This window comes from Pecten maximus, unplaced genomic scaffold, assembly GCF_902652985.1.
Source record: "Pecten maximus unplaced genomic scaffold, xPecMax1.1, whole genome shotgun sequence".
Taxonomy (NCBI): domain Eukaryota; kingdom Metazoa; phylum Mollusca; class Bivalvia; order Pectinida; family Pectinidae; genus Pecten; species Pecten maximus.
In genome coordinates this window covers 1,489-73,577 of record NW_022979495.1, presented here as the reverse complement: position 1 = coordinate 73,577, position 72,089 = coordinate 1,489, and the positions used below count along the sequence as shown (strand labels likewise).

At 37.7% G+C, this 72,089-nt stretch overlaps 3 protein-coding genes across 3 annotated transcripts; 2 read left to right on the top strand and 1 right to left on the bottom strand.

Moving 5' to 3' along the window:
- Nucleotides 1-39,403: 39,403 nt before the first annotated feature.
- On the bottom strand, nt 39,404-44,628 carry LOC117318747. Its single transcript, XM_033873697.1, has 5 exons — nt 44,474-44,628; nt 43,828-43,918; nt 40,409-42,787; nt 39,878-40,005; nt 39,404-39,613 (listed from the first exon to the last, which is right to left on the bottom strand). The coding sequence occupies exons 1-4, from the start codon at nt 44,604-44,606 to the stop codon at nt 39,894-39,896; spliced, it is 2,715 nt and encodes a 904-aa protein (XP_033729588.1). The 5' UTR covers nt 44,607-44,628; the 3' UTR covers nt 39,404-39,613; nt 39,878-39,893.
- Nucleotides 44,629-45,432: 804 nt separating this feature from the next.
- Nucleotides 45,433-51,066, top strand: LOC117318748. Its single transcript, XM_033873698.1, has 10 exons — nt 45,433-45,624; nt 45,971-46,057; nt 46,624-46,760; nt 47,482-47,594; nt 48,379-48,446; nt 48,724-48,863; nt 49,122-49,250; nt 49,865-49,912; nt 50,466-50,625; nt 50,939-51,066. Exons 1-10 carry the CDS (start codon nt 45,453-45,455, stop codon nt 51,049-51,051), a joined length of 1,167 nt encoding a protein of 388 aa, XP_033729589.1. The 5' UTR covers nt 45,433-45,452; the 3' UTR covers nt 51,052-51,066.
- A 12,472-nt stretch (nt 51,067-63,538) lies between these two features.
- On the top strand, nt 63,539-70,046 carry LOC117318749 (the record flags this gene model as incomplete). Its single annotated transcript, XM_033873699.1, is given in 2 exon segments — nt 63,539-63,995; nt 69,840-70,046. Coding segments are annotated over 2 exon segments (640 nt in total), but the record flags the coding sequence as incomplete, so codon positions are not given.
- Between the last annotated feature and the right edge of the window lie 2,043 nt (nt 70,047-72,089).

The following is a 72,089-nucleotide window of genomic DNA, read 5'->3' as shown; positions in this document are numbered from 1 at the left end:
ACATACAGTATGTGGTGTTCTCTTTATAAGTGATATCCTGTCCGTCCTCAGTTTCTCCATCAGCCTCTAAATCATCTGGTATAGGTGGAACATACAGTACGTGGTGTCCTCTTTCCAAGTGATATCCTGTCCGTCCTCGGCCTCTCTATCAGTCTCTGAATCATCTGGTATAGGTGGAACATATGTGGTGTACTCTTTACAATTGATATCCTGTTTGTCCATTTCTGTCTCCCCGTCCAGTCTCGGTCCAGTCCTGTCACCACCATCTATATCTGAATCCAAAATTTCGTATTTAGAATATTTCCAGCATTCAAGAATCAATACTCATCCATTGCAGGTTTACAATTAATTTTCTAAACATTTTGTGCTGCTTATATTGTACCAGTTGCACATTTCTTGAAACATTGGATATCTTTTACAATTATTAATAAATTTTGAATTAGCGATGATTTGTGGTATTTATTTCATATAACACCACACACATTAATCTCTAAGGCCAACCTTGTTTGGCATTGACCGACCCACCCTAACAGTACTTGGGTTGGTATGTAGGAAAAATATTTTATTTGGGAAAAATATGAAGGACACCGAAATCAATTTGATGAAAGACATTGAATTTTAATTCTCGAAATGCAAGTCAACAAAATGGGAAAACTATGAAGGACACTGAAATCAATTTGATGAAAGACATTGAATTTTAATTCTCGAAATGCAAGTCAACAAGGTCAACAGAACAGCAACAACAATAAGAATTATACAAACACAACCATATTTTATACATTGTAATACGTATAGTATTGAGCTTATGGAATGACTATAGTATGATTTACCAGGGTACAAACACAACCATGTTTTGATACATAGTATTGAACTTATGGCTAGTATGATTTAACCAGTATAATATCAGAAAGATAAAAAAAAATGTACGTTAATTTGAATTAAACAACTGCAACAACAAGAATTTTGTAACTTGTACAAACACAACAATATATACTTGAACTTTATGGAATGACTAGTATAATTTTAATATTCAAATATCAGAAAGATGAAAGTGTGCATTGTCAATACTTACTAAAAACTTGAAAGTTAAAAAATAAATGTCAAATCATTTATTTTTTAGAAATCAGTATTTGAATAGACAAAAAATATATATATATTTTTTTATTTTTCTTATTTTTCAAGACTTTTTTCATAAATACAAAACATTTGAAACATATATGCACACACATTCTCACACTTACACCCACAGTAACTATAGTCCTTACTCATGATTCAATAACATCATCATCATCATCATATCATCATCATCATCATCATCATCACCATATCATCATCATACATAATCAAACATCATCATCATATCATCATCATCATCATCATCATCATCATCCTACTCCTCCTCATCATCATCGGTTCATCACCACCATCATCATCATCATCACCCTAATCACCCTCATCACCATCCATTCATCATCATCATCATCATCATCATCAAAAGAATCAAACTTAATCATCATCATCTTCTATCATGATATCATCATCCATACTTTAATTATTATCATTTTTTTCATCACAATAAAACACCATCATCCTTGTCATCACATAAATATCATTATCTTCATCACGATTATTTTAAGCTTGAACCACAAGCCTCACATCTACTTACATCATTTACATATTAACACACATACATGACCTAACTTAAATTTATACCGAGTGAGAAAGAAGCAGACAGACATACCATCACACAGACAAGACAGACAGATAGACACAGACAGACGCACCATTACACAGACATACACATAGACACCGACACACACACACATAGACACACCATCACACAAGACAAAACAGACACACACACAGACAGACGCATATTCGTACACACCATCACACAGAAAACGCACACACACACAGACAGACAAAAATAAACACGACAGAAGCATAGGAGAACATTTCTTTAAATGGTAAAAATAAAAAGTATTGGAAAGGAGCTAGAACAGGCGATGTCAGTCTTTGGGGACCTAAAGCTATATATGCAAAGAGGAACTATCTTTTTCAGATGACTATAAATCTAAGACAGGTTTCCATTTCTTCCAATTGAGTTGAAATTGCCTTTTAATTTTCTCACTTTTACTGTACTTTATGTATTGTTGAATAAAAAAATGATCTTTGATGACATTAATAAGCGCATTAAGATTTAAAGAGTTGCTGAGACATCTAGTTTTATAAATATAATGCTTGATAAGAACTAAAATTTCGTTATCAACATTACTGCAGTACTGTGATACTATAGCAAACAGGAAGGATTCTTTATTGTAAGCACACGTAATTAAAAGTATATCAAGTAGTGCTTCAAATCTCTGTAATAGTGACTGAATCTCTTGGCATTCCCATAAGCAATGCACTATTGTTTCACGCTCCATACAACATAAGTTACATAAAATACTAGGACTTAAGTTTATTTTAAAAAGGAAAGTGTTTGTTACCACAATATGGTGTATAATTCTCACTTGGAACCACTGTAATTTAGAACTTTTGGTAACTATAAAAGGAATATTTTGGCCCACTTATTTTGATCAATAATGAATTTTTGGTTCCATTTTCTTGTTCCAGTAGGTATGGATATTGGCGCAATAAGGCATTTGTAAAAATCGTTTGAACCCTTTTCACTCTTAAAAAATATGTCAAATAGAAAAGGTATAAAAGGCTGTTGAGGTCTTTGTATCAGGTAATCGAATTTTTTAAAAAAGCGTTTGATAGCTGAAACTAGTCCATGGTATTTGAGAAAATTTGTGTTTATAGTTCGAAAATTATGTCTGAACTCTCCAAAAGAAAGAAAAGCTAAATTATCTGAATCTTTAATTAAATCATTTATTGTTAATATGCCCACATCAAACCAGTTTTGATAAAAAAAACATACTTGTTGTTTACCTTGATATCATTATTATACCAGATCACAGTGTATAATCGATTTGTACTACTAGCTGTGAAATTTGAGTTTTGTACGTGTAGCTGTGAGTTGCGAAGCGGTACATTTTGAACACGGCGGCAGCAGGGCTGGTAGTTTAGAAGGTAAATTCTACAATTTCAATACGTATTTACAGCAATGCATGCTGACATGTTATCCACTAGAGAACTAACCATCTTCGTTTATGTTCAATCTTAATGTATGTTTAGAACAATCGACATATCAACACTTTTTTTGAAAGCGAAAGTAGCTATGCTCACTGGTAAAATCAATGTCATCAATCGAAAATCTTCATTCTATGTTAAAACTAACGAATCAATTGGAAGTTTGGATATATATATAACATTTGCAGTTATTAGTAGACATATTCTAGGTTCTATATAAAGCTGACCTATTTTATATTGGAAATTGTATAACTTTCTTTCCCCGTGGGTTCATTTGCAAACTGTACGGTCAGCTGTCCGGTTTATGTGTACATGGGAATATGTTTTGTAATCCTAGCTGTGAGTTGTGTGTACAACCAGTTGTGAGCAGCAGTAAGCTTAAACATTTTTATTTCTTGTAGAATGGATGACTCTTTTGAGGTAGAAGGTGTGGATGAAAGTTTTCATGAGGAGACGATAGAAACAGAGCTAAGTTGCAAGTATTGTAACTATACAAGTAAGCGAATGTACAACATAAAGCGCCATGAACGTACTCACACCAGTGTATCTGCTCAGCCTGAGCCTCCTAAATCATCCACTGGGTCAAAGGACCATCTTTGCTCTGAATGTGGAAAGCAATTTAAAACGAGTGAAGGTCTCCGACAACATGTCAATCGAGACCACAAACAGCAGTTTCGCTTTACTTGCGGGGTTTGCGAAAAAGGCTACAATAGTCTTTGGAACTATAGAGGGCACCTTGCGTCGCACGATAAGGCACTAGAAGAAAGTTGTCCCAAATGCAAGGCAACTTTCAGGTTCAAAAGCAGCTTAATTAATCATGTAAAGGTGTGTGGTAGTACTGAAGAAAGAGAGAAATATCACTGCCCAGTCTGTTCCACTGAATTTTCTAGTTAAAAAAACTTAAAAGAACACCAACAGGTTGTGCACGAGCAGAGAACAGGCATCTGCAAAGTTGTGGGAAAATTTACAGATGGCGCTCGAGTTTGGCTTATCACTCAAAAAAATGTTCAGGTGTCCTTCATTAATCATTTTACTGATGTGTTGATATTTTTTTTATTTTTTTTTTATTTGCTGATGAAGAACTGTCCGATGGTGACAAACCAAGTACATAATTATTTGATTTATATTTTCATTTGAATTTTCGTAATGTTGCTTTTCAGTGCGATATCCCAGTAAAGGCGTTTTACTTTCAATTGCAGAACCATGAACTTGTAAATGTACTCATTGTGAAATCACTAGATTTGTTCGCGGTTCGAGTTTATAATGCTTAGTCATTGTTTTGGTGATTAATGTTTAGATGCATGCCGATTTTGTTCTCTTCGGAAAGGGTCCTTTCAGAACAGATTTTTTAATTTGATTCCAATGTATGCAAATGAACAATTAAAAAACTTTGTTTTCAGACTTACTTGTCTTAATATATGTTAAACCCTGTTTATGAAACACCTTGCTCATTATTCAAAACGCCGTAAGAGGAAATGTACGTGTAGATCGACCATTGATCTGAAACGGTGTCACACTGTAGTTTTATTTGGTATTGTATGAATCATGTTTCATGAAATTTAACATGATGAATTAACAAACACCATCAGTAACTATGATTTTTGCTCGACAACCAAGGTAACAAAAGGTTGAATTTTGACTCGTGGTAATTCGTAATATAGAAACTTTCTTCGTGCGAAACCAATACTACATGTAGTACTGGTATATCAGTTCTTTTTTGTTGATACTGAACATATATGAATGAATCAAGAGTTTGGACCTTTAATATATATTTTTAGATATCAGCAGTAATTAACATTATTTTCCGCAATGTGTATCAATCATTGTACTCAGTGTTCTTTAGCCTTGTACTTCAAGAGGACTGGTAATTTTCAAACCAATTGTCAGTCATTAGTCACTGTACATGATATTATATCTTACCTCCTGCATATTTCTTGTAACGTCATTAATTACGTCACGTGTTGACCGTGTATATTCCATACACTGTCAGTAGATTATACACGGCTTTTCTAAGTGTGAATGCCCTGGACGTTCTATGTGTCAAATATGGCCTAATCGTTTTGTTGCACTTGTCTGTGGTAAGTGAAATATTTCGAGACCCCGAAAAAATGTTTTAAAAGAATTAAGCATCATAAATTCATGCTTAGAAGGGTCAAATGTTGTATGTAAGCCTACTACTTGTATATTTAAAAGAAAAAGTACAAATAAAGGCAGTTGGTAAGATATATTCGTTACATTCGATACATTCGTGTATTTGACTATAAAATTGACTGACTGTTATATACCATATTAGGTCACCTACACACTGTGTAACTAATACTGCCGTATATGTGGTACACATTTTATTGATTGATGTTTTATTCAGATTTTTGACGTTAATCAATGTCCATCGGCAGCAAACCCATACGAATGTGTGGTAATATTTTTGATTCCTCACACCTATGATGTTGACGCACTGGTCTTTCTCCTTTACTGGACATAGCTGGTTTACTTATGTTTCCAGACTTGCGTTTTGGTCTCTTCCTTTGTCGTCGCTCTTCAATGTCAAAAACTTGGTTTCTGTAAAAAAAAATAAGAATATGTCAAGGTATAATACTGAGTTTACCTCTAACATTCAAACAAAAAAATCTTCTCTGTTAAAAAATACTCGCTGTTCGACGCTACATAGTCGATTTCACGGTTACCCACAATGCAATGAACGAGGACTGGTTCCGGCCCCATTACATACGTTGTTTACACTGTTCTCGAAGCGACTGATGTGAGCAAAGTAATGTTCTACACCGGAACCAGTCCATGATGCGTTGCATTGTGGGAGACCTCGAACCACTGTATGGATTGATTTTTGGTATACGACTCAGATTTAAACATGCATTCTAGCATCTTTGTAATTCGCCTTGGAGAACTCAATGTACATGTTTACAAATTGTAAATCAATATAATGTGCAATTGATTTACCTTGGTTGAATACTGGAGATATGATCAGGTATGATGTGCAAAGGGGTTTCTGTGGAGTCGTTTTTCAGTTCAAGAGCATGCGTTTGGTATACTTTGGCGCGGCTCGTGTTCATAAAAAAGGTCTGAAATAAGAACGAAATACAGATTGATGTGAGTAAATTTACACTGACAGAAATGTGTTGGAATTATATACACGGGGTCGAGTGTGTCTTAATAAACTTTGCATACATTATGTATATTTGCATTTACCTGTCTGGATCAAATCTTGCTTGCGTAAGTTCACATGCAGTACCAATGGCAGCAGGGATATCCCGTGGTCGGAGAATTCCACTTCCGCTGGGGTCCAGATCTTGAAACTCTCCAAAGAAATTTTCATTTTCAAGACTACCACATGCTCTTACATTAAATTTTCCCTTTTTCACGTATGGGAAAAGTTGTATTCTTCGTTCCAAATTTGTCATTAGTCCTTTAAACAGCACTTGGGGTATACCGCTAATGTGTGTTCCTGGCGGTTGGAATTTCCCAATAGTTATATGGCTAAGAAGCCAGGTGCGAAATGACAATCTTCTCCGACAACGTTCGACACAGTATATCCCGGGCTCGTCCTCGGCTTCATACCAATTTCTTATAAGATTACAAAATTCTGCCTCGTTCCTGTGGCCGTTTTTCCGCATTTCCTCCTCGACAGGAACCGAGAATGTTTTCTGAGCATACGCATTACTTTGACGGTCTACTAAGTCTTCAACCAATGCTCTGTTGAGACCTGTTCCGTTTGTCGAACTTTCCAAAGCCACTTTAAGCCACGCCTCTTTCTTAATACCGGCCGATATCATACCTGTACTGCAACACTTACTCCTAGCATTTGTCAATAAATGGTGGCAATCCAGTAAGCTGAACAAGTGAATATTCCTGCTTTGAACAAATTCAGGTTTAGAATACCACTCAACATTCATGTTTACTTCTTCGATATACGTTGGGTTTGAAAAATTCATAGTTTGCCTCCATTTGGATTCCTCTGTTGGATACGTAAATTCCGCCTGTACCTCAATCAGAATGTCTTTGCGGAAACGAGCTACTGTAATTGAGCATAGTTGTTTTAGCGAGTGAAGTCGTCGCCTTGATTTAACACTACTCCTTGGAACTCTTGAGGTGTCCAATATAATATTGAACAGGAAATCTGATAATTTTTCTTTTTTCCAAGAAACTCCAAATTTCAAACGTTGCTCATTCAATAAATCTGAAACAGACCGCAGGCAAATTGATATCTCCGTTTTGAGAAATGATCTATCGATAGATGCTTTAGAGGACAGAATTATTTTGAAATCTGAAAGATTGAGTTCTTTCCACTTCACTCTTCCTGTGGACTGAAGGTTAGATAGCATTTGACCTATTTCAAGATCATTCAAACCAGCCTTTTCGGTGCTTTCATAATGAGGAATTTCATCAACATGGGCATCTACGTGTATGTCTGCACTCACGAGGTCACTACTATCAGTACTTGGTTCGTCGAAGAGTCTGTCCAGGCCTGTGGGATCTACATAATTCGACTTCGTAACTTCCGTTGGTGGCGAGATAATGCAGTCTAAATTGTTTCTAGTATAATCATCAATGGCATGGGGCGGTATCTCATCAAGAATGTTGAAACCTCCACGACTGTCGAGATTTTGATCTTCCGATACTGTATTATCATCCCTTTGTTGTTCATCCTTCGAATTACTAGTTTGTAACATCTTTAAAACCACATTAGATGTAACAAATACATTTTGAAAGCCATGTACCTTTCCCACAAGAATAGGTCCGACGAATTGGTTCTTTTCTGAAAGGTTTACACTGTTTTCCAAGGCATCGAAGACTTCTGCTTGTGATCCCGCTTTTACAACATTTGTGTCTTTTATTAGTTTCATAATATCAGATTTCTTTGTGTTCTTTGACTTTTTGAAGACATCCTTCATTAATTGCAATAGTGTCAGGGGATCATCTGAGCTTGACCTTACAGCAAGTTTATACCATTGACCATCGAATGATACAACTGGTACATATAGTCCACCCTCGTAGCATTTCTGAAGGACATCATGTAACATTAGTCTCGCAGTTTCTGAAGTCATACTATAGCCTTTCATAGCATATGCTATAGGAACTGCGTGTTGCCGTTCTGGTACATGTATTCTGTCAAGGTCAGCTATCAGGTAGACCACCACCTCACTTGCCAAATTTCTAGATATGTTGAAAGCGTCATTCAACACTTCTTTGACGTCGAATAAGATCCTTTGAAGTTCAGAAGGTGCCACACTATCTCTGAAATTGTTTTTTTTTTTTTTTGGAGTGAATATTGAGTGTAGCTGTATCGCTCGTGACATGATCATGGTTGCATTCTTTTGCCACCACAGAAGGAACTTCCGCTATAAAGCGAACTTTATTTTTGGCGTACGCCTTCAACTGATTCTCCAACTCCTTGATATCTGGTTGTTGTTTGTTTGGGCTTTGGCAATCACTTCCAATGTATAATTCAGCAATCTTGGACGTAATTACCCTCCAAAGATCATCATCAAATTCAGCTTCCATTACCACGGTTGTGTCAGAACTATAACATATGAAAATGATAGGTGCGTTGTCCTGTACTGCCATCTCGCAGAGTATTTGGGGTACATAATAGTATGGTATTTCATAATATACACGGGGTTTGTACAAGTTTCCAGGACAAGGACATTTGATTTCAACGGCAAACTGACTTTCCAATGCAGGTTCCAATGTTTCATCGTTTGTATTTCTGATGCTACCATCAGAACTGACAAGTAGAAGCAACTCCTCATCTTCAAATACACAACGGCACCCTTCCTCTACATATGAACATTTTGGCAAATACACAGGCATGACTTTTGACACTAGTGTTGCGATGGCATTTATTTCGTTGTCAGATCCATGTTTCATGAAGCTGGCGACTTCTGGAGAAGGAGACGGCTTTGGCACAGATTTGAACACATATTCAAAATGCTGCTTCTGTTTCTTTGGACCACCTAATCCAAGAGCATCAAAACATGTACTCCCAGTCACACGTGCGAATGAACGAGCCTTGAACCAAGTATCTGTTCGTTGGTGAATTTTGGATGTGTCGGCCGATTTCAACTCCATTTTTGTGATATTTGGTTTGTTTATTCCCGATAAACCCTGATAGTTACTTTGACTTCCTAGGTCACACACCCTGCCGGAGCAATATAGTGAAGAAACATTATGTAGAATGGCAACTATGCGTCCCAAATTGTCAATAAGGTTCAGTGTTCGTGCAAAACAGGATTCCAGCCGGTATATGTATGTTTTGACAGCACTTATTGCAAATGAATACTTATTCTTTGTTGTGTCATTGATACACATTTTTATTCAGCTTTTCCAAGGATATAACTTTTTTTAGTTTTGATAGGTCTTAGTTCTTTCAACCGATGGCTAAGAGTTGTAATCACCTTTTGAGCATTTGTGACGATATTTTCTTTTATATCCTCCGGTGAATCTGTTAAACTAGACAATTCCCTACATTCACATGATAAAACGATGGTCTCAAATTCTTGAACAAGTTTCAGGTCATCATTTAGAGCCGTTTGTCTTTGTGATAATGTCGGAGGACCTTCGTATCCCCACAAATTGATATCTCCCATATCACCACTGTCAATGCCGGTGTTCATCTTCTTACCATCAAAACACACTTTGTATGTTTGCATCAGCGATCCATCATCATGCACTACTTTTATCATTTCATGAATAATTCGAGGCTTGACATTTGACAGTTCCTTTGATACATCCGTACCTTCAAGACAATTTCGGTTTGGAACGGCGAAATTAATCTCTGAAAGACCTGGGTCAATGGTAGTTGATGTATCTATTTCTTGTCCCTTATTTTTCAAACCCGACATAAAACTCAAAAATTTCCCTTTAAAAAGTTTAAGGTCAATTCTCCAAAACTGCTTAACGGCTGGCGAGTATCTCATCAAACGGGTGTCTTCCAAAGAGAACCACTGAACAACGTCCTGGAATAACAAGTATGCAATATTTCTCATTGGTAGTTTTTGTTCTACTATTAGTTTATTGAACTTAATGTATGTTTCTAAATGTCCAGATATTTTCAGAGTATCAATAACATCCGGTAGCATTTCAGTAAGAACTGTTAAAGGTTCATTTTCAAACACTTGAGATTTTTCGGAGAAAACCGATTCGAACGATGTCGCGGTTTCTTCCACAAAGTGTACGTCATTAGGCGTCTTCCTTCGACGCCTCATTGATAGATATGTCGGCAAAGGAATTGTGTAACGTTTGGTCTAAATCATTACTTTCTTGAACATCGGTTTGATCCTCTACCAATTCTTTTGCAGTTTCGAAGTCTAATTTCTTAGGGGTCGACTGCCATCTAATTTTTTTCAGCGTTTGCCAAGGAGATAAAGTTGAAGGGCGCCTAGAAATTTTTACTGTTAATGTATCATTGTTTGGGACAATGATTTTGTCTTCCAAATCTGCAGGGATGATGTTGTAGTTTATGGTGTTCTCAATAAGCTTGTGTCCGTGGTTATGAAAGATTTTCACTTTTAGTATAGAGTTACTGTGGTTAATAATGGCGTGGTCAATTGTTTCTGCAAAACTATTGAATTTGTCCGCACAATAATAACATGCAAATGTGGCTGTCATTAGTTCTTGAATGTCAAGTGTGATGTCTGCAAAGAGGGCAAATACACTAAATTAATTCTAAATAATATCAACTGATCGTACAAAAATAACTCGTCATTTCAGCAGCTGATCGTACAAAAACTCTCAATATTTCAACAGCTGATCGTACACAAACCTTATAGCTGATCGTACAATTTTCTGTCGCATGAGCATGTATTTGATCTCGTATTATTCATATTTCAGTCACAATCATGCATGCACATTTTTGCTATATATATCTGAACATAATTACGGAACGGATTCCGATGTTTATGGATGTCTATAACCATTCGTTCTTTTATCAATATGATCTCTTCCCTGGTGTTGGTGGTTTTTGGCTATGAGTTTTTTTCGGATCAGAAGAGATATTTTACGTGAAATATATAACTTACGTTGCTAAGAAATTAGCAAGTGATGCATACATTATCTATCTTTACACTATGGTTAGCTTTTTAAAAATTGGTACACAAAAAGACGTATGAATAAGTGTTGAACTTGCCTGTGTCCAACGCAGAATGAGCGCCATGTGATCGTTTCACCGCTTCATAACTCACAGCTACGCGTACAAACTCAAATTTCGCAGCTAGTAGTACAAATCGATTATACACTGTGCAGATGGGTGATTTTAAAATTGAGTCCGGTTTTGGAAGCCTACTAGAATCTGAATTATTAAGCCTATTTAATGATTTAAACACATCCCTCCAAAAAATGTTTTTACAATTGGATCTACACAAATCAATATATTCCTTTCCACAGTTACATAGTTTTCTAAAATCAACATATGTATTTAAAATTAATTTCCACTTACCAGATGAGTGAAATAATATTCTTACCCAACCTAACTTCAGAGAGTCAATAAAAGAATGAACATCAATTATCTTTAAACCCCCATCAATATAGTCTTGAATAACAACATCTTTTTTTTATTTTATGGCATTTACTATTCCATAAAAAATCCAGAATTTAACTGGGCAATCATCTTTTCTGAAGGGTTTGGCAAAGTAATGAACAAATAGTTAAGTTGTGAAATCAACAGAGATTTAATAATATTAATCCTACCTAATGGTGTCAAATTCCTTCTTTTCCATAAGTTAATAACAGATTGAAGTTTTACATTTTTTTTGTCAAAATTCATTTTAGGAGTTTTATCCAGATCAACAGAAAATGCTATCTCTAAGAAAGTGAAATTGCGTTGTCCCCACAACAGATTTACTTCAGGCAAAAACGTTTCTTCACTATATTTCCTACTTCCTATCCATATCACCTGAGGTTTATTATAATTAATTCTTAGACCAGATATCTTAGCATAAGTAGTTAGTTCAAAAATATATTCTCTCAGCGACTCTTTAGATCCATCCCATATCAGACCTGTATCATCTGCATACTGTACATTTAGAATAGGAGAATTTTCAATATTAATTCCCTTTATGAGATTATTGTTTTTAATTTTTGCAGCTAAAACTTCGGCACAGAGAATAAAAATGTATGGTGCGATTGAATCGCCTTGTCGACATCCACGTTGAATCTTAATATGTTTTGATATGTTTCCACCTTGATTGATAGATGCACTTGCATTATTATGAAGAGTATTGATCCATTTCCTTATATCTTTCCCAAAGTTAAAATAGCCTAGAACCTTATCTATGAACAAAAATATTGGTACAATTCATATTAAAATCAGTATTAATAAATGCTGAAATATAAGGATTTTTTCCCAAAGGATTTAGCTTGATGCCCCATACCTTAAGGGCCTGTCACACTACGACGTTCTCACCAGCGTTCGAGTAACGTGTTGCGAAACGCAGAGGAACGTCAAGAACGTTGGAAACAAGTTATAAGAAAGTTAGACGAGCGTCGACAAACGTTTAGGAACGTTGAGGGACGCCGACGAACGCTGAGGGTGAAAAATATTTTTGGGTGTGCACAAAAATTCACGACGTTCTACCAAAACGCTACTTACGCGTTAGAGGAACGCTACACGAAAGTTGGCGGGCGTTACTAGAACGTAACTCGAACGTCAGGACGTTCCCTGGACGCTAGGTGGACGACGGTCCATCAGGATAGAGTGTACAGCGCGTGGCTAGCGCTTGGGTAACGCCTGTGTAACGTCCGTCGAACGTCTTTCCAGCGTGTCGCCAACGTTTCTCAGCGTTCACTGAGCGTTATTAACGCTCATGTAACGCTCTTTTAACGTATGTCAGCACTCTGAATTTTTCCAACGTCAGTGTAACGTCCATGTAACGTCCTTGTAACGCGCCTGTAACCTACTGGTAGCATTCAGGAGCGTTTGACAGGCACTTGCCATATATAAGGGGCTTGCAGAGGCCACGCCAGCCCTGTTGGAACTTTCACAGAGTCAAAAGCCCTCAGAAGAATGACAGCAACCCAACCCAAACGCTATCAAAGCGCTGAGAACGCAATGGAACGCTAGATTTTGCTGCTATTTTCGACCACAAATGTCACCTGACGCTGAGTGAACGTTGTCTGAGCGTTACCCAAGCGTTACAAGAACGTTATAACAACGTTGACCTAGAAACTCAATTTGAAGAACGTCGACGTTCCCCGACGTTTCTCCAATTTTCAAAACGCAACCAAACGTCCAACAAAACGCTATAGTGTGACAGGGCCTTTAAATTGCAATTTTGAAAACTACTAATACATAGACTAGTTAAATAAATTGAATGTTTACTTCAGGAGACAATGCCAGAAATTGTCTGGGATACGTGTGTGTATTTCATTGGCTTTAGACAGAATAAACTATTAGAACTAGATAAGAAAACACATATTTGAAAGATGAAGTAGCTTTCTAAATAATGATTAAGAAATGTACATATGTCGGTAGTGTTGTATTATACATCCCGCCATATGTCGGTAGTGTTGTATATACATTTCGCCGTATGTCGGCAGTGTTGTATTATACATCCCGCCATATGTCGGCAGTGTTGTATTACACATCTCGCCATATGTCGGCAGTGTTGTATTATACATCCCGCCATATGTCAGCAGTGTTGTATTAGACATCTCGCCATATGTCGGCAGTGTTGTATTACACATCTCGCCATATGTCGGTAGTGTTGTATTAGACATCTCGCCATATGTCGGCAGTGTTGTATTATACATTTCGCCATATGTCAGCAGTGTTGTATTATACATCTCGCCATATGTCAGCAGTGTTGTATTATACATCCCGCCATATGTCGGCAGTGTTGTATTATACATCCCGCCATATGTCGGCAGTGTTGTATTAGACATCTCGCCATATGTCGGCAATGTTGTATTATACATCCCGCCATATGCCGGCAGTGTTGTATTATACATGTCGCCATATGTCGGTAGTGTTGTATTACACATCTCGCCATATGTCGGCAGTGTTGTATTACACATCCCGCCATATGTCGGCAGTGTTGTATTATACATCCCGCCATATGTCAGCAGTGTTGTATTATACATCTCGCCATATGTCGGCAGTGTTGTATTATACATCCCGCCATATGTCGGCAGTGTTGTATTATACATCTCGCCGTATGTCGGTAGTGTTGTATTACACATCTCGCCATATGTCGGCAGTGTTGTATTATACATCCCGCCATATGTCAGCAGTGTTGTATTATACATCCCGCCATATGTCAGCAGTGTTGTATTAAACATCTCGCCATATGTCGGCAGTGTTGTATTATACATCCCGCCATATGTCGGCAGTGTTGTATTATACATCTCGCCATATGTCAGCAGTGTTGTATTAGATATCTCGCCATATGTCAGCAGTGTTGTATTATACATCTCGCCATATGTCGGCAGTGTTGTATTAGACATCCCGCCATATGTCGGCAGTGTTGTATTAGACATCTCGCCATATGTCAGCAGTGTTGTATTATACATCCCGCCATATGTCAGCAGTGTTGTATTATACATCTCGCCATATGTCGGCAGTGTTGTATTATACATCTCGCCATATGTCAGCAGTGTTGTATTATACATCTCGCCATATGTCAGCAGTGTTGTATTATACATCCCGCCATATGTCGGCAGTGTTGTATTATACATCCCGCCATATGTCGGCAGTGTTGTATTAGACATCTCGCCATATGTCGGCAATGTTGTATTATACATCCCGCCATATGCCGGCAGTGTTGTATTATACATGTCGCCATATGTCGGTAGTGTTGTATTACACATCTCGCCATATGTCGGCAGTGTTGTATTACACATCCCGCCATATGTCGGCAGTGTTGTATTATACATCCCGCCATATGTCAGCAGTGTTGTATTATACATCTCGCCATATGTCGGCAGTGTTGTATTATACATCCCGCCATATGTCGGCAGTGTTGTATTATACATCTCGCCGTATGTCGGTAGTGTTGTATTACACATCTCGCCATATGTCGGCAGTGTTGTATTATACATCCCGCCATATGTCAGCAGTGTTGTATTATACATCCCGCCATATGTCAGCAGTGTTGTATTATACATCTCGCCATATGTCGGCAGTGTTGTATTATACATCCCGCCATATGTCGGCAGTGTTGTTTAATACATCTCGCCATATGTCAGCAGTGTTGTATTAGATATCTCGCCATATGTCGGCAGTGTTGTATTATACATCTCGCCATATGTCGGCAGTGTTGTATTAGACATCCCGCCATATGTCGGCAGTGTTGTATTAGACATCTCGCCATATGTCAGCAGTGTTGTATTATACATCCCGCCATATGTCAGCAGTGTTGTATTATACATCTCGCCATATGTCGGCAGTGTTGTATTATACATCCCGCCATATGTCGGCAGTGTTGTATTAGACATCTCGCCATATGTTAGCAGTGTTGTATTATACATCTCGCCATATGTCGGCAGTGTTGTATTAGACATCCCGCCATATGTCGGCAGTGTAGTATTACACATCTCGCCATTGTTTCTGTAAATTGATCGCAGATAAAAAAAAAAAACATAAATTGAATACCTGAAAAAACATTCCAGTCGGTGGTTTATTTTCGGGTCGGTCGGTCAATGCCAAACATACACTATTTTAATTAAGGCCTAAAGTAAAACATAACAGCTAGTTTTATAAAACTTGTACATACTGTTTTTTGCCCATTCAACATCCTCTAAAAAGCATTTCAGGAGAGTCTTCTTTTTCCTCAGTACTTCTTCAACAAAAACTGATTCATTAAAATTCATAATTCATAAAGTCATGTGATTAAACAAGATTTACATGTAATTAGATATGTCTCATGTAAGCATACCTTTATGTATCATCATGATCAGGAATATATGTTGTATTAATTGTATTTATTGTTCTAATAGCCACAAACTACTTCCTGAAGATATAGGTATATTCAATAAAGCCATTGATACTGACAACTTACAATTGCAACAGATCATATCAATAATCTTGAGATGCTTTCTTACCGTGACACAACAAGAACTCTTTTTCAACAAAGTTTTTTTTTTTTTGCATTATTTCATTTTGTCTAGCCCATTAACAATAAAATTAGAAATCACTTTGCTCAAAAGACTTATAAAACTTGAAAAGTTTGGACGATGGCATTATTCATAAACAAAATATACAAATGTATTTATAATGAGTTTTCATTTCATTTCTCAATTTAATGGCTCGCAAAACTAAAAACTTTGAGACAAGTTTTATAAAAACTATGGAATGAAAACAAATCCAAGATACTTTTTATCACATAACTGCAGAAAACTGACATTTTGACAGGTTTTAAAGATAAAATGTGGAGGACAATATCAAATATAATGGCGACAGTCATTTTGTTGCGCCATTCACAAATCATGATGTCACATCAATGTCCATACTATGACATCACAATCGATTTCTGACTGGCACACTCCATAGTACATTATAGTAGTGACATATGCAAATCTATAACATAGGCGAATTCACTGGATAACCTGCCAGTTATGTGACAAAAAGCTGTGGGAGTTATCAAACACAACGTTAACAGAACTTGTAGCTTAAAAGACATGCATCAATACTAAATGGAAATTGTTTTTTTGGTACAGTTGACTCCCTTTATCCTGAAGATAATTTGGTCATGGTTAAAAACTTCATTATCAGAGGTTATAGGCCTAACAAATATTACGCAGAAAAAACAAGATAAATAGTTTGGTCAGGATTTTGCCTATTTTTTAAAATTATCTTTTTGTTTTGTTACTATGACCTTATAGAGAAGAAATCTTGAGTAGTCATTTGATGAATGAGCAAGGAAACTTAATATATAGTTTTAGGAAATCAGGTCATCGAAAAAATGTTTTTAGGTCTTTGGGAAATAGAGGATCTTACACTTTGTAACATGGAATTAATTAAATATGTTCATTAAGTAGATATGCCACTTATAGACTCATGGAATATGTTATTATTTTATTTTATTTTATTTTATTTTAAGATACTGTTTATCATATAATTCAGATTTAGGACATTATTAAGTAAATACTTTCAAATTTATTCATATACAAAACAGGAACGTTTTGACTAGGACTTGCGTTTTTCTCTACAGACAATTGTGTGATGTCTCTATAATGTATGATGTCAAAGTAGTGATATAATGGAGAGTTTCGCTCTCTTCTCGAATGACCATTTTAACTAGTTAAGAATCGGATATTCGTGAAGATAGAATACAATACGTATACGCTTCAAATGACATGAAACATACTTCACTGACGTTGAGATTGAGAATCTCAGATTATGTAAACAAAATCATTTTACAACATTAATGTTTTATGTACATATTATCATCATTTGCTTTATTAAATGTTGCATTTTTCTTCATAGGGTTTTTTCTTCTTCTAATGGGGAATTTTACTTTTAATTCCGAGGAGTTAGCTGAAACCCTTTCTTAGCGAAGATGCCTTTGGGAATACTACTGTGTTTCAGAAGTTAAATAAGTCGTGCATATCTGGATCAGGCTAAAACAAAGTTATCTTTCCTATGATCCTACCTTCCTCATTTTTTCCTAACAATTTTCAACATTTTAAGAAAAGTTTGACCAAGTCAGTATCTACAGTATATACAGTCAAACTTCGATGTTTCGAAGTTCAAGGGACTAACAGAAAAACTTCGAAACAGCGGGACTTCGAATTATTCATGGTCGATGTTTTCTTGATAATGACCATAGCTGTTAATGTTACATTTCCTCGGTGTCTTCGTGTTGATCGTCGCCTGTCAGGCTCACATCGAAACATTTACTCTGCTTTACCCCAAACCCATAAAAATACTTTTCATCAACTATGCCTAACCATTTGTTAATCAAACAAACTATGTATCTGTTACAAAACACTTATATCCCGTGTAATAGATAAAGCAGAAGTGCAATGCACACTTACGTCAACGTTTTTCGCTGAAGACACATGTGTTTACGTTATCTGTATATAAAATACAGAATGCCGATCAGTTGGAGAATGCATGATTGAATGACAAATTACCAATTTACATGGATATTTATGTATAAGTTTGAAACGTGACACTATGAATATGAGTGAAGACATTGCTACGGAAATTGTTTTTGTTTAAAATTGATCAGCTTGTTTTACAGTTCCGTAAAATTTACTCACCAACCGCTGATTTCAATGGCACTGGCAGCGGAGATCATCAAAGACGACTACCCGTATGTTATACCGGAGTGATTAAATGTCATGGCTTCTAAATACACCATTTATCTTTAGATCAATTTGGTCTGATTATTAATTGACCCCATGATCGGAAGTGACAACGCACGCTATCGTTATCCCTGTTGTCAGTCAGAGCATTTGTGGAAAGGGTGAGAAATCTTGCCGCGGGGGTCATGACACCTGTCCAGTGGTCAGTACAGGTATTTTTTTTGTTTGAATCATGATATGTCAATTACCTATAATATCCTAGCTAACGGGCCATGAAAAAAAGTTCGATACACCGAAAACTTTGATTTATAAAAAATTGAATCATACATAGGTTTGTTAGTAGCGTTATATAGTGAGAAAATTCGGGACCAAGCAAAAAGTTCGATACAGCGAGAAATTTGAATCAACAAAGTTTGAATCATCGAGGTTTGACTGTATCACCAAAGAGCCCTAAAAATTGAAAAGAACAAAAAAACTAATTTGTTTTGACCTTAACACTGACAGTATTGTCAAACACTTTTTAACTGAAAACAAAAACATATGGTAAACAAATACTACTTATTCCCTGCTCTCTGAGCTTGTCCATATTTTCATCAAATGGTAGTAACTTTTTTACCATAAATCTGTGTAATAAGAATTTATATTTATACAAAAGCAGTGGTTACATTAAATTTATGGATCATTGTTATAATTCTTCCTGCTTTACAAACAATGCCAATTTCACCGATTCAAGGTGTCAGATTGCCATGGAAAGGTCTTGTCACAAGGAGCACACATGGTAAATATACCTAAGCATACCACTGTTTTATTTAAACTTTAACATAGCATGTCTACAAACGACAGTGGTATAGTAACAACTCCCCTGGATTTGTATGTGTCCTGAGCTGAAAACTACAAGTTACATTTAAAACTATATTTTGCAATTGCTGAAGCATAAAGATTGGTGTCCACAGGCTCTTTCTGTGAGTTAACTATTAATATCATAACATCCAACAGACTAGGGTGTAATTGGAATGCATGCGATGTGACCCTAAAGGTCATGCCCATACACCATTGATAATTACATGGTATTGTCACATTTACAATACACCTGGGTGTTTTGTTGAGTACCAGTTCCAAGCACCTCGACAGGCCACATGACTTGGCACCCTGGTACGTTTGCCCACATGTACCTTGCACTTTTCTTCATTTTTGACGAGCTTGCGGAACTGACAGCTGATTTTTGCTTTCTTTTCCCCATGATCATAATCTGAAATAGAGGATTTTGAATGGTTTCCCGTTTAATATAACATATAATTCACTTGTATGATAGAATATTTAGATATTTTTCACTCGGGCTTTGCACTCGTGAAAATATCAATATTCTGTCATACGAGTGAAATACGTCTTATATTAAACAGGGAAAACCATTCAATTCTCTTTTTATTGCATTTTTAAACTAAAAACAAAATCAAAAACATTGAAAAATTAATAGTGTCAAAAAGTGCGGAAATCAGTTATATAATTCATGACAATGAATAGCTAACTTCAATTGAGTAACTTGTCAAAAACTAATCTGAATCTTCAGAAATAAAGCAAAATAACCAATTTATCTATCTTCGCTTTAATTGTAAAAACCAGCAAGTTTCAATGAGGTGAATACAAAGGTTCGCTCTGATTGGTCCAAAATGAAAAACTTGCATTTTCAATGCAACACTTATATTTTCCCTGCAAAATCTGTAATATTAGTTTGATAAATTTCTATATTTCACTGGCAAAAATCCAATAAAAATAATTCTTTTATTTTTTAGGATTACCAATTTAGGTTGAGCTAAATCTTGTTTTTATAATATGAATTACAATTGAGACATAATATTTCTTTTAACTAAATGCAGTGACTCAACTTTCCTCTCAAGTAAAGTGTGTAAGTCACTGAGTAAACTTATATGACAAATTTGAAAGGTAGGAAAAAAAGAGTGAAATAGTACAGGTTTCTTCAAAATCAAGAGTCGAAACTCATTTAGAAATTTGAAGTCAAAAACATACCAGTACTTTCTGGGATCCACTGAATGTTCTGATGACCTTAACGTCTCTGTATCGTCTCTGTAACGTCTGATGGCCTTAACGTCTCTGTAACGTCTGATGACCTTAACGTCTCTGTATCGTCTCTGTAACGTCTGATGACCTTAACGTCTCTGTATCGTCTCTGTAACGTCTGATGACCTTAGCGTCTCTGTATCGTCTCTGTAACGTCTGATGACCTTAGCGTCTCTGTATCGTCTCTGTAACGTCTCTGTAACCTATCTGTAACGTCTCTGTAACGTCTGATGACCTTAACGTCTCTGTAACGTCTGATGACCTTAACGTCTCTGTAACGTCTCTGTAACGTCTGATGACCTTAACGTCTCTGTAACGTCTGATGACCTTAACGTCTCTGTAACGTCTCTGTAACGTCTGATGACCTTAGCGTCTCTGTAACTTCTCTGTAACGTCTGATGACCTTAACGTCTCTGTATCGTCTGATGACCTTAACGTCTCTGTAACGTCTGATGACCTTAACGTCTCTGTATCGTCTCTGTAACGTCTGATGACCTTAACGTCTCTGTAACGTTTCTGTAACGTCTCTGTAACGTCTGATGACCTTAACGTCTCTGTAACGTCTGATGACCTTAACGTCTCTGTAACGTCTGATGACCTTAACGTCTCTGTAACGTCTGATGACCTTAACGTCTCTGTAACGTCTCTGTATCGTCTGATGACCTTAACGTCTCTGTAACGTCTCTGTAACGTCTGATGACCTTAACGTCTCTGTAACGTCTCTGTATCGTCTGATGACCTTAACGTCTCTGTAACGTCTCTGTAACGTCTGATGACCTTAACGTCTCTGTAACGTCTGATGACCTTAATGTCTCTGTATCGTCTCTGTAACGTCTCTGTAACGTCTGATAACCTTAACGTCACAGTAACGTCTGATGACCTTAACGTCTCTGTAACGTCTCTGTAACGTCTGATGACCTAACATCTCTGTATCGTCTCTGTAACGTCTCTGTAACGTCTGATGACCTTAACGTCTCTGAAACGTCTGATGACCTTAACGTCTCTGTAACGTCTGATGACCTTAACGTCTCTATAACGTCTCTGTAACGTCTCTGTAACGTCTGATGACCTTAACGTCTCTGTAGCGTCTCTGTAACGTCTCTGTAAGGCATTCTTGATTGGATGCAAATATTTTCTCAAGACATAAGATACTTGGTGTAAATGTCTCAACATCGCAAAATAACATACAAGACATAAGATACTCGGTGTAAATGTCTCAACATCGCAAAATAACATACAAAACATAAGATACTTGGTGTAAATGTCTCAACATCGCAAAATAACATACAAGAAAATAATTCGCCATGAGAAAAAAATGCCGAAGTATTATCACCTGATACAGACAACTCAAGAACATCAATATTGAAGTCTGAACAAAATGAGCATGCCGCCGCAAACTGAAAAGGACATACAAAAAGTATGAAACCAGATGGAATGTCCATTGAAAATGAGTCTGAAGCCATGTTCATTCATTTAGAGAAAACATATCAGAATGATGAATTCCCAGTGAAATACAAGCAGAAATCACCCTCTCTGACCGCAAAATTGAAGAAAACCTGAATCCAAAATACACAAGTCCATTAGTATGCTAAGTAATTATCTTGCATTCAATATCCTCAAAAATAATGTGAGATAGAACAAGTCTGATGAAGAAACTTGAATGGAAATACAGATGAAACATGTTCTAAGATTGTTTGCATTCTGTTTACCAAGAAAAATAGGTATTTGCTGAACTATTTGTGACAAATATTCGGCGAATACATATTTTTCTATTTCATCTTTCTCCAATTCATTCTAGCAACTTTGAATGAATTCAACATCTTGTTTCAAGTTTCAACTAAATAGATAGCATAAAACATCAAAATGCACACAAATGCACACATATTTCATTTCCTATCACCTGTGTTTGAATTCCATTTATTTTTTTCTTTCCAGGCAGATGCCTCCAAAGTTGGTCTACTGCATCAGGAAATGACCCGACTACTTCGGAAATTCATTGGAAAGTTTGTTCAGTCAAAGGGGGTGGTAGCTGGGCGTGACTTAACTCATGTGAAGTTTTGGGAACGTAGCAACCAACTTGATGATGGGCACTTGGCCAAAGGTATGCAAGCTAGCTAGGGCATTCCTCGATCTGGAAGCTGACAGTTCAGTCCAGCAGAACTGACAAAATTCTTCAGGTAATTATCATGGTATTGGAGACTGAAGCATACATACATTGCAAATATAATCATTATAATTACGTACTTACATATATTCAATAATTCAATTTTTTCTTATGTTAATTTTAGTGCTGTAAGGAAATTCTATGTGGCAGTGGCCAAGAAGATGGTTGACAAATTCTCATTCCACAGCACTATCCTTGAGGACTTGGCTTTTCTGAATCCAGATATCAGATGTGATCTGAATGATGTGGTAAGCATATCTTTATGAAATTTGAAAAAAAAAATCATCAAAAAACATCCCCTACATGAATAAAAATGCCGCGAAAATTGTTCACACACTTTCTCCCTCATTTTGGATGTGGAATGAGGGAGATCTCCTTCGAAGAAAGTACATTTTGTCACATGTGTGTAAGAGATGCTTTCGTTTTGAATTGCGTCCATAAAAAATGTAGCCATTGTCGGCACTGCTGCAGCAAGTTTCAGCGTACCGGGAATTAACTAGAACTGTCGCCAGGATGGCTGACTAATACCCCCGCAATCTGCACGAGTCAATGGTGAATTGGAACTGTTAATTAGAGGCTAACTAAGATAACCCAGTAATATAGTGACCAGTTGCAATAGCAACCATAATTTTGAAAAAAAAAGAAAGTGGCATGCACATCTACACATGGTCCACTATATTTGAGTGAAGTTTCATTGAAATTGGCCATTTAGTTTAGGAGGAGTTGTCCGGACAAACTTAAAGTTATGGTTCTTATCAGAAAACCTGTTTATAGTGACCAGTTGCCATAGCAACTATAATTTTGAAAGAAAAGAAAGTGGCATGCACATCTACACATGGTCCTCTATATTTGTGTGAACTTTCATTGAAATTGGCCATTTAGTTTAGGAGGAGTTGTCCGGACAAACTTAAAGTTATGGTTCTTATCAGAAAACCTGTTTATAGTGACCAGTTGCCATAGCAACCATAATTTTGAAAAAAAATAAAGTGGCATGCCCATCTAAACACGATCATTAATATTTATGTGAAGTTTCATCGGAATTGGCCCATCGGTTTAGGAGGAGTTGTCCGGAAAAAATGCGTCTACAGACAGACGGACGGACGTACAGACGACGGTGACATTATGGGGATCAAATGTCCAACTTCATTATGGGTTTTTTTTCATTGTCCATCAGGCACTAGTGGGGTTGCATCAAAAATATTCTTACGAGAAGTACATTGTGGGGATGAAATGTCCAATGGCCTTGTGGGGTTTAATCTCAGAAGTGCCACGGACATTCCACCCCACAAGTGTCAATGATAAACCACCCCACAAGTGTCAAGGATAAATAACCCCACAAGTGTCAAGGACAAACCACCCCACAAGTGCCAAGGATAAACAACCCCACAAGTGCCGAGGACAAACCACCCACAAGTGCCAAGGACAAACCACCCCACAAGTGCCAAGGACAAACAACCCCACAAGTGCCAAGGATAAACAACCCCACAAGTGCCAAGCATAAACAACCCCACAAGTGCCAAGGACAAATAACCCCACAAGTGCCAAGGACAAACCACCCCACAAATGCAAAGGACAAACCACCCCACAATGATCGTCCCATACTTAGTACTATCAAGCTGGTAACCCCACAGCCATGGACACACAACCCCACAATGATCGTCCCATACGTATTATTATTAAGCCGATAACCCCACAGCCATGGACTAATTCAGTGATGTGTTTTAGTTTTTTGTTAAGCTTTGTGGTAATGTACAAGTGATTAATACTAAAATCATTTCCCTTAAGGGTATATGCTACCTTATACAATATACCTATGATTTGTGCAATCAGAGCGAATGTGAAAGCTGTACCATAAAAACAGATGTATAATAACAATTCATTGATATATGAGAAACACTTTGATATAATTTCTTTAAAAAAAAAATGAGAAAGTTTCCTCAAATCTTATATTGACAGTAACAGTAAAATGTTTTAAAACATTTGAAAGACACCTCATGGTCAGTGTCAGAGAAACTCTTCTGGAACATACAAAATAAAAAGGTCTTCGTAATTCTTCTGTATTGGAGAAGGTACTGTAATGAAAACGTATAGTAGAGTTAACTGTGTTCACGTTTATGTGTGTATGTTGTGTATGATCTATAAATAAACCACGTGTAATCATTGTCATGTGGCGTCCGGTTGTTTGTGCATGCAAGTAGGTATAGGATGAAAGCGCTCGTAAGACCAGAATGCAGGTGACGTCACGAGAAATGGGATAACCTGATTTACCCAGAAATGGTTTAGGCCGGCTGTATATAAGAGCGGGTTTGTTTCATTCTGAGGGAGGTGTCCTAGGCTCGGTTATAACCGGAACAAGGACGTTAAGCCCCATCAATCAATCAATCAAATTCTGAGGGAGAAAATCTGACAGAAGCTGGCTTGTGTTGACGACTGGAAAAGACTACAGACTACAGGTAATACTACAGAGACCGAATAAGTCTCTGGGGAAAGACTGTACAGGTAGTGGTCGCTGAGTAAGTGACCAGTGGTCGTTAGGCAGCAGGGAGGTCAGTGTGGCTGCTGCGCTGTATAAGCTGGTGCGCTAGCTATATATAGATAGCCATTGCGACGTACCAGTGCCGGGAACACGTGCTTGACCTGGCAGTGGTGCGCGAGGTAGCCGGTGCGCTGTGCAAGTGCCGGGAGCACTTGTAATAGGCGTGCTTTATCTGGCATTGCCGGTGCGCGAGGTAGCCGGTGCACAAGGTTACAGTGCCGGGAGCACTTGTAATAGGTGTGCTTGATCTGGCACCGCCGGTGCCCGAGGTAGCCGGCGTGCTCGATTGGTCATTGCCGGCGCGCACGACAGTCACAGCTCACTAGTGCACGGAGAGAGCACATGCATTAGGCGTTTGCGAGCGTCAGTGCCTGCTATTGTTATATTTGTATGGTAGTTTTAGAGGTCCGTGGCAAGCAGCACGACCGTTTCACTTGTTCTTGTATGTCATATATAGATTAATCATTTGTAAATATTACCGATTCCATAACATTGAGATTATATTAGACAAGTGCGCTTAAGGCACAGCGTATCCCAGAGGACACTTGGGACGGACCAGGTGCACGTTACATAATTTTGGCGGCAGCGTCGGGATACTGCTGTGCACTTGATTCATTACGTTACCACCGGCCATTTAAGCAAAATGGTAACTATTGATGAGGACATAAGCACTATTGAGACTCAGCTCTCGGTTTTGAAACAAGAACGAGATGAGATACTTGAACAAATCCGGCATTCAACGCCCAAGGCATCCCAGAGGCGAAGTGAGGCTAGAGATTCTGGGGTTGCCAGTGCGCCACCATCAGGACAATCACAGCAGGCGGCTGCGAGGGTTCCTGACATCACCTCACCATTGAGCCATTATGGGATGAATGAAGACTACCAACCGCTTACAGGTGCAACGGGGCAGGTACCGCCCGGCGAAGGGGCGCGGCCCAAGGTGCAATTTGTGGATACGGAGCAAGGCCTTCTGGGCATGAACGAACCAGAGTATCCCCCTGCAGGAGGCGGTGGTATGGCGCATATCACACAGAGAAGGAACAGAAGGAGACATCTTCCTTCACCACCTCCGATCCAAGAACTGGGCAGTGGAATAATGCCTAGAGATACCGGTAACACTGAAAGACACACACGTGTTAAATCAGCCACATATGACGGCACGGGCTCTTGGAAGGATTTCAAATCACATTTTGATACCTGTGCGCGGATCAACAAATGGAGCATTGAAGAAAAGGGCATGCACCTTGCTGTTTGTTTACGCGGACAAGCACAAGGAGTTCTTGGAGATTTACCAGATGATGCAAAGCAACATTATACAACACTGGTTGCCTCCTTAGCTGAGAGATTCGCGCCGACAAGCCAAACTGACCTGTACAGGGTACAGCTGAGGGAAAGGCGCCAGAAGGCATCAGAATCACTTCCAGAGATGGGTTAGGCAATAAGAAGACTCGCGAGTTTGGCTTACCCTACTGCTCCAAGGGAATTGCAAGATACCTTGGCCATGGAACAGTTTATCGATGCACTGTTTGACTCTGAGGTACGCATTCGGATCAAACAGTCGCGACCAGCCTCGTTAAATGATGCCATACGCCTTGCTGTAGAACTGGAGGCCTTCAATAAGGCTGAGCAGCGGCGTAAGGAAGGGCACGGACACTTGAGAGTAGCAAGTGCGTCGGACAATCAACAGGAGGCCAAAGACTGTGCCAATGACGAAATGGTGAAGGCTATAAAGGCTATGCACGAAAAGCTAGATGCTTTAGGAAAGGATATGGAATGCTTGAAGGAAAAGAGAGGTCAGAGGCGCCAACAGCGGAACAACGGCAGATCTCTCAGTGACATAACCTGTTACGAATGCAACGAAACGGGGCATATGAAAAGAAACTGTCCGACACTGAAAGGTGCCAAGGACAAGGGACAATCATCTGCGACTGGACAAGCCGCAAATCGATTGATGACGCGTCGTGAACGCCGGCAGATGTTACGGAAAGGCTCCAAGCCTGCTATAGGAGTAAGTTCCGTTGCCGATGAAGCGGGCATGTACGTTAAAGCATTAATTCTAGGGACCGAGGCGACCTTCCTCGTAGATACCGGTGCGTCCCTCTCCCTCCTTTCAACGAAGCTGTACGACCGTTTGGCTAACGACATAAGACCAGAGTTGTCAAGTATAAAGTACAAGGTTGCAGCAGCAGGGGGCAGTGACCTTGTCCTGTCTGGCAAAGGAAACTTCATGTTTTCGTTGGGTGACCAGATATTTAAATTAGACATGATAGTGGCGGAAATCAGCATAGATGGTATTCTTGGCTTGGATTTTCTGAAGGCCCACGATGGTGTGGTGGATGTCAGTAAAGAAATACTGAGCGTCCGCGCAAAAGAAACCCCACTCGTGTTTCAGGGACCATTTGGGTGTTTCAAGATTACTGTACTGGAAACCGTGAGCATTCCTCCAAGATCAGAATTCATTTGCCCTGGTAAAGTACTAGAAGCGGATGGCATGAGGCCGAAGGGTCTGGGTGTCGTAGTGCCGACCGAACGATTCCTTAGATCCGACAAGGGGCTGGTGGCAAGAACTCTGGTGCAGTCAAAAGACATAGTACCGGTAAGGCTTATGAATCTCTCTGACGAGGCACAGATTGTGTATGGAGGGACCATGATTGGTGAGCTGGCTCAGGTGAATCGAGTCATGGAGACAAAGTCTCGCCACAGAACTGGGGGACAACTAGAGATAAGTACAGAGCTGCAACGTTTACGAGATGAATCTGTTCGGAATCTATCAACAGAACAAGCAAGAGATGTTGAGCAATTGCTAGAGGAGTATACAGATTTGTTCGCAGTCTCCAACAGCGATTTGGGCCGTACCGATATTGTCCAGCACAGTATAGATACAGGGGATGCCAGGCCGATTAAACAACCTGCCCGACGCGTTCCAGTGCACATGCGCGAAGAAGTAGACAAGCTGGTAGAGGATATGCTAGACAAAAAGGTCATAGAACCTTCATGTAGCCCCTGGTCCTCAGGAATTGTACTAGTTAAGAAGAAAGACGGAACAACCCGCTTCTGTGTCGACTATCGGCGATTAAACAGTGTGACGATAAAGGATGCATACCCTTTGCAACGGATCGATGATTCGCTTGATCAACTGGCTGGCAATTCCTGGTTCTCTACTTTGGACTTATGCTCGGGGTACTGGCAGGTGGAAGTAGAGCAAGGTGATAGACCAAAAACTGCCTTTGCAACGAGAAAAGGATTATATCAGTTTCGTTTGATGCCATTTGGTTTGTGTTCGGCGCCAGCAACGTTCCAGAGACTAATGGAAACAGTCCTGGCAGGAGTGCAATGGCAGATATGCCTTGTGTATCTCGATGACGTTATTGTTGTGGGGCGGACGTTCGAGGACATGCTGTCCAATCTAAGAACTGTTTTTAACAGGCTCAAAGGAGCTGGATTGAAACTAAAACCAAAGAAATGTCGCCTGTTCGCAAAACGCGTTTGTTTTCTAGGTCATGTTGTGTCGGAGGAAGGAATTGCTACTGACCCAGAAAAGGTGAAGGCTGTTAGCGAATGGCCCGTGCCATCAAATGTTACGGAGCTGAGATCTTTTCTTGGGCTCTGTAGCTACTACAGGAGTTACATACACCAGTTCTCAGCAATTGCAAAGTGTTTACACACATTGACAGAGAAGGGAAGAGCATTTATTTGGACAAAGGAATGCAATGACGCTTTTAACAACTTAAAGCAGCGGCTTGTCAGTGCTCCTATTCTTGCTCATCCCGACTTCACAAGACCCTTTATTCTGGACACAGACGCGAGCAACGGGGCGATAGGTGCCGTTCTCTGCCAGGATATTGAAGGTCAAGAGAGAGTGATAGCATACGCCAGTCGCACCTTGACCAAGGCGGAACGCCAGTATTGTGTGACCAGGAAGGAATTACTTTCGATTGTGGCTTTCGTAAAGCTCTTTCGGCACTACCTGTACGGCAGGAAGTTCAGAGTCAGAACTGACCATGGGTCACTGCGGTGGTTGCTCAACTTTAAAAACCCGGAGGGCCAGTTAGCGAGGTGGTTGGAGATCCTGGGGTCATATGATATGGATATAGAACACAGGCCCGGCGCTAAGCACCAGAACGCAGATGCTCTTAGTAGAGTACCGTGTAAACAATGTGGGTACGATCCTGACTGGGAAAAGGCAAGGGACATAATACACCAGGTTACTACCTGGCTACAGGGTATTGTACCGAGAACAGAGAGAAGACGAGTCTTGCATCAGTGTCATGACTCAAAGACCTCTGGACATCTTGGCATACGAAAAACCATTGCGAAAATTAGGCAGCGCTATTATTGGCCTGGATTACAAGCTGATAGCAGAAATTACGTCGCAGGATGTGAGCAATGCACCAAACGAAAAGGTCCTTCGAAGACCAAGCGCGCACCAATGGGAATTGTCCACTCTGGGATACCCATGGAAAGAATCGCGACGGATATACTTGGGGAACTGCCCGAAACAGACTCTGGCAATCGCTATATCCTCGTAGTCAGTGACTACTACACAAAATGGACTGAGAGTTTTGCCATGCCTAACATGGAAGCCCAAACTGTGGCGACCATCATTGTGGAGGAGGTTGTTGCACGGTTCGGGGTGCCGCGGTACATACATTCCGACCAAGGGAAGCAGTTTGAGGGCAAACTTTTCAAGGAAATGTGTCAGCTCTTACACATTAACAAGACTAGAACTACGCCCTACCACCCCCAGTCAGATGGAATGGTCGAGCGCTTCAATAAAACATTAGCGACAATGCTCAGCGCTTACGTCAACGAGCACCATTCCGACTGGGACACCTACCTACCTTACGTAATGATGGCCTACCGTTCGTCTCAACACGAAACCACTGGATATACGCCGAATATTCTCATGCTAGGTCGGGAGGTTGCAACACCACTAGACTTGATATATGAAATGCCGAGATTTGCAAAAGCTATCCCTCAGCAGAGATGGGTTTGGGAGCTGCAAGAAAGAATGGAGGAGGCACATTCTTTTGTCAGAGAGCAAATAGCTGGTGCTATGCTCAGACAGAAGCAGTACCATGACCAGAAACTAAGCTGGCAGAGCTTTGGAGTTGGCGAGTTGGTATATGTCTTCTTTCCTCAGAAAAAGCAGGGCCTATCACCCAAACTTACAAGTTTCTGGCGGGGGCCTTTCCAGGTGTTAGGCAAATGCTCGGATTTGAACTACAAAGTCAATTGCGGACCAAGGGGAAAGCCGCAAGTGATTCATGTAGACCGCATTCGAAAGAAATACGATCAGTATCTGAGAGGGGAGCAGAGCGGTGGCCAAGATCAGTCTGCTCCAGAGGGGGCAGATGAAATAGATCAGGAAACCCCTTTTCTACGAGCTGATCCTCCAGTAGAATTAGATATGGGTGGGTCTGAGGTAGATGATAGAAGTAGCGTTGAGTCAGACACTGAACCTCTCACTGCCAAAAGTCGGCGACGCCGACGACCACCACGCTGGATGAAAGACTATATCAATAATTGTACATTCACTGTCAGGGAAACTTGTTTAGTTTCCTTTCATTTGTATGTTTCAGGATAGTGAACACCAAGACCACCCCTGTGACGTATCCATTCAGATGTCCTCTCTGTGGTGCTAAATTCTTGGACGAGAAAAACTGGTCCAGCCACCTACTTCGTTGCGGCAGGCAGCGCATGGAGAAGGAGGCATATGTCTGCAATATCGGTACCTGTAACTACGCCACAGCTAAGAAGGCAGATTTGACACGACATCAGCGGCGCTGTCACGAAAACGACCAGCAGGACAGCAGTGAGAGTAAATGGGAGAGGCAGGATCCAGGTGAGCTGGGTTTAGTTTTTGGCGGAGGTACGGTGGCCGCAGATGTATCTGTGCCGCCGGCTTCAGCGAGCGTGCAGCTAGGACGGACCATCCGGAAGTCCACTAAGCCACAAGCCATTCCAGCTACTTCTAGAGTTAAGAAGATCATTCCTCCTGTCATTGCTCTTGGACGTCCTCCAGTAACGAGCAGTGCACTTGAGACCCTGCTGGCTAGTGTCAGTGAGGTAGGCGCCACTGCTCATGATGTCAACGTTCCTACAAGTCAAAATACTCCAGCGACCGTATCTGAAGTGGTGACCTTCAGTTCCACAACAGCTGACAGTTCTGGGTTCCTGCCGAGACCTACTGTAAGCGGAAGGGGAGTCCAAACTTCAAGCGTACAGGCTGTAGAAGGCAGTATCTCCTCACCTTCCATCATGGCTACAACACTTAACAGGCAAAAGAGAATGATGGATGTTGCGACGCAGACAGACGTGAAGAGTTCCAAGCATCGCCATTTCAGAAAAAGGGCCAAGACAACGGTGGAGGGTCCTGTAACTCTACACGAAATTTCAGAGGAGGAATGGTGGGAGTGATATGGTGAAAACTAACCATAGGACCATACTAGTTTAGTTGTTACACATCCGCTACATCGTTGATTAATTACATTCTATTTCTGCTGTCACTCAGGCAAGTGACGTGTTGCAAATGCGAGGTCGCATTAATCTTCAGGGGAAGGTAGTGTAATGAAAACGTATAGTAGAGTTAACCGTGTTCGCGTTTATGTGTGTATGTTGTGTATGATCTATAAATAAACCACGTGTAATCATTGTCATGTGGCGTCCGGTTGTTTGTGCATGCAAGTAGGTATAGGATGAAAGCGCTCGTAAGACCAGAATGCAGGTGACGTCACGAGAAATGGGATAACCTGATTTACCCAGAAATGGTTTAGGCCGGCTGTATATAAGAGCGGGTTTGTTTCATCTGAGGGAGAAAATCTGACAGAAGCTGGCTTGTGTTGACGACTGGAAAAGACTACAGACTACAGGTAAAACTACAGAGACTGAATAAGTCTCTGGGGAAAGACTGTACAGGTAGTGGTCGCTGAGTAAGTGACCAGTGGTCGTTAGGCAGCAGGGAGGTCAGTGTGGCTGCTGCGCTGTATAAGCTGGTGCGCTAGCTATATATAGATAGCCATTGCGACGTACCAGTGCCGGGAACACGTGCTTGACCTGGCAGTGGTGCGCGAGGTAGCCGGTGCGCTGTGCAAGTGCCGGGAGCACTTGTAATAGGCGTGCTTTATCTGGCATTGCCGGTGCGCGAGGTAGCCGGTGCACAAGGTTACAGTGCCGGGAGCACTTGTAATAGGTGTGCTTGATCTGGCACCGCCGGTGCCCGAGGTAGCCGGCGTGCTCGATTGGTCATTGCCGGCGCGCACGACAGTCACAGCTCACTAGTGCACGGAGAGAGCACATGCATTAGGCGTTTGCGAGCGTCAGTGCCTGCTATTGTTATATTTGTATGGTAGTTTTAGAGGTCCGTGGCAAGCAGCACGACCGTTTCACTTGTTCTTGTATGTCATATATAGATTAATCATTTGTAAATATTACCGATTCCATACCATTGAGATTATTATATAGGCATCAAATTTGTTTGTGTTTTACATATTAGGACAAATACAGTATATAAATTATTATAAGTTTAGGATGTTCAGTCTGATTATAACGAAACCATTCATTTCAATTTAGGGTAAGGAAATTGTTAAATTTAATTTCAACAAGAGTATATCATCATGGTCTGAAATGTCCACGTTAATTTCGATAACGTCGGAAAAGCCCTTGCAGGGACAGTTACACAACACAGGTTCAAGGTCACCTGTTCAAATTCAAGTTCAAGTTCACAAATATTTGGCCAACCCTCACATCAGACTGATCAAGTTCAAGGACACAAGTTCAAGATCATAAATTCAAGATAACAAGGAACAGTGAACAAATAGAAAAGTAGCCCAAACATATTGTTGTGTGGTGTACACATGCCACCAGATGGATCCCCTTTAGGGTTCTGCCATAGGATGATCCCTTTTGCCCCGCACCTCAGGCCCCAGGGGGGTCAGCCAAATCATTTGTATAAGATTGAATCCCAGCCACTTAGGGATGTTACCACTGAAATGCATAGCCTAGGCTGCCCTGCAGGTAGGGCGTAAGCATTGTACCTGCTGCCCAAATCACGTAAGAGATGACTAAATTTGGGATCTTATCTTTTGTCTTCTTTGTGAAAATATTGTTTCTTCCTAATGCCTTGTTGACAGTTTCTCACTTTTGGCCTTTAGTTGAGCGTTCGCCCCTGTGAGGAAGGCTTTGGGTTCTATCCCCTAGCCGAGACATACTAGGGTCTTTAAAAAGGTAGTTGCTTATACTCATGCTTGGCGCTCAGCATTTTGGAGTGGGATGACTGGTTAGCCCGTTGTCAGTATAATGTGACCGGATGTGGTGCCCTTCTGTGTATCTTAGGCAGTATGCTTCAGTGAGGTAGCACTATAAATCGGCAAATGTTCAGGAATATCACAAGGGGACTTAACATGAACATAAAGCAGCCTCACAAAACATCAATACGCTCTCACCATATGCATGCATTTCATATGCACGGAAGGCCCAGAGAAGAAGTCATTAATAGCAATATTGCTATATGGCCCCTTTAGCCCCAACCCTCAGGTCCCTGGGGGATCAGTCCCATCATCTGTTTAAATCTGAATCCCAGTCACCTAGGGATGATACCACTAGAATATATCAATGTCATACATTGCTAAGTTTCAGAGAAGAAGTCGCTAATATCAATATTGCCAAATGGACCCCGCCTGGCCCTGTCCCTCAGTTAAATTCTGATCAGCGATTACATATGGCGCCCGACTTAATACCCACAGAGATGGGGTCCTGTGTGTGTTTTCGGGGTCAAAGACCTTGATGAAGGAGGGAGGAATGTAGCAGAACTGGGTAGATCATCGGCGCCCAGGTCACAGCTAATCGATAGAGCATTCAGCTAGTGTTCGGATGTCATGGATTCAAACTTTGGTCTGGCTATTTTTCCTCTCCTATTACATATATAGTAGTTTAAATCCTGTTAGCCAGGTAGATTATGTAAGTGCTCTTAATTGTGCTTTGGGTTGGGTAGGCACATTGTAAGTGTCATACTGGCCCAGCATCATGATGGTCAGATGGGTGACACCTCACAGGGACAGACTTGACACTTTACCTGTATAAAAAGTTGTTTTTGCTTTTTGAATTTAAAGTTATTATTTCTAATTGATAATAATCAATTAGACATTACTGTTGGTATCATTTGATAGTGTAAGTTATGCAGTTTATGGAAGTGTTTTTATTATTTTAAACAATGCAGTAGTTTGGGCACTGCATTGATCTATATGTCATTGAGGTATCTAATAAACACTTAAAGTCTAAATTAAATTAATATAACATGTTTCAAGTAAAATGTAATTAATATGGTTATAAACTAGAGTGTGTCATCTAGAGATGCTAGATTATAGATTTTGGATATCAGTATTGGTTTGGTAAATAATGAAGTTTAAATATGATAGAGAAACAGTACCGGGGATTCAGAGGTCAACCTGTGGATTGGTAGGTGGCCTTAGGGGGTGACTTCTCTGAGGGTCAGAGAATGATTATATGTATGTGAGATGTATGTGCGAAAAAGAGAGAAGAGAAATAAGGAGAGAGAGGAGAAGGAATGAAGGAAGGGAAGAGAGGAGAATAGAGAGAACCAGAAGAACAGTGGGAACGGAGAGAACAACAGAGAATGATAGAGAACAAGTGGCAGAATATTGGAAAGTCAGGGAGAACAGAACTATAAGAGATACAGAAATAGAGAGGAGACTAAAAAGAGAACATTGTGTAAATTGGATATATATGTTTGGATGAATTAGAAAATAAAGAAGAAAAACCTGAAATTGGATTTGGACTTATTACAACGCGACAACAATTGTTGAAACGTGAAACACATAAAAAACATGTGCAATATATATTATTGCCCTGGCCACTAAATGGGGACTAAAAGTGTTTCAAGATAAATACCAAGGTAAAACCATATTATAACTTTAATACTTAATTCCATTTCAAAAAAATTTCAATTGTACATGTTGACTACACAGACCAGGAATCGAACCTGGATCCCTCTGATCTGCAGTCTGAGAACTCTGCAATGAGCTACCTGTGTATCAAGTTCAAATGTATGCACGATTGATAATTTCTTTTATGTCTCTATTTTGTATTAAATGTGATATATGTTATTCAAACATCAATTGTATCATGATTAAACTGGATGGCGAAGAAACAGATTTAAACACAATCACTATCATCAATTTGAATGACAATGAGATTATTTTGTGTAATCCAGAAAACAAAAGAAAACACACGACACTCATGGTACTCACACCATGGAATATCATAAAAAGTTGACATAAACATAAGGGGCGCCATGTACAGTCACATGCCATTGGCAATGACGACATTGTTACGATTGGTACTTAAGCTTACCTTCACCAGAATTTAAATACAGTTATCATTTGACATAGGGTGTGGTATATTTAACAAAAAAAATAACATTTTTATTGCCCAGACAATATGTATACTTTGAAAGGCTGTCAAGGATATAATTCATGTCCCCACAAAGGAGGGCCCTCGCTCTACACACACATATACCCCACACCTGGAATCTAAACATGTACATCAAACATTAACAAAAAATATCATAATATACCAAGTGATGTGTTAATGCTTTTCATCACTTGCAAGAAAAACTTCCAAAACATGTCAAAAAGCTTTTTTTCACCAAAAATCTTTTAGTTCGACTCCAGGAAAGGATAGTAAAACTCCACAGGGAACCTAAAGTGAAATATCAGTACAATAATTAGGTGATATGTTAATGCCTTTCAACACTGGTACCAAAACTTTAAAGTTGGAAAGCCAAGTCTGGGGTGACAACATTAGCTCTCAATCTACTTCAAAGATGTGAAATAATAATGGAGACATCTACTTCTGCTTTTATTTCCAACCTCGACACGGGCAAACATACAAGAATAAAAAAACCTGAAATATACAGAAACTAGCTGGCCTAAGTATACATTGACAACTTGAACAGACGTCCAGAGGGCCAACCTGAATTTGTGGGGAAAAACCTGCATGCATATGTACACCTTATGAGTCCCTAACATTCCTGTGTATTTCAAACAAAATCGGTTGATAGCTATATAGGAGTTGTCCGAACTGTCTTGACAAAGTTTTCCACAAGAATATGGGTATTGAAACCTGGTAACCATGGAAACCATAAATTCTGTAGAGAAATATCATGCATGCACATTTACACATGGTCCCTATGACTCCTGAAGCAGTTCACAGGTATGTGAGGAGTTGATCACTGAACAAAATTTGATCCCCCCTCACCCAAAAAATAAAGTATAGTCACCTGGTTACCAAGGTAACCACAAAATTACAACATGATATAAATTACGCACATCTACAATATATAAGGGTTATTGCCATAAAGTTTCTTTGAAATTCCCTCAGTAGTTTAGGAGGAGTAGCCAGTACATTGTTGTATCTACAGACAGACGGACAATCTGATTCCAGTATACCCCCTAACTTCGTTGTGGGGGGTATAATTATATCAAGTATTGTTATTCCTACCATTCCTAGAAATTAGAGTCTCGAGTGCTACCTGACACGTCCCAAATATTGAGTTCATGGTTTTGAAAAATTCACACTTGCTAGGATTTAGTTAAATCCATGTTTCTCCGATCTCTCATTTTTTAATACACCACCTAACCTCTCCAAATAGTCATCAAATATCAAGATGTCATCCAAGAAAATCAAACTATCAATCAGATTTTTGTCACCCATTCACATCTCCATGATTCTCTGAAATGTTGAGGGTGCATTACAAAGTCCAAATGGTAATGGATGGAACTGCAGTTTTCTCTTCGTCATTGTCCTCAACTTCAATTTGATAATACCCTGACCTCAAAAATATAGAAAATATTGACTTCCACTCGCCTAAACATTGTCCTAGCCCGAACTTACTGGTCAGCCTCTAATGACTCCAAATCGAATTAACTCCTAGGGTCTCACCATCGAAATCTTCCTCAATCTCTCTTCCATCAGGGCCCCGTTGTGGTGACTACGCTATTATAATCCTGATAAAATCATTCCTGGTAAAACTAACTTGACAAAAATTCATGAAACTATAACACTTGGCGGTCTCCTCCTACCTGACAATTTTAAGGAATACATTCACTCAGGTTTTGACGTAACGGAGAAATGAGATTTTCACTAATCAAGTGATTAAGCTTTATAATCACGTTTTGAACAGTTCTGCCCAGATGAACTTTCACCTTTAGTTGACTCCAGTGAGAAATAACCTTGGCCTCATTAATAGAACATAGCACAGATGTTGCATTAATCTTAACTGAGCGACATGTGATATTGCAAACTCTTACCGGAATTCTAGAATTATTTCCCCCTGCCACCTGAACCAGCCTAGGACATACAACTAATCCCTCAGGCGTACTCCCACAATCCTCAACAACAACAGAATCAACCTCGCCCTTCTTCCGTTCTAGACTTTAATTAATAACTCTGCTTTCTCCAGGACCAATACTAAAGGGACTCCTGTTGGTCGTTGTTATACTTTCTCCAGGACCAACACTAAAGGGACTCCTGTTGGTCGTTGTTATACTTTCTCCAGGACCAATACTAAAGAGACTCCTGTTGGTCGTTGTAATACTTTCTCCAGGACCAATACTAAAGGGACTCCTGTTGGTTGTTGTTAGACTTCCTCCAGGACCAACACTAAAGGGACTCCTGTTGGTCGTTGTTATACTTTCTCCAGGACCAATACTAAAGAGACTCCTGTTGGTCGTTGTTATACTTTCTCCAGGACCAATACTAAAGGGACTCCTGTTGGTCGTTGTTATACTTTCTCCAGGACCAACACTAAAGGGACTCCTGTTGGTTGTTGTTATACTTTCTCCAGGACCAATACTGAAGGGACTCCTGTTGGTCGTTGTTATACTTTCTCCAGGACCAACACTAAAGAGACTCCTGTTGGTCGTTGTTATACTTCCTCCAGGACCAATACTAAAGGGACTCCTGTTGGTCGTTGTTATACTTTCTCCAGGACCAATACTAAAGGGACTCCTGTTGGTTGTTGTTATACTTTCTCCAGGACCAATACTAAAGGGACTCCTGTTGGTCGTTGTTATACTTTCTCCAGGACCAATACTAAAGGGACTCCTGTTGGTTGTTGTTATACTTTCTCCAGGACCAATACTAAAGGGACTCCTGTTGGTTGTTGTTATACTAGCTAACTGATTTAATCCCACAAAAGCTTTCCTCCATACACGAGCCTCATCTGAGCATCCTAATTCCTCCTGGTCCCCAACGATTTAGTACATTTGTATCTATGATAATGGGCACCTGCCTATTGTATGCGGTATCTGTAACTACCATAATAGGAACATGCATAGATTTCTTAAGCACTTGACAAACAAGTGGTCACCTGAGATATATGTTAGCATACGTGACCCCTGTGATCTTGAATGAAGGTCAAAGTCATCTATTTGAACAACTTGGTAGCCCTTCATCCTAGCATGCTACATACCTAATATTGGGTCTCTGGGTTTTTTTTATCATCAAAGAGAAATCATTTAAAGATTTTAGCATATTTGACCCCTGTGACCTTGAATGAAGGTCAAGGTCATCCATTTCAACAAACTTTAAAGCCCTGCATCCTAGCATGCTACAAACCTAATATTGGGTCTCTGGGCCTTTGGTTATTAAAAAGAAGTCATTTATATATTTTAGCATATTTGACCCCTGTGACCTTGGGGGCCGCGGTGGCCGAGTGGTTAAGGTGTACCGACACTTTAACACTAGCCCTCCACCACTGGGCTGCCAGTTTGAAACCTACGTGGGGCAGTCAATGCCAGGTACCCGGCTGTAGATTTTCCATGGAAAAATTAATGGTCAATTAATGTTCCATGGAATTCCATGGATTTCCATGGAATTCCATGGAATGTTCACACTGGAATTTTTCCAGTGAGAAATTCCATGGACAAAACCCCAGGTTCATGGAACTTTTCCATGGAATTCCATGGAAAATATGAAAAGTCTGGAACTTTTCCATGGAAAGTGTGGACTTTGACAAATTTTGATTCTGATTCTACTTAGAAATATTTTTGCACTATTGTGGACTTAGAAAATTTTCTAGGACCAAGAAAATTTTCTAAGTAACATGTGTATGGTAAAATGTATAAAAATAGATATTTTCAACAATCTTCACTCCATTGTTGAAAGCAACATATCAAATTGTACAGAATTACATAACGCAACTAGATGGACTATTTAAATTTATTTTTCTGGAAAAAAAAAAAAATAATTTGATCAATTATGCAAATTTACCTTCATCAACAAATCTGAATGCATTTTTAATATTTTTACAAAAGTCTTTCAAGTAAAACTAAGATAAAGAGTTCTTTCTGGAGAGTAAAATCCCAGGTTCCTGTACTTGCATAGATCAAACATGGCGCTCTACTCATCTGGTCTTCCATCACCTATGGAGTTAGATACATATATGCAAAAATTAAATCATTTTCAGAGTACAAGCGTTATAAATAAATGTATTCAACTTATTCAAAGGGTGAATAGAACATTTACATCACAAATACAAATAAATAGTCACAATTGAAGTTTAACTAGAGACTACTATGTATACAATTACCTTAACTTGGACCTTACTGGACATTATGGCATGTATGTATATGATTATATATGATGTAATACAATATCAAATGAAGTATTTATATGCTTAAACTTACCAGGTTAATGTTTTGTTCAATCTCTTTCCACATTGTTAGGAAGAATAGCACCAAACAGACTGGTTTTAACCGGCACAATCATCATGGGCTCTCTTAATGTCTCTGCTGGAATAACAACTCGTTCATTCCTGTAAAATTAAATTGCCATTGTCAGAAAAATACTGATTAAAATGCATGCCATTCATTTCACAATTCCTTTAATCAGAGAAATTAGTGTTTGGATTACTTTGGTGGCAGTGGTATTTCTGATTTATTACCTTATTTAAATTATATCTGGATTATCTGTCAAGATTTATTCAATTTTATCACTAGTCGGATAACCAAATCACCTTGACGTAAATAATTGTCCCTTTGGAATGTTATTCATTGCCACTGTAACCATATCAACGTAACGTAAGTCAGGTAAGCATTTGAAAATGAGGTCATAAATACTCTAAAGCATCAAGAAGTCAAACATTCTGACAACAGCATAGCCTAAACATGAAATAAATGAGATTTTTTCTAAATCAGAAGATGAATGTTGATCCTTACCCATCAAACTCCAACTTTTGCAAGAAAGGAACTCTTCCCGGCAATATAGATCCTGATGATATTAACAGCTTGCCAAAGGCAAACACCTTTCTGGTCTTTTTTTCCATAACATAGCTCTCAACTTCAACAGCATCTGCATCTTTTCCGTCATTTGTTTTCAACAGTTTCTCAAGCTTGATGGTGTAGGAGTTTTGTTTTTTCATTTTACACAAACTTTTACAGTACATCTGAAACCCATTGCGAGCTATTTTGGTCACATTAATGAAATCTTCCTTCTTGTTGGTACCAACAAGAGATTTTAGATTGTTTAAATCCTCAGGAGTCAAGGCAAGTGATGAAGTTGAGCTTTTGATGATGGAGCACTGGAATGCTTCAGAGTCTGCTGAAAATCTTTCTGAACGTGTATCTAACATATCCTGTAAAAAGCAGTTCACTTCATTGGAATTATCAAACTTGCTTGATCGAAGACTGGATTCTATGCGTTTCTGTGCTTGAAGTGACCAAAATATCTGTTTGCAAACATTTCCAGTGCCGTGGATTGACCTCTTGATTTCACCATTGAAAGACTCGTACGGAAACCATGACCATGCCCACAAAGGACCCCACAGATTTACAAATGGTACCAAGTGCGTAAGGTTGTGCACATTTAGACTCATGCATTCTTTGCCATATAATCTCTGAATATTAGAGACGAATGTTCGGAGAAGTGCATCAGCTCTTGTCAGATCATCTGAAGATATGCCCTCTGTCAGCAGTAGGTAAGTTCCTTCAACCAAGCAACTGAAATGTGTGTTGTAAATCTGTGGTAGATGACCATTAAGGCAAGGCAGCGAGTAAAATAGTAGCCAGTTTCGGAGTTCTGATGCTTTCCAATGATGATAGTTGTTGGACAATGTTCTTGGGAGACGATGGATCATATATGGAGGTTTGATATTTCTCAGAATCTTGTCAATATCTGTGACCTTTGAGCCGATGAAATATGGTTTTGAAGAATATTTTGAATTGAACCAAAAATCTAACATTCTTTTGGCGACTCCTAGCAAAATCCCACGCATGTAATCAATCACCACATTAGTAGTCAAAGAAAAATATGGCAAGTACCACAGAACACTTTCTCCAAGAAATCCCTCAGTCCTGGAACTAGTCTCACGGGCAACAACTGCACTTGCCCTTGCAACCTCATCTGTGCGAATAACAGGTGGTTGATCTCTACTTGGGTATGCTCTGCAATGTGCTTTACCACTGGGCACTACCTCTCCTGGCTCCATGCAGTAAAGACAACCATTCAATCCATTATGCTGTGTCATGGCGCAAACATAGGCTCTGGCTTGTAAATCCATGGTAGCAATAATCAGCATGGCCTTTGTTTTGATTTCAGTAACTTCCAGCTCATGTGAAACTATGTGAAATGTCACTCCATTTGTGTACATGTTCAACAGATCCATCACAAGAGGTCGCAAAAACATGTTCATTTTCGGTTTACCAGTGCCCTGCCATACACCCCAAAGGAGCATGTTCTTCTTCCTGAAACGTTCCTTTGGAGGAATTTCATTTATTAAGAGGTAAACTGGCCACAGTGAAACAGCAGAACTTTTGAACAGTGGAATGCCGTCTATGAACAGAGATAAAGTGAGATTTGAGGTTTGGTCTAGAAATCCTCCTGGTTCCTTTAATTTCTTGTAGCCAAGTCCACTCTTCAGGTCTGAAATGCTGCCTGTAGTTGACGTTGTGCCCCGTGATATCTCAATTGAATTCCACACACCCTCTCTTTCTAGTATTTCCTTCAACTGCACAGTAAGGTTTCCAGTGATAAAGTAGTTTTGATTTGCTTTCTTTTTGCCTTGACATCCAGGTGTTTGACAATTAAGTTGTTCTGGATCTGTATCAAACAGCTTTGAGCAGGATTCACAATAGATGTGGTATTTCAAATAGTTTTCATCAAATCCACAGGACTCTTTCAATTGGTCTATTGTTGTGTGAGCAATGTTATTTTCAGGCAATCCTAGTTGTGAAAATCTCAATACATCCTTTATCGCAACAGCGGACAAATTATGGCGATTGGCTAATGCACTGGCTGCTAATAAGTATTCAGACCTTGTAACAGTACTACTGTATAAGCTAGTGCTGGGTGGTATGACATATAAGGGAGGATCATTGGTTCTGGATGTTGGTAAAATTGAAATTTCGCTGGTTTCTTCTTCTTCTTCACCACTGGAGCTATTTCCATGGTCATAATCATCCAGGTCTGATAGCTCATCATCAACCAGGTTGCTAGCCAAATCCTCTTCATTGTCTTCTACATCGACAACAATGGGAATCGCTGTATCAAAATCATATTTCTGACTTCCTTCTAGTGGAGGACTTTCATGCATGGATTGCCTGCAAACAATATGAAAAATTAAGGATCTTATGAATTACAGAACTACAATTTTAACATTATAAATTATTCCTAAGAATATGACTAAAAGTACTATTATATATTTTGCTGTTTTCATGACTACAATTTAACCTGGATTATAGTACACAGTTTGGATATTGTTATCTTTTTTTCATTGAAAACAAAGAGATCCTTAAGGGATCCTGGTGAATAATATTCATTGGATCAATGCAAGACTGATCTTTCCTCTACTTTTCTCATCTTTCCATTTTCCATTTGATATGAAATTTGTAAATCTCCTGAAATATAGCAACACAATATCCAATAATATTCATGTATGAAAATTCCTTCTGAAACTGCTGAAATAGCAGATAGAAGAAATGTTTACAGATGAACTTTCAGACAGATGAGGAACGAGACAAAGGGCGATATCAACAGACCAATTGAAAATTAAAGGTGTAGAGCCTATATAAAGTCCTTTGATAATCAACAATATTCCATTTTACAACTTTCATTAGTCCATCTCCAAGATTTATTACAGCCTCAATCGAAAGTTTAAAACTCGGTTCACTGCAAAAGCTAAATGGATTCATCCAATAAAACTTGAATTTAGCTCTGTAACGTCTAAAGAAATTGCAAGGTCTTGTCTACTTTAATGCACGGCCAGACCGGGGTTGGAACCCGGGACCTCCGAACACTAGCCGGATGCTCTACCAATTGAGCTACCTGGTCGCCAACGATCAACCCGGTCCAGTTCTGCTACACTCTTCCCTTCCTTTTAAAGTCTTTGACCCCGAAGACCTAACAACTCACAACCCCAGGTTCGGGTATCCCCTTGTTAAGTATTCATCTCACTTGAAACAAGGTTTGGTCACAGGTACCAAATGTAGTAGGTCAGTGGGAAAATGCATGGCCAGACCGGGGTTCAAACCGGGACCTCCAAACATTAGCCAGACGCTCTACCAATTGAGCTACCTGGTCGCAGACGATCGACCCAGTCCAGTTCCGCTATAAATATGTATGTTTTGTAATTCACATTTACCTATCATCTTTCTGGCGCCATAAAGTTGTCTTAGGAACAGAGACAGTGTCATCAGTTTCATACAGCTTGTATCTCTTTGAAGGACATCCAGCTGTGGAGTAAAAATATAAAGAATTATAAATAAAAAAATATCTACAGTAAATATGTAAAAAAAAAAAAAAAAAAATTGTAAAACCATGAGAAAATTCTTAAGCCTGTTATTTCGTGTCTAATTTTTTTGCATTATTAACCTCAGATTTAAAAACGTTATGAAGCTTTCTGAGCTGTCAAAAGGTCTCTGCCTTTTTTTTGTCCGGACACCAACTGACCTTAACCAAGCATTACCGAACCCTATTTGACACTGCACAAGTTCTGCCCTCAAATCAAGGTGGATTGAAAGATACAATAATATCAGTGTTTATAAAGTGTATTATTATATATCCAATTTAAACCACCCAAACACTAATTCACGACAACTTTATAATAATTTGCCACTAAACACTTTAAAATGTTACTTAGTTGTTTAATTTAATCAAAATCCTATCTTGGAAAATTTGGCAGTCAGCACAGTGTAAATCTGCCTTGGGAAATTAAAGTTATACGTTATATATCGTAAGTTCCCTAACTTGTAAACCACAAACAGTGTTGGATAAGTTAACATACTCACCTTGAATATCATGCTGACTGGCAATATGATTTTTAAGAGTTTGTTTTCGACTCAGCAAGTTACCACAATTCTCAATTGGACATCTCCAAACATTCTTTTCTAGGCGACATTGTAAAATGTCATCTTCATCCATGAGAATACCAGAAAAAACACCCTGCAGGTTGAATGAAAAAATAAATTGAGTTATTTGCTTGATTTCACAAGCATATGGTTGGTGTATACTGTATAAAATGAACCAAGTCAATAAATGACAGTTTATCAAAATATCTAACGCATGTACTACAGGGGCACGTAACGTAATAGTACTGCAATGCTCGCTGAATTATGTACACTCGGGCATTCTGGCAATTAGTCGAGTCATTTTCATGTTTAAAAGCACGAAAAAAATATAAATTTATATACGATATAAAGTCGAGGAAGAATAGTGTCACTTACTTGTGCAAGTAAACTTGTGAACTGATGAGTAGAACTACTGACTGCCTGCTGCGATCCTCTCCTCTCAAACAAATCGATATCGACAACGAATCGTTCAAGCGTACAAATTTAAGAAACAACGCTTAAGTTGACAGACAAAAAAGTTTCAAGATTAGGATTTTCATGCAGCGTTGAGAAAAACTTCAAAAAAAGATAAACAAAAGCCGTTGGTAATAAAATAACTACTAGATTCTACTGCCTATCGTGTTATTCTACAACACGGCGGCCATGATTGATGCGGATACTGAAGGATGCTGGGAAAGTACAGCTGCTGACAAAATATCTTAATTCGTCGAAATCGTTCATTTTTGTTCCAAAAGTACGTTATTTTTATCAGTAAGTATAATAATTAATAATACAGACATCTTATTGATATACGTAGTCTATACGAATATTCTCATAAAATCTCGAACATGCTGAAACTGTGTTGTCACGTGATTTATTTCCCGCGAATTCAAATAGTATTTCATCGATAGGCCTATAGATCTATTCTTCGCAATCCACCATGTTGGCATTAATTATTTGGGAGCACGATCGCCCCATCACTGGAAACGTTATAAACATGGTGAATATTGTAACTCCAAGGAAGGCTATTTGCGAGTACAGGGAAGGAGAACGAGTGAGTGCGAGATGCAAGGGATTTGGCGTACCCGACGGTGTCATCGGGAAAATTGCCGGTATGTTTTCATATTTAATATTCTGTCAGGAACATATAATAACGTTATAAATGTCCATTTCTTCACATAGTAAATACTTGAAAAGTACCTGCACTAAATCTAGGGTATCTGGGCATCCGATACGCCATCGATCACACACTACATTTTAAACTGGTTTATCACGTTAACGTTACATCCCGATAGGACTGCATCAATATGAGAAGGACATGGTTTCATAAACTTCACATCTTCCTCTTAAGTGTCATTGTTTACATTTCAAAAAGACGTCAGATCGTTGCGGTCTCTGCATCTGATCAGATACGTAAAGTTTAATATGGGCCTATATGTTTTCAATCTTAAAATTCAGAGGAGAGTCAGAGAAAAGACCTCGAAGATATCTTGAGGGGCGAAGAATTTGAGTCTCTTGTGAAGAAAATTTTGGATTCGTCAGACGGTAAGTTGGTAAAATATACAGTAGCGTGCCAAGTGTTCAGTCACGTATTACTTTTACTATATTTCATGCATGTCAATTTTAAAAAATATTGGCAATACCAGGCATATTAACAAGGAATAAAGAAAGAAATGACGTCACACTTTCGTAACGACTTGCACATATATTCATCATTTTTAGGAAAATTAAGCATTGGAAAAGTTTGTTAAAAATAGATGTTGTGAGCTAACAATGTTCTACTAGTGTATATGGAATAACAAGAAAATGCATTAAAAATTCATAATATTCTTTTGAAATTTGTCAAAATGCATGAAAACTATGTTAATGATATAACGTGACTGAATACTTTAGGCACGCTATACTGTATATTGGAACAAAAACTCTCTCCCTCCCACTTCTTTGCTTGATTAAAACTTAAAACATTTATTTATTTATTTATTAACTTAATTATAACTTCAAATGAGAATGTGATTAGCAGGTTTAATCTTTTAAGTCAGAGGACTTAAGGGAGCCAGCTGCATTACGCAACTTTAAGTTATTATTCCATAATGAATCTTTCGGTTTTGCAGATGATGTGGACATGGTTACACCAGAAACACCAGGAGTTGAGAATGACCCACAGACAATTGAACATCAACCTGCAGCTGCAACAGGGGTAGAAAAGATTAAGCTCCATAGACCAAAACCAAGAAGACCAGCAGAAGAGGTACAAACAAAACTGAAAAATACTGTTTAATTTGTTGTTTGTCTGTGTCAGTTTCTCCTGCAGAAATTTTCACTTGTCCAGATAAGAGTTTTTTGTCTTGCCTGGGACAGTAGTGAAGCAAGACATTTTAGGCACTACTTTTGAGGTGACATCAATTTCTGTTAAACTCTAAAATTTCTCTCAAAGTACATTTATACAAATGTAACTATCATAATGGAACCCGATATATAAACGATATAACCATCGAAACACACATTTCTTATTCAGAAGTTCAACTATAATTTACCTTTAATTGGACCTAATTAATTTTTACAATGTTAAGTGTTCGTTTAGCAAGGGTTGTGCTTTTTAATTAAGATCTAACAATGTACATATGTATATACATGTATGATATCATAATTATAACCAAACCTGAATTATACTTAAATCTTTGCATTTTATAACTAATTATTTGTACCATGTGGATAAGTTTTTGTGTTAAGTTTAATTCTCACTTAGTTGGGTAGGTTGGTGTTGAACCTTTAAATGTACTATATATAAATTTGTGTTATTAAACAAAATATCAAATAAAATAAAGCTGTTGAATTAATCTAAACGATATGTAGAAGCGGAGATATTAGAGCCATAGTTTCTGTGCATTTTCTTGTTTTATGTAAACGTTTAGTGATTCAAAAGTTTATACTGTCAATCTTACCAGATTTTTTTTTTGCAATAATTTCAGAGAAAAAAGAATGAGGAAATGCTGCGAAAGGCAACTGCAGCCGCAGCAGCAGAGCTAGAATTAACAGAGCTCGGTAGAGATGTGGAGCTGCATCAGCTTGAAAATGAAGCAAGGTAAGGGAGGTGTACTACGCGGTCTGCCAAAGCGTCAACATTTAATTTTTAGGCCTACCTCATTGATAGTTATTCAAATCGCCATATTTCTGTACGTGGTCCCTCGTCTATTTGTAAACAATCCTTGTAATCACTATTTCTTGAAAGGTACTAGAAGGATATTTTCAAACTTTGCATGTACGTTCTCCTTGCATTGGTTCCTAGTTGTTTTGCCTATTCAAATTTGAGTCTTATTAGGAGAAAAAATATTGGCTGTCAGGTGGCCGTCTTGGTTTAAGAAAGTTTTTTAGATCTTTCTTTAATACTAATAGACTTCATTTCCATGGATGGAATTTAAAAAAAAAAAATAAAAATAAAAAAAATATGAGCACTGGCCAAGAGGGCCAGAGTTCAAGCATGAATTCACTTATTCGATTTGAAGTGCACTGGTGCGAAAGTTACAAGCTTTGGAATCATATTTACACTAAACAATTTTGTCTAGTTAAGATTATATAGTATAGTGGTAATGCAGAGCAAATGTAAATATAAAGCAATACATGTAATTTAGTTGCCATTGGTTGCAAATGATTGATAAGTTGAGTATTAGTTGGCCCATTGCCTTACAGTTACAGTTTTATGTCATTTTCTCAAAAACATCTAGTATTCTATCAGTTCCTCACTATGTTTTCTTTTTTAAGTACATTAATATACGAAGATCACTTGTCATTATCTACCCTGATGAGGTATTGGTATTATTTTTGACTTTAAATTAAAATATTTTGAAAATTTATGATTTACATCACAGCCTTGAGACATCAACTTCGAGCCATTTGAAGAGAGGGCTGGATACCTTGATAGAGGAAGAGATGGAAAGTAAGCACTCTCATAAAGGTTCTAAATTAACTGATAACATGTAAAATTTGATTATTTTATGATATGGAATCAGAGGTCAGCAATACTGTACAATAGCCATTAAACAAATTAGCAGATACAGTAAAACTAAATTGCATAGGGGCATTGACATTCAGAGACTTTTCCAACTAACAATGATGTTGTCTTAAATATAATTCTTAAATTATACATTATTTATTTCATTTACGCTTTTCAGTGATAACAAAATCTTATCTTATTTCCCTCTTGTTTTATGCAGTTTCAAGAACAACAGACCAATGTGCCTGCACAAGCAGAATACAGAGGTTAGAACAGGAGGTCTGGCATCTTAACCAGAAGGTCCTCAGTCAGGAATCCAATATTTCCTGGCTGTGGAATCAAGTGCAGCAACTACAACAGGTTGGTAATTTAATTTTTTACATTTCAGACCACTTTTTTCTCAAAATGATTGTTCCTTGTAGTTAACTTGTTACTAAAATAAAGGGATTTTTTTTTTATTGTACTAAGTTAGTAAGATTCAGATGCAAATACAATCACTTCTTTATTTTCCAATTAACAAAATAAATTATATGTTCCACTGTGCACAAGTAGATACCATTTTAAGGCTACCACAATGGTGTGTTTGTATTTAAATATATCTTTGTGAAACTTTTTCAGACTCGAGCAACCCCTGTTCACACTGCTCATGTGTCTGGTAGTGGGATTCCTCCTGTTGAGATGGCTCCTCCTGATCTGGTGGCTCCTAACGAAGTTCCATCTGCAGTTGAGGCTCCAGAAGAGACCAATGTAAGGCAATATATACCGGTATGCAAAACATGTATAGCTACCTTCTGGAAGTTTGAGACATAAATGTTTCCTTTTTTTTTAACTGATAATATTATGTCATGGTTTAAAGAACTATTACTAGAATGAATTGGATTTGATAAAATTTTGTCTAGAGTATTAACAGTAGAAAAGGAAACTTAGTGTTGTAATGTTTTGCAACTGGGTCACCCAGATTTGGCTAAATGTGTATAGTTATTGATTGATAAGCATACTGGATTATGACTAAACTTTAGAGTTGGGTAATTTTATAATTAGCCTACCAGATGTAGTCCAGGGGAACAATTGCTTTACCACTGGCCTCAGCATTGCCCGTAGACAGGTTAAAGGTTTTTATAATAGGGTGTTGTCAATACAAATGAAGGTACAGCTCAGGAATTGACATGTACATTGATACTACATCTGTGGACCTGCTGACCTTGACAATGACCTTTGAGCTATGTCAGTTTATGCTTATTCCTAATTGCAACCCACCACACAAGCTATCTCGTAAGTCTTCTGACAAATCTTGTGATTTGCTACACAATTATAATCAACAATGTGCTTTTTAATGTATTTATTTCCTCTATATTTTTCAGCCTTCCAACAGTACTGAAGATAGTGCAACAGTGGGGGGATTCACAGATGTGAGTTTTGTTTTTTTATATACAGTGTAATTATATCAAATAACATTAAGTCTCTTAAATGAATTTTCAAAGTAATGTATTTTTACATGCCTGTCAAAATTTGATTGGAGTTATGATTATGGTTTGGTTTAGTGTTTTCCATCTAGAGATCTCTTCAATTTTCAACCAATCTTTTTTAAACTTTGTAGGGTTTATCATTATTTGACATGATATAATCTGTAGATGTTTTTCTGTCAGAGTAACAGTTGCATGTTGATTTAACATTTTGAGCAAAAGTTATTTCCCTTTATTATTTTAAGTATATGAAGGATTTTTAAGGTTACCTGAGCAGGTGACTAATTCTAATTGCCTTTTGTCCATCTTGGTGCATCCGTTAACACTCAACCGAAATTTTGAATTACATGGTCTCCTTCCCTCAGGGGCCTGTGGGGGTCGGTCAATATGGGTAAAATTGATGAAAATTGAAAATGGACTTTTATATCTATAATCTTAAGTATTGCTGAAACAAGAATTAAACTGACATTAAAGAAAAACTTTTTTTTTTCCATTTCAGAGTCAATTGGAATGGAAATCCTCCCACTGCAGCACTTATTCTAAAATGAGTGCTGTGCTGTTCCGGACGCTCTTTCATGAAGAAGAATATGTAGGACGTACATTAGCGGGTGGAGGAAATAAACCCCAGGTTGACCCTGTAAAAATGCAGGCCATATACAGTATGTATACATATACACTTACAGTATTAATTAATGTCTTACATTTGGTTTTGGTTTTATTTGCTTTAAAACGTCCTAGCAACAGCTAAGGTCATAAATGGTTAAGAATATTAAGAAAACGTGACAGATTTTTAGTTATTCAAACAAAATAATTTCATTCTTGTTGATTACACTACCCAATATGACACTATCAGAGAGGCTTTTTAAGATACAAATGTAGTAAGATATTAATGAAAGTATAAGATTTCTCTTTCTAACAAACTAAAAAGTGACATATACATTACTAAAATATTTGTTTAAATATTTCTTTCAGGAGTGGTGGCTAAAAAGTTCCCTGGATCAACACCGGTTATGATCCGGGAGAAGTTGAGGGACCTGGTTAAACCTTGCAGGGTGAAAAACAGGAGAGCAACACCACAAAAATAAATTCGAGAATCTCTATTTTTTTCCTCTTTTGTTTTTGTTAGTGAAACATGAAGTGTTTTAGCAAATAGAAACCTCCATATGTTTTTAGAAGTATGTTTCAGCCTTCTGTGACATGTTACAAGTTTCAAGCAAAGAAGACTTGCAGACCTGCTGCATACTGATTTCAAAGGAAGACAGAGTATAATAGAATTTGTCTATGGAATTTTTCCATGGATTCCATGGAATATATCCATGGACTTTCATGGAACTTTTCCATGTATTCCATGGAATATGTCCATGGAACTTTTCCATGGAGTATTGAAACCTTTTTCCATGGATTCCATGGAACTTTTCCATGGATTCCATGGAATATGTCCATGGAACTTTTCCATGGAGTATTGAAACCATTTTCCATTGAAATTTTTCATGGATTCCATGGAATATGTCCATGGATGCGTTTTTATTGGTTCCAATACTCCATGGATGTTTTCCATGGATTTCTATGGAAAAAATCCATGGAATTCCATGGATTCCGTGGAAAATCTACAGCCGGGTACTGACCGTAGGCCGGTGGTTTTTCTCCTGGTACTCCGGCTTTCCTCCACCACCAAAACCTGGCACGTCCTTAAATGACCCTGGCTGTTAATAGGACGTTAAACAAAAACAAACAAACAAACTGTGACCTTGAATGAGGGTCAAGGTCATCTATTTGAACAAACTTGGTAGTCCTTCATCCCAACTTTGTCTCAGGTGACCTAAAAATGTCAGCGTTCACAATAACCTAATTAAGGTAATGAACTTCCATTGGGCACGTAATAAATCTAAGTTGCAATTCACAACCAGGCAAAGAATCAAACAAATGTTTCGCACAGGTCATAACCATAGATCCAGTATTAATCAAACAATTCGTTTCCACACTACATATCTCTATGGTTGCCTCGCTCGTGTTACCTACAAGATTTTTCCTGGCTAGCGTTACCTACAAGATTTTTCCTGGCTAGCGTTACCTACAACATTTTCCCTGAACCTTTTTGTAGGGCCTTATGTTGTTCACTCCCCCTGTCTGCCCTGTAACAGTAGGAGTTACTCTTTTGGCTGAGTCTTCTTACCATGATTCTTCTCGTTACTAGCCTTCTCTTGACATTGGTGGTGACCTTGACCCCCTGTTGAGTTTCTATGTCCCCGTCCAACTGGTCTGGAGCTGCCCTGTGAATTGTTAAAGATTGTTATTATTTTTCTAGTAAGAATTCATCTTCTCCATTTTTCCTCCATGTATTTCATTTGCTCACTCATTTTTTCTAATTGTGACACCAGCAGATTTATTTTCTGGTCGTTAGCGTCCATTTGTAGAGAATGGTGTTGAGCCACCTTTTTACCTTTCCAATCAAATGATTTAATGGCCTCATATTTATGACGAGTCTAGGTTTTCCACCGCTAAGACAACAATGTCCAAATTTTAGACCTAAGCATGGTGTCTTTAGACCCTGGGTCTACATAGCCACTTTCAATTTCTGTCTGAAGTTGTGTTTCCAATCTGCATGCATATGCAGTCACAGACTCATCTTCATGTTGTTCCTGTGTAATACTTCTGCAGCTCACCTCATGATCATCTGACACCACATTCCCAAACAAACCGTCTAACTTCTGTAAAATGTGCTCACCTGTAGCTCTTTCACCCAGAGGAAGGAGCACCTCTCTAGCTGTACCTTTTACTGATTGTCTAACTGCCTGTAAAATGTCCGCCCAGAGTAACGAGCAATTTTCCAACATCAATTTTCAATTCTGTAAACTGGTTTGTAAACTTTGATATTCCCGCATACACCTATATATAGTTTGCTTCGAATTCTTAATTTTAACTTTATTTTTTAAAGAATTTAAAATTTCCTTTTAAATGCTTTTAATTTTGTTATCAGATTGATATCATAACTGCTTCAAAGCACTTTTACATGTACCGTTAGGCTGTCCAGCCATAGGCAGAGGAAGTGTGGATGGAGGGAAGTGAAACATAAGCTGGATCAACTGAGCTCAGAAGGACTATACAGCACAGTATAAACCTGAAATGAAGAAGAGAATCTATCACCACTGGAAGTACAGCTCAAAGATCATGCGAGAGGTCCAAGTCTGCTCGGAAGTCTAACTACAGAAGAGGTCAGCTATATCCAGCAAATGCAGGGGAGACAATCAGCTTCAGGATCATCTATGTTGAGAATAAATATATTTTAAATTTTCAAATCTAACAAACAGTCCCTGAAACCTACATGATGATGTCAAATACAGTATTTAAATTGAAAAAAAAAAAAAAAAAAAAAATTCATGTTGAAATTTAATTTGATGTTAAATTCATGCTAATTTTGAAAAATAGCTTTACTAACTAATAACTTATACAACTGTCAATAATTGTGTCAAATTTTAAGAGAATCGGTCTAAAAATGTGGATTGTCAAATAAAACATGGATTTCAGAGCCTATAGCTATCATATTAGGACTTAAAGACCACAATTAGCTTCGCTATATGTTTCATTGTAACATTAGAATTCATAATAAATTCCCAAAATCTCATAAGCAACTTTCCATCTCACCTGGCCAAGACCGACATCTCAGAAGCAAAATATAAATGTTTCAACACAGCATGTTGGGCATTTTCTGGAGATAGCTGTCAAAATGTGTCACCAACATGGATTATATACATCCGGGTCAAGGGTCGAGGTCAAATCAGGACTCTTCACACAAGATCCTGGAGCACAAAATGCATGATCAATATTATTATTTTTCATCACAAAACCTAGATTGACATCTATACTATAAATCCACATTAAATTCATCAAGAAAAATCAAGCTCAAAGAGGCTTTTGATTTTTTTTCTGAAATGCATACATTTTTGAGGGGACTTCATTCGTGGCGCCTGAACCCGGAAGTACTTAATTTTGGTCTCAGTCCTTTTCATGAAATCAGGATAATGCAGTCGATAAATGGGGTGCTAAACTAGATGGTATTTAGGATCTTTTCGAGGGATGACATTCTCAACCATCGGGATCGAAGCGAATCATTACGTTTGGGAAAATAATTTGTTTATCATTAAATCAGACCCATTAAACATTCAAAATAGTACATGTTGTGAAATTAAAGTACTTTTCAAAGCTCTTTTTGCTTAATTCAAGTAGTTTCAAGGCCCAAAATCGATTTTAAGGACTTTTGAAGCACACTCTATATTCAAGTACTTTTCAAGGCAGTGCGAACTATGCTTTAGGAAGGCCCTCCTGACGGTTACGAGGAAGACGACAATAACATCCTTATTAAACTTTGATATTGATTTGATATGATTTAAACAGGCCTGCACGACTAATATGTTATGTTGATCTATGAGGGATGAACTTTACCTGTAGATAATTTCATTCTTTATCAAATGTTGGAGCAACTTGTCCTTCTGTTCAATGGTTTTGTAGTTGTATACGGATAACCTCCTCTCCTCACACCATTCGATACTTCCTGTTATTGCCACATCATATTTTTCTTGTGTTTCTGCCTCTTCTATCTGAAAGAATAGAGTGATTTTATTAAATGATTTTTCATTCCGACTTGCACAACTCGATTTTCGTTACCTTCTTTTGAAAATATATCATTGTATTCAACCCATGTAAGTCATTGACTGTGCAATGTATGAGCGTGCATGGGAATGATATGTCTTGCTCAAGAACCACGACAAAAGATAGCACCACCACTAAACTACTACGAATCCCAAGCCTTAACCTCTGACCACGGCTCCCCAGCAGGTGTGCTCAGTCATTTAAAGAAAAGTAATTGTACAAGTAACCTTTTCATATGTTGACGAGCGTCCTCCTCAAAGAAACACTCGTCAATCCCTGGACATTTTGTAATGTCTCTGTCTGTCATACATTCACATACTACCTGATTAAGGACCGGAACACCGGGACCACCATGCAGCAATGAAAATCCAATTAATTTTCCGGCTGTTTCAAACTCTCCTTTAGAAATTTTTTCTATGTCATGATGAAGAACTTGTTCCCTTCCTCTCCTTGAAAGATGTTGGATACGACCTCAACAAATATACATTTTTCCATTCATGAACTCTTGAAAACATGTTCAACAACCTTTATGTTATAACAGTAAAACAAACAAAGCCTTATTTTTTGCAACGAGGGCTCCGTTTTAGGATATTTTCAAAAGGAACACACTTTGACAATGAACAGCAAAAAATGCAAGTTAATAGGTGAAATTGTTCGTGTCCATCCTATTCTTAGCTTGTTAGCGAAATTTGAAGTCTGTAGTTTGTTTCCTTCCAAAGTAATCAACACTTAAATTTCAACTGATCTTTCAGAAACCAGTTTTTGGCCATGTTAGCTTTTTGCAGCTAATTAAAGAACAACAATGGACATCTACTGACAATATTGAGAGTTAATGATAAGTTTCAGTTCAGACAATTTCAACCAATATAAAGGAGATTTTCCCAGGAAAAGATAAGATGGGAAAATAAAGAACAAATACATATAGGTTATGTGGCAAGTTTGTTTGCTGAAATATTAACAATTCTAAAAACTGAAACTCACATTAAAGTCCTTCACAAACTTGAATGTCTCCCTGTTCACAGTACGCAAAGTAGATTTAAGGACGCAAGCTCTTTTCACAAGAAGATGTTGTACATCATGGTCACCTGGTACATACATATTATTTATCCACCATTTCAAAATGCTAGCTGCCGTCATGGAAAGGTCGAGTCTGTAAAACACAAATCATTACAGGAGTCTGTAAAACACAAATCATTACAGGAGTCTGTAAAACACAAATCATTACAATGAGTTTTATTTTTCAACTTCAGTCTTCTTCTTGATTGTGATTACATCTAAAGATTTAAGAAGATGGAAGGAGAGTTGTCTCATAGATGCATCAACATATACACCAACTTAATTAGGCCCACTCTAATTTGCTTACCATGAGAATGTCATAATACGTGTAAGGTGGTGTATTATGAACTTGTTATGTTTTATAAGTGTATAATGAACTTAAGATACATGTAAACTGTATGTGTAATTATTTCATAGCGTGTACAAATCTATATACTAACAAAATAAAAAGAAGAGTGCCAACTCCTGAATCCAGGTATCTAAACGTTTATTGAAAAGGAATGCTGGTTGCCGACATGTTTCGGTCTACTAGGTAGGCCGTCCTCAGGGCACAGCTTACATAGTACAGTGTTACATGATGTACAGGTAGTGGTAAGTGGAGACAATAGAGGTTATGTGATAATAACAAGACATTATGACGTCATCAATAAGTTGCCAAGGAAGTGGTAAAGGAGTAGAGACATAGTTCACTTGTGATTGGTCTAAAATAAAGAAATAGATAGGAGAGCTATAAAAGAGTTTTCTAGTTCTTTGAAAGTATAATAGGAGGATGTATGATAGAAGTTGTTACTGTATAGTAGGAGGATTATGATAGAGGTTGTTAGTGTAGAGGAGGAGCCTGTATGATAGAGGTTGTTATTGTAGGAGCCTGTATGATAGAGGTTGTTATTGTAGGAGGATGTATGATAGAGGTTGTTAATGTATAGTAGGAGGATGTATGATAGAGGTTGTTATTGTAGGAGGATGTATGATAGAGGTTGTTATTGTAGGAGGATGTATGATAGAGGTTGTTAATGTATAGTAGGAGGATGTATGATAGAGGCTGTTATTGTAGGAGGATGTATGATAGAGGCTGTTACTGTAGGAGGATGTATGATAGAGGTTGTTACTGTTTAGTAGGATGTATGATAGAGGTTGTTACTGTAGGAGGATGTATGATAGAGGTTGTAACTGTAGGAGGATGTATGATAGAGGTTGTTACTGTAGGAGGATGTATGATAGAGGTTGTTACTGTTTAGTAGGAGGATGTATGATAGAGGTTGTTACTGTGGGAGGATGTATGATAGAGGTTGTTACTGTATAGTAGGAGCCTGTATGATAGAGGTTGTTACTGTGGGAGGATGTATGATAGAGGTTGTTACTGTGGGAGGATGTATGATAGAGGTTGTTACTGTGGGAGGATGTATGATAGAGGTTGTTACTGTGGTAGGATGTATGATAGAGGTTGTTACTGTGGGAGGATGTATGATAGAGGTTGTTACTGTATAGTATGAGGATGTATGATAGAGGCTGTTATTGTGGGAGGATGTATGATAGAGGTTGTTACTGTGGGAGGATGTATGATGGAGGTTGTTACTGTATAGTAGGAGCCTGTATGATAGATGTTGTTACTGTAGGAGGATGTATGATAGAGGTTGTTACTGTATAGAAGGATGATGTATGATAGATGTTGTTACTGTTACTTTCACATGTAAACAAAATTAGTGCCATTTCCTGACCTCTGATTGGTCTGGATTTGGATATCGTCCAAATTTGATATGCAAGTACATCAAGGGACAACGGTTCCTGTCGTAGCCTCACTTTCATGCTTTAAACAAAATGGCAGCCAATTTCTTGCTTTCTGATTGGTCAAAATTTAGATATATATAGTTATATTTCCATTAAATTTGGTAAAAGGAGGGATTAGGGGACTGCAAGTTCAACTTCATGGGCATTATTTTTGTCTTAGGAACCACGCTGAGACATTTTATTGGTCGAAACTTAGATTTTGAGCGGTTTTCATGAAAACTGCTGAAACAGAGTTATCGCCCCTCACTACACTTCATTCTTTCTGTGACATCCTTCAGGTGTCACCACACTAGTAATATATAAGATATCTGATATAGCATATGAGATATCTTATATGGTATATAAGATATCTCATAAGTATATGCTATATAAGATATCTAATATATTTTTTCTGAAATACAAGATCGACATTGCTCCTTGAATAAATGTTAAGTTGGCTTGCCATACATTCAGGATCAACTTGTCCCTTCACTACACTGTAGACCACAGACACACGAGTGTGTTTCCTCCTCACTGTAAACTATACCTTAGGGAGTAGTGGTTGAAGCCCCCCTCGACAAAATTAATTGATACTGTCAATAGTCCATATAACACCAACATACAAAAATTGCACTGAATCTCGGCCCGACGATGTCACCTAGTGAGAGGTATACCTTGTGTTTCACCGTTGTTACTAAAAATAGACATTAAACCTTAATTTTTGTTAAATTAAAAAAAATCCAGTTGACATCTAATATTGTGATTGTTATCAACACAGCAACTACACAACACCTATAATCTTGCATCACAACATACAGTCGTGAATTCACAGTTAGGCTTAATCTGTTTACAAGGTGAAAAGCAGGAAATTTAGCCCCAGAGAACTAAAAAAAACGGTTTTAGGAAAAGACTTCCAAAAGTTTCAATTTTTAACTAAAATGACAGTCGGCAGCTTAAAAAGATTAGTTTTGTCATTTTATTGACAATTTTAACTCTATGAATAATACGGATAAAATGTCAGCGCTTCTCAGTGATTCTAGTTTATTACGTTTTACTGCCAAAACCTGCTATAATATTGTATGTCGACGTAGACAAATCCTATATAAGTAGTTATTGATTGTGATTTATCTTTTTGTTTAAAAAAAAAAAAAATATTAATACTCATAGTGTCTCATAATTCCAATGTGGAATGGACGTCAGATTTAAATGTTGTGTAGATATGAATCTTTAAGTTTTATGAGTGGTTTTTACACTAACTCTTTTTATACTCTGTATTTATATTGTGAATCTGATGTGTGACACTTTAATAAAATATTTGAACTTGAACTTGAACTTGAACTTGTCATATAAGGAGCATATTTCGATAGAAAGTTCATTACGGTCACCATGTCTGACGACTGTCGCAAGTGTCAGAAGAATAGTCACAGGGCTGCCCATATTCACAAAAAAAAGAGTTCTTATATCTGGAAACCGGTTGGTTACCCCTTTCGAAGAGAAGAGATGCTCGGAAACTTTCCTTATTCTATTCTATAGTAAATAATCTGGCACCTACTTTTCTTATCGACCTACTACCAATGTATATTGGCAACATAGCTCCTTATAATTTACGAAATGCAGATTTATTTAGGGAACAACACTTTCGTCTACAACTATCAAAAAACTCCTTCTTTCCTTCTACTTCAAAACTTTGGAATGACTTACATAACACTATCAGAAACTCGCCTACTTTAAGTTCCTTCAAATCTAATCTAAAAAAATCTATGACAGTAAGCAATATATATGACAAGCATTTTATCAGTTATGGTCCTCGAAAACTAAATATTCTACACAACAGAATAAGAAATCGAGCAAGTGCACTAAGCTATGATCTTTTTAGAGCCAATCTCGTTGATTCACCTGCTTGTCAATGTGGACATCCCTGTGAAGATTCCCATCATTTTTTTCCTTAACTGTCCCCTGTACAACAACTTAAGAGGAACTCTTATTGCTGATTTAACCTGGTACGGTCCTGTTAATGTAAATATACTTTGCAATGGTGACACGAATATCTCCTCAACTGACAATATGAAAATCGCCAAAGTTGTGCAAAACTTCTTGAGAAGGTCGGGAAGATTCGACTAATCATCACTTCCTAACCCCCCCCCCCCCCCCCCCCCCCCCCCCCCCCCCTCTCCTCTCTCTTTCATACTATTTTCCTATAATAAAAAAAACTTAATCCAAAATGCTCCATTTATCCATATAATATAAAAATGTTTTTTCTTCTAATCGATTAAGTATATTTGAATATGTATATGTACCTATCTCCTCCTCCGTCCTGCCCCCCCCCCTCTCTCTCTCTCTCTCTCTCTCTCTCTCTCTCTCTCTCTCTCTCTCTCTATATATATATATATATATATATATAATTAAAAATATATAATGTCCTTGTGATGGGTATACATAGTAATAATAATAATAAAAAAAAACACAAACCAGATAATATATTAGTTATTAGTTTGTCATTTCTTCATTCATTACACCTGAAGAGCTTGCTCTCAAAGCATGTTGAAAGCGCTAGTGTGAATTTCTGGTTTGTGTTTTTTATTATTATTACTATATATATATATATATATATTCGTTTCTTTATCGAATTTCTGAATATTTGTATATGCCATCATGTGACTATGTTATTGTTAATTATTTTGTTATTATTATGGGAGAAGTCGTCTATAAGTTGGAAAAACTTGCTGACTAATCCCTTTGTCATTATTATATGTCAATAAAATATGTTTAAACTAAAAGTGTCAGAAGATTGTGCGGCCTCGTCAAGAAGCCATTTGCTGCAGCACGTGTGAGAGATGGACACACAGAACTTGTGGTATAGGCAGGCAATATTCATTAAACAATTTAGCACCGACATAAAATCTAATTCTGTGATAAATATAAGATATATTTTGTCATTTCGTCATTAGTATACGTATACCTTATATATATATAGTTAATTTATTTATTTAAAGTACTTAGATTTATTTTTTCTAAATTACATATATATAAGATATATTTTGTCATTACGTCTATATATGCATTTTATTTATATTTCTCATAATTATACGTATATTTGATAATAGTAGTTCAGACATGTTTTAGTTTAAACTATGTTGTATTTGTCAATGATACAAAAAGTAATCAAAAACCTATAAATATTTCATCAGTAGGAATATATTAGTTATTAGTTTATAAAATTGTTATAAATTTCTTGTGTTATATTTGATATCTATTGCGAGATATATTTCATAGTTAATTAATTTGCATAAAGTATTTAGATATATTTTTTCTAAGGTACACGTAGAAAACACGTATATTTCATACTTTTCTTATATATCGTATATGTTTCTGAGTTATTACAAAATCCCGGTGTTTATATAAGATATCTATTGCGAGATATATTTCATAACTTTACGTATATTTTATATATATAGTTAATTAAAGTAGTTAGATTTATATCTCATAATTACATATACAGTGTACCAATAGTAATTTGTGTAAAGTTATATACATTCGATATCTATTGCGAGATATATTTGTATAAAGTTACATGTATATTTCATCATTACGTATATATTTCTGAGTTATTACAAAATTCCGGTGTTATATTCGATATCTATTGCGAGATATATTTCATAAGTATGCTATACCTTTTATACATATTTAATTAATTTGTATAAAGTGTTTACCTCCTTGTACCACTTTTGAGGAAGGAAGCTAACTCCATCGAAGTAACCATGCGTTTGGTGGAGGAACAGCCCCTTACCCGTTACCGCCGGACACAGAACCGTCTCCGCGAGACGAAGGTGGAGCAGCTGTGGAATGACTACGAGATACCCCTCAGGAATGCTTTGTGGTCCGGGATTTCCCGAGTAGAAGTGTAAATGTGATTAATATCAGTCTAACTATAAAAGTATAAATACAGTTAAGAAATGTATCATTTTCACCAAAATAAAGTCAGATTTGTATATGCTTTAGTACATTGTTGTAAATATATATATATGCTTTTGTACATTGTAAATTTGTGAAGAGAAAAGAAGTTGAAAGTTGGAAATATGATTACATACTATATGTACAGAATGTATTAACAATTAAATGAGGCATAAATAAATAATATATATCCCATCTACTGAATTTTCTTGTCTTTTCTTTTCTGTAGTTTTCTTTGTTATACACCGGGACGTTTTATAATCATAATACGAAGCAAAAGATGATATCACGGATCCAATCACAACACCGCGAAAACAACACGATATATTGTTAGCTTCGATTACTTACGCTATACAACAATGACGGAGACAAAATTGTATATATTCCGATTAAGGGGCGACAACCTGTACTGAATAAAATTGTAAAATTATTATATGGGTAATATCAATCTTAACGCGTTAAACTTTATCAGATTAACCAATCAGTTGCACCCTTGCATCAGCATTCGGATGAAAGTTCTTCAGGGAAACAGTTTAATGACAGACTATTACAGTACGCGTTGACAGAATATCAACACGTCAAAAAGAACGTTGATATCTCTGAAAACCGATTTAAACAGAGACCGTATCAAAATAATCAATTTGTGCAATGAATCAACAATTTCTTTTTCCTCTTTCACTGTGCTTCATTCTTTTGGTCATTTGTGTATTCATGAAGGTCTGTAAGATACATTGTTGTACATTACTGTAACTGGTACATTCTGATGACGTCACATTGTTTACTGACGTTCCGAGTTGTGTATGCACTCACCGACACGAAGGTGGCATTTTGTTCTGGGATATGGTAGTTTTGTCATCTTTGAACATTGGTGAGATAATACAGAACATCTCACAATATACCATGTTATAAATGCAGTTTACAGAAAACGAGATGTAGAGACTGTATTTATCACTCCAACAGCCATCAGCCTACTACAAGTACTTGTCGATAGTTCGTCTATCTGGTCGGCTGCCATGGCAACATTGATGACAGTAAATATTCCTACAACTGGCAAATATAAACACACGATTAGAATTTAAATATAAAAGTAAACAGTAGTAAATTATTTAAAAGATAACAACAATAATTACGATAGCAATAGCTGACGGTAGAGTCAATTCTCTCCAGAAAACTGGCTCTGGCAGCCATACTGTTAGTCCTTTAAATACATAGTAGATACAGGGAATTCGATTGGTCTGTTATTTTAGTCATTTTAACGCGTTAAAACAAAAGCTACGACTTTTAACGCGTTCAACGAATGAAGCTGTTTATCACGTTAAATGCTAGCTAAGTAACAAATTTAACGCGTTAAAATTCCATGAAAACATTTAACGCGTTAAGACTTAACGCGTTAAAACTAGTTTTAACGCGTTAAATGTTATGTTTAACGCGTTAAATGTGTTTTACGCGTTAAAGCTTAACGCGTTAAATGTATCTCGTGTTTGACATGAACGGCCTTTCATTATTCTCAGTCTCTCCACAAACACTTACTCAGTCTTCGTAGCTACCGGGGTTTGAAACCTGTCAGTTTCTTTTTTTAAGTTTCATAAAATTTTATTCAATATTTACAGATAAAAACGTCATTCAATAATTGGAAAGTAATATGGAATCAACATTGTAATTATTATCAATACATAACTCCTTTAAAAAAATCCATTTTAAATAAATAAATAAAAGCACAAAACGATCGATGTAATTATAAAAGAAACAGATCGGATACCAGTTTACCCTCTTGGATGGAGCAACCCTGCGATCACGCCCACTTTTTAGCGGCATATTCTCTCCTATTCACATTTGGTAGCTGGTTATTTATTTGCCAGGCTATTCGGCGAGCCAGTGGTACCATTTATTTGCATATTGCACATTTCGCTCTAAAACCTTGTATCATCTTTATATACAAACACATTTACATGGTATATTATCTTTCTTATCAATCAATGTATATTTAGGAATCATTTTTTATCTATACAATCCAACCATTAATTAACAATCATCCGATAATCAATGAGATAAAACAGCGCTAAACAATTGTATGTAAAAGGGAGGTAACTCCAACAGAAAACCAATTTTCCTTACACTCCGATCCTGCCCGTTTCTGCCCGATCCTGTAAATCGTCTAACCGATACAAAGGCAACATGGCAGCTGGAAGTACGAAACGTGAATTCGAAGGAAGTGGTGATACACAGGTAGTTTTCAAGAAAAAGAAGGACAAATGTCGAGTCGATAATTGTTTTGCAGAAATGGGCCATATTCATAAAGTTGTTACAAGAAATTTGCTCCAAGACGTGGCAATGGAAATGCGCAGTTTTGTTGACCAGGGCTGTTCTACATTCATCAAGATTAACCGTCTAACCTTATTGAATTCGAACGCGATAGATGGGTCTTCCTTTTCAAAAGCTTTCTGTAGAATATCAGAAAACGATGACGAGCATTCTTTCGCGTGCCTGTTCAAAAAAGGATTGCATATTTTAATGACATACATGGAAAGAAAAGAGATGCCTGTAAATGAACAAGAAAGCCTCGTCTTGGACACCCTTCTACACTACCTTTTCGAGATGAAAAATGCAGGTAAGATCACGGGTGCTTGAATACAGGTGCCTTCATTTATACAATTCTCATTCATTAAAGTTCTTCAAAATTCATTATCAACTGTTCTTACTATTTCATTCATTTTAATGAAATTTGATGAATATCATCTATGCATGAAAGTTCATGAATAGTTCATTTAAGCATTGAATGGCTTTCAGTTGGCATTCATAGTCAATATGAATGCCAACTGGACAGAGGCAAATTAGCGCGCTTCATGTTGAATTTGCCTCTGTCCAGTTGGAATTCATATTGACTATGAATGCCAACTGAAAGCCGTTCAATTCTTATATTTACCATCTGCGATTTTTTATTTGTCATGCGATTTTTGTTTTGAAATTTTCAAATTCAAATTTCCCGCACTTACCAGTAGCAGATATCACTTCCTGTTGGCAGTTCATAGGCTGATGAACTCGCAACTGAATTGGTAGGGTTATATAGTGGCAGTGCCATACAATGGTAAATATAATCACATAGGCCTATGATGAACGATCATGAATCTTAATGAATTTGTAAAATTATTCATAAAAGTTCATGAAGAGTTCATGAGAGGTATTTGATGAATATTCATGAACATTTTTTCATGAATCAAAAACTTACAGTATTCTTGAAAGTTCATGAATGATTCATGAACATTCACATGAACTCATGAATATCATCTCGCAGGGGTCACAACAGACTCAGTTACACTTACAGGCTCATCACTCTGGGTATCTTCTACTGACTTTCTCATACTTATACTTCTTTTGAACGATCTTCTAGTTTTAGCTAGCTCACCTGGTCACAGGCGCTTGCATAGAAAAATAGAAAATATGACTTTCAATTTTTTTTTGATATGACAGTGGTATGTGTAATCTGTTAAGCTGAAGCTTAAAGGTTGGCAACTTACTCCGCCACGAGCGAACCAGCACCCCATCTCACTTCAATCAACTAAAAACCACTTTTATTCAAACTGACACGGCGCACACTATATGCGACTGTCATCAGAAAACATTCATCTTTAACCTACCGTGCCACTCAATACGAATTGTTACATCCAAAACACAATAATCCGTGATAACATCGCCGAATTCCTCGCTCAGAGCGCCATTTTTCTGTCCAGATTCTTCATTTACATATGGGGTTCAAAGGTCATGCGATTTTTCATTTACCTGCTTTTTTTTTTAGTACTCGCGGACACTCCCCCCCCCCCCCCCCCCCCCCCTTTTAATTTTGCACGCCCCCTAATTGAAAACCCTGTATCCACCCCTAGTTGTCGGGGCCCCATAGGGGAAATAAAGGTAATTCCTTTAAATCGCTACTAGTCATGGAGTTATGAATGCATGTTGTAAACTTAGAGAGCCTGGACTTCGTTATTTCTTTAAAGCAGTTGGGATCCCCATACTTTAAGCATATATAGCATAGTTTGAGGTTGACAAATAAAACGAATTGAACATGAACACTATTTTGACATTTGGTCAAATCCAACCAGGTGAGCGATACAGGCCCCATGGGCCTCTTGTTGTAATTAAAACTTATATTTGTATCAACAAACTAGGTTTACTTGATGTATGGAATCGAAAATATCATAAAAGTAAACCTTTATTTCCGAATAAATATCCCAAAACAATAATTTTTCACGGTTGAGTGCGGCGTACATAAAATCACACTCTGAAAAATGTAAATCGATGATTACTAAAGTTGTAGGTATTACTTCCATTTAATTTATGCCGTGCTCGGCATCCGTCGTCCGTCAATCGTCCGGCGTCAACTTTTCCTTTCAAGCAATTTCTTCTCAATAACTAAAAGGCATGCTGGGGTGAAGGGCTCCCAAGTTTGTTCAAATGAATGAAATTGACATTCATTCAAGGTCACAGGGGTCAAAAAGGCTAAAAAATTTTAACGACTTCTCCTCAATAACCAAGAGTCCCAGGGAGTTGATATTGGGTCTGTAGCATGCTGGGGTGAAGGGCTACCAAGTTTTTTCAAATGAATGACCTTAACTTTCATTCAAGGTCACAGGGGTCAAATATGCTAAAAATAATTTAAACAACTTCTTCTAAATAACCAAGAGACCCAGGAACTTGATATTTGGTCTGTAGCATGCTTGGGTGAAGGGCTACAAAGTTCGTTCAAATAAATGACCTTGACCTTCATTCAAGGTCGCATGGGTCAAATAGGCTATAATCTTCAAACGACTTACCGTATTTATTCTAATAAACGCCCCCACCCTAATAAACGCCCCCCCACCCTTTTTTTGGAAAGAAAATTCCTCAATTCGAGAAAAAGAACTTACCGTGGCACATCCACGTGTGTCCAGAGGTAATTATTTAAAGGATATCCAACATAAAACTAACACAAACCACAAAACAAAGTTTCAGTAACTATATACACAGTACCACTATATCGTATCAACAAACGTTAATGTCACGGGCTGTCATACGCGCCACTGACCTCGCTGTCATCATCACTTCCGGTGGATTCACTTTCACTTTCACCGAGTTCAACTGCACCTACCATTAAATTTTCCAGTACATCCTCAGCTTCCTGGACGTCAATATTTTGGAATTTTACTGACCTTCCTCCTCCCTTACAGCGTTTTGATGTTTTAGAAATGTTTTTTAGTTTTTGTTTGTTTTGGCATCAGTCCCGCACTCGTTTCCGGTCAACCTTAAACACAGTAGCTGCCGCATGTTTTCCCCTTTTGCTCGGCGTAGTTTACAACTTTCACTTTGAAACTTACTTCATATAACTTCACTTCAAACCCGACATGATTGATAGCAGATATAATAAACTACAAGTGATGAGAGTAAACTGGATCGTGACCGGTTTATGACGCAATTTAACACACTCGACCCCGAGTTTCAAACAATGTATATGTTGTACGTAATGTACAACTACCGTAAGTATAAATAACAAAGTTTATGTTTCTTGCAATTTTTATACACAAAATGTTTGTCACTTAGTTTTACAATGTTTTGGATACATAAACACATGTTTCATGGTGTGAAATGGGTACATACAACATATCTCACAACTTACCGACTCTGAAATTTTGATCTCCATTAAACGCCCCCCCTTGGAAAAATTTCACGCCCCCGGGGCGTTTATTAGAATAAATACGGTATTCTCAATAACCAAGAGACCCAATGACTTGATTTTGGGCCTGTAGCATGCTGGGGTGAAGGGCTACAAAGTTTGTTCAAATAAATGACCTTGACCTTCGCTAAAGGTCACATGGGTCAAATAGGCTATAATATTCAAAAGACTTCTCCTTTATAACCAAGAGGCCCAGGGACTTGATATTAGGCTTTTAGCATGCTGGGGTAAAGGGCTACCAATTTTGTTCAAATAAATGACCTTGACCTACATTCAAGGTCACAGGGGTGAAATCGGCTAAAATCTGTAAACAATAATTTTGTGATGGCCAAGAGCCTCATAGACCTGATATTAGGCCAATAAAATGCTGGAATGAAGGACTAGAAAATTTATTAATATGAATAAACCTAGCTTACTATGATATTTGAATAAAGAGGTAATCAGCATAGTATCTGTAGAAATGACCTCAATCAACTTCAAAGTTGCTGTAGAGCCAGGTGAGCGATACAGGCCCATTGGGCCTCTTGTTGAATTTTGGCGGGAAAAAAATTCAAAAAAGTGCCATATCTCTGTCATTTTTTATGTGATGATCAAAACATTTTCACATTCCGTCTCAGTGCATCAGACACTTTTGTTTGGGATGAAAACGGTTCTCAGATGGAGATTTTTTTTCAGCATTTTCTTTACCCCTTGGTGAGGTCATGACCTCGATATATTTTCTGATAAGATGGCATAGAGAAAAGCTAGCTCTGTCCCTGATCTACATGACACACTGTACATGAACGAAATAGAATTATCCCTTATGGAGTTATGATCGTTCAAAAAACGTTCAAAAAAGTTCTTTTTATAGATCTGTGACCTTGACCATTGAACTTATGAACATAAAATTGCACCAGTCCAGGATCATCAGGTTGATGTTCTCTATCATGTACTAAGATATGAACATTTTATCTGTTTTAGTTTTTGAGAGAGTGAAAGTGTTAAGAATAATTAAATAAGTATTTATATAATTATCTGAATTTTTATGTTAATGACGTCGACTGTAGCAATTAAACAACAACTGTTCTGAATACATAATGACAAAATTAGATGATCTGACCACACAGGAACATTAATTGTACGATGTTTAATTACTTGTCGAAATATACGCAATTTAATTCCAGTCCAAACTGCCACACAGCTTCAGGTCGCCATCTTTGCTCAAATCAAAGCATATGTGCATTTGAAAGACTAGAGTCAGTACTGCAAAGCTTCCAAACGATCTTGTGATCAGTTTTAAGTTTATACTAAAAACGAAATGTGAATTTTAAAATAATTTGATTTCAATTACTTATGCTTTAGGTTAGCGAATCTTAGGAATTATTTATGATGAAACTTTAATGTTCCACTAAATAATGATCACAATATTTTTATTTAGATATTTTTTATTTCTTTCACTTCAGTTCATTTTAAGTGTTAATTAAGATTTACCAATAAATTCGTGGGAAATAAATTTGGTGACTTGAATAGATAAGGTACATGGGCCAATTCATCGGAAACAAATTAAATTTCCAAGACGAGTTTCTTCTAACAAAATTCTAATTAGGATATACAGATCAGCTATTACACGCAGAGGAAAAAAGCAGTAAATTGAGTACAATTTAAAAACTTAAATTAGTAACCAAAATAAACTGGGATAGTAATTCACAGGAATCTTATATAATTATATATACCGTATTTGACCTAATAAGGGCGCGGGTAATTGACAGTGGGGGCGCCCTTATTAAGATTAGTTATTCTGAAGTTTTATGAAACAGACTATACCTTATAGCAGAATACCCAAGGTTGTGGAAACGGTAAAATATTCAGTCATAAAAATATTCACGATGAAGATATCTATATTCATTATCATATATATTAAGCTTAAACATCACTTGAATACTCCTGTAAACTTGTAAACCATGCCAGCTGATCTTTTGACCAGAGAATGTGTGTTCCACCATTTATGTTCAAATGGAACTCTTTTGTGTTCTATTTATAGAAACAGGTGATTTCCCAGATCATATCAGACATCGTTTTCTTTGACCTAATAATTGATTTACAATGTCTTTTACTAGCTTTCTGTTCTGAACAAAAGTTATTTATCAACAAGAATGAAGTCTTTACTTTATCTTCAAATAAAGATGGTAAGTTATTATTTGTATGTGTGTTTAGTTTTGGGTACTCTTTGCACTGACATGTCATCTATAGCCTGTAGGAATACACAAAATGTGGCAAAAACATGTGTTCCATGGAGCTACTTAATTTGCTGAAGAAAATTGAACACATAAAGTAGCAAAATATTTCACATGAATTATTACTTTTGAACACCATTTTGACACCATTTTGTGTATTTTGACACTCAGTCAAAGATTTAGTTCCTTGAAAAAAGGTAGGGGCGCCCTTATTAGGGCAGACGCCCTTATTAGGTCAAATACGGTTATATAGGGAGTCACAATGTGGTTTATCAAGAAACATGACGGACATCATGGATTAATCAAGCTGAAAATTAAACTTGATCATAGCTATAGTATGTCAATTTAAATGAGGTTTAAAATCATAATTCTTCACTGTTCATCACAACTTTAATATAATGCAACCGCGGCCTGTTTAAAGTTAATCAAATTCCTTAAAATAACATCGGATAATCATCAACATTCCGGAATGCACTTATAATTACAAACCAATAAAAATGTCTAATTATTACAATATTATTTTGTTTCATTGCAGAGACAAAAGCTCCTTTTGGAGTTTTAGGAAACCTGGGTGAAACAGACATCACCATCATTCTGACGAATCACTTATTCGGGAAACTCTGTACATCATCACACTTCCTCATTGATAAACAGTTTAAAGGGAAAAGTAAAGCCAAGGAGTCTTGTCCATGTTCTAATACAGAATGCAAAATTACAGGCAGTTTCGGAGACACTGGAATAGGTAAAATTATTGTTTAAACTTCTTCTCCTGTTCCACAGGTGCCATTGACCTGGGAATTGGTGAGGATGTTAAGGAGGTCCCTTTCCTTAACATCCTCACCAATTTCCAGGTGTTGCTATTTTCAGCCTGGCAAAAATTTTTACATGGCAGCCATGGTGGCCTTTTCTTCACATGATTGCACTGTGCAATCACGGTTTTCTTGAACAATACCCTATTTTACACTTCTTCTCAAGTTCCATCAGTGGGATACAGCTCGAGCATATTAGAAATGATCTTGAGATGGTCCTGACCAAGTGCTGTTATTTTTTGGATCTGTCCAAAATCAAAGATGGCCACAATCTTAAAAAAAAACATTTTAAGCTTCTTCATTTCCACTGGTCCCATTGAGCTGGAAATTATTGAGGGTGTTAAGGAAGGGGAGCCAGCAGAGTGTTATTATTGTTCAGCCTGGTAAAAAACTTTGACATGGCAGTGAGGGTAACTGTTTTGTAACATGATTGCACAATCATGATTTTCCTCAACAGGACCTATTTTGAACTCCGTCTGCTTGTATGTAATTAGCTACAATGATCTTGAGATGGTCCTGACGAAGTGCTATTTTCTGGTTGGTCCAAAATTTAAGATGGCCATCATGGCCAACAGTACTACTAGACTTGCTACTGAGTATGTATATACTAGTCAATAGTAGAAGGGTCTTTAGAGTCAGATGACTGTCAAGGCCCATGGGCCTCTTGTTTCCTCCCCCAGGGCTTTGATCTCTACTCATACATAATTAAGAGTTTTATTAAGTTCAGTAATTCAATCTTTGAGTATTTCAAATTGATAGCAATGTCATATAGCTCTTACGTTAAACTTATTTACCTACATGTACCAACTATTCTACTCTCTCAAAACTGTCACTACCCTAATCAACTAAACTATGAATACTTAATGAAAATGTACAATGTTAATCATAATTTCTAAACCCTAATTCCTGCAAGCATCAGCCTTTTGAATAAAACAATCCCAAGATGATGTTACACCATTTCAAAAATTACAGTGAGTTAAGGCTCACTTTAAGATAAGTTCCCCTTTCCCTTAAATAGTTGTATCATTATTAAAGGATTTGTGCAGTCAAAAATTTTAATTCAATTATAGACAGGGATTGGCTTTATTTGCACATTAAATTACCTTCCGTGTTGTAACAAATGTGTCAATGTGCCACTGATATCCAGGTCAAATTTCCTGGCCTTCCTATTCCGATATTCTCTGACCCATAAACTGGAAGTGATGCAATTATTGTCTGCGAGTAAATGTCATGTTTACATAGCTGATCGCTGGACAAGTTCCGATACACTTTTATGAGACTTCGTGATTGACTTACTGGATACACGTACAGGTATATTCTTAAATGAATGGACTAAAATGTATCGAATATGCTATTTTGTGCTGCTTTTGGCTGTTCTAATCGTCTGAAGAAGGGCAGTGGGATTTCATTTTTAGCTCGTCTCTTCGAAGAAGAGTGATGAGAGCTTATGTCGTCACTCCGGCGTCGGTGTCGGCGTCGGCGTTGATTTTTCCAAATGTTAATTTTTTGGTGCAAGTGTTGAAAGGCATAGTAATTCATGGTAATATGGTCCCTGTGGGGGTCAAACTATCCCCTGCCGGAGTTAAACTAAAAGATTTTTTGGAAAAAAAACAGATTTTTGAAAATTGTTGGACTTAGAAAATTTTTGCGTTAAGTTTTTGGTGCAAGTGTTGTAATTTATTAATACATCACATTATAATTGTACTAGGGTGCTGATAGTTGGTAATAGACTCCCTCTTGGGTTAAACTATTCCCTGCCGGAGTTAAACTAAAATATTGTTTTGGGAAAAAACCAGAATTTTCAAATTTTTGGACTTAAAATATTTCTGCGTCAAGTTTTTGGTGCAAGTGTTGAAATTTATTAATTCATCACATTATAATTGTACTAGGGTGCTGATAATTGGCAATAGAGTCCCTCTTGGATTAGACTATCCCCTGCTAGAGTTAAATTCAAAGATTTTTTAGGAAAAAAAACA

What these genes read in the sequence shown, in the direction of transcription:
- LOC117318748 (XM_033873698.1), top strand. Translation starts at nt 45,453, where the DNA reads ATGTTGGCATTAATTATTTGGGAGCACGATCGCCCCATCACTGGAAAC. An exon ending in TGTCATCGGGAAAATTGCCG is followed by an intron (nt 45,625 to 45,970) that starts GTATGTTTTCAT and finishes CTTAAAATTCAG; the next exon opens with AGGAGAGTCAGAGAAAAGAC. An exon ending in CAAGAAGACCAGCAGAAGAG is followed by an intron (nt 46,761 to 47,481) that starts GTACAAACAAAA and finishes CAATAATTTCAG; the next exon opens with AGAAAAAAGAATGAGGAAAT.
- LOC117318747 (XM_033873697.1), bottom strand. Translation starts at nt 44,606, where the DNA reads ATGGATGAAGATGACATTTTACAATGTCGCCTAGAAAAGAATGTTTGG. An exon ending in CAGTCAGCATGATATTCAAG is followed by an intron (nt 43,919 to 44,473) that starts GTGAGTATGTTA and finishes TTTACTCCACAG; the next exon opens with CTGGATGTCCTTCAAAGAGA. An exon ending in CAAAAGTTGGAGTTTGATGG is followed by an intron (nt 40,006 to 40,408) that starts GTAAGGATCAAC and finishes TTAATTTTACAG; the next exon opens with GAATGAACGAGTTGTTATTC.